This window comes from Zingiber officinale, chromosome 10A (genome assembly GCF_018446385.1).
Source record: "Zingiber officinale cultivar Zhangliang chromosome 10A, Zo_v1.1, whole genome shotgun sequence".
Classification (NCBI taxonomy): domain Eukaryota; kingdom Viridiplantae; phylum Streptophyta; class Magnoliopsida; order Zingiberales; family Zingiberaceae; genus Zingiber; species Zingiber officinale.
Genome location: NC_056004.1, coordinates 92,880,733 through 92,952,821, shown reverse-complemented (window position 1 = coordinate 92,952,821; position 72,089 = coordinate 92,880,733). Strand labels below are relative to the sequence as shown.

At 41.9% G+C, this 72,089-nt stretch overlaps 1 protein-coding gene and 2 long non-coding RNA genes across 3 annotated transcripts; 2 read left to right on the top strand and 1 right to left on the bottom strand.

Annotated features, from left to right (window-relative positions):
* Positions 1-23,609: 23,609 nt before the first annotated feature.
* LOC122026317 lies at positions 23,610-24,003 on the bottom strand. The gene is made up of 3 exons (XR_006124104.1): positions 23,967-24,003; positions 23,762-23,899; positions 23,610-23,665 (listed from the first exon to the last, which is right to left on the bottom strand). It is a non-coding gene; the product is annotated as an uncharacterized LOC122026317 (long non-coding RNA).
* A 9,834-nt stretch (positions 24,004-33,837) lies between these two features.
* On the top strand, positions 33,838-44,602 carry LOC122027116. The gene is made up of 3 exons (XR_006124294.1): positions 33,838-34,367; positions 34,460-34,553; positions 44,348-44,602. It is a non-coding gene; the product is annotated as an uncharacterized LOC122027116 (long non-coding RNA).
* Positions 44,603-59,759: 15,157 nt separating this feature from the next.
* Positions 59,760-60,140, top strand: LOC122026791. The gene has a single exon (XM_042585506.1). The coding sequence runs from the start codon at positions 59,760-59,762 to the stop codon at positions 60,138-60,140; it is 381 nt and encodes a 126-aa protein (XP_042441440.1).
* Positions 60,141-72,089: the final 11,949 nt, after the last annotated feature.

Genomic DNA, 72,089 nt, shown 5'->3' with positions numbered 1-72,089 from the left:
CACAACTACAATAGATTAACTCTTCCATAATCACATTAGGTTAAGTTAAACATGAATCCATCATAACTTACCTAAATCCACAATTAATCTAGCAATTGCAGGTTACAATATTTCCAACATAATACGATACAAATGCATATCCTCCAAATACTCATAGAAATACAACCAAAACTCCATACATAACTTACCTTGAATCAATTTCCCCAATACTGATCCAAAATCTTCACATTCCATATGCCCAATTGAATTCCTAATCCAAACAGAATAATCTAACATAAAAATCATAAGAGGGCAACCTTGCAACGAAACCAAGCCAACAAAGGGGGAAATGATTTGATGCATTTACCTCATCAGTGATATGATGGAACTGCTCCTTGTAAATCTGGAAATCAATTGGGCAGTAGATGCAAGATCAAGCTCACAACCAAAACAAAGGTAAATGGATGATGAGTACGTGACCGTGAAGCCGCTGTTGGAGCTCATCCTGACAAGAACACACAAGAGAAACTAGTCCCAGTGAGGAAGAAAATCTGCTCAATACAACCACTCACCGGCAGTACAGGTGGCGATGACTAGGGCACCATCCCGAAGGGAAAACCAGGAATAAGTGGTCTACTGTGGGGTCGACGGTGCCTAGCTACAGACGGTGGCCGGCGTTGGGTCAGTTTCGGAACGCAGAGAAAGAGAGGAAGGGTGCCGGCGCTGAGTTGGAGAAGAAAGGCTAGAGCACGGTCAAGTGGAGAAAGTCGGCGCTGGGGTCGAGAGACAGCGGCGTCGGCAAGCACTGTGGTGGTCGGCTAGGGCAGAAGGGAGGCCGACGACACTGTGCAGGGATGCTTGGCATCGCTGGCGGCAGTGGGGAGGGGGCTCAGACCTCACAGCGGCTAGGGCTTCGGCTTGGAGGTAGATTCCGGCCGAGAGGGGGGCGGCGGCGCGTGCTTTTTCTTTGTTAAGGCATGAGGAGAGCGATATGATCAGCGACATAAGAGGAGAAGAAAAAGAAACGGAGGAAATAAAATGAGAAAGAAAATATATAAATAAAAATCAATTTTTCCTCACTAAAACAGGGTAGCCTAAACAGACTTTTCCGGACCCCATTTTCATCACCGTTAACTCGTCCGTATGAGCTCCGAAAAATTCTCGAAAAATTTCTAAAAATTCAGAAAAATTCCCTTATTAATTTTCGCCTATTTTCGGTATTTTACATTCTCCCCCACTAATAAAAATTTGATCCCCAAATTTTCTTTATCTACCATCAGCAAGTACTAAAACAGGCAATAATAATAAATGCTGAACGACAAATTAAATCACATACCTCAAGTGAAAAATGGGGGTATCGAGCTCGGATAGTATCCTCGAGCTCCCAAGTAGCCTCCTCGTCCGAATGATGCTGCCATCCGACTTTAACGAGTCGGATAGTCTTGTTCTGCAACTGACGCTCTTTTCGGTCCAGAATCCGTACCGAAATCTCCTCATAGGTGATGTCAGGCTATACGGAACTAAGATATCGGTCAACAAAAATGTCTAGTCGGATATATACCTCCTCAGCATAAACACATGAAATACGTCGTAAACACCTGCCAAAGCTGGTGGTAGCGCCAAACGATAAGCTACCGCTCTAACCCTCTCCAAGATCTGGAAAGGTCCAAAGTATCGCGGAGCTAGCTTACCTCTGAGGCCAAATCTCTTCACCCCTTTCGTGGGTGAAACTTGCAGAAATACATGATCACCTGCAGAGAACTCTAAGAGTCACCTTCTCCGGTCTGCATAACTCTTCTGGTGGTCCTGCGCCTCTGACATCTTCCGTCTGATAGTACGAACCAACTCTGTATCAAACTGAGCTCTACGAGGTCCCAATAACTGGGCCTCCCCAACCTCATCCCAGAGGGTGGGTGTCCAACAAGGCCTACTATACAACGCTTCAAACGGTGCCATCTGGAAAGCCGAATGAAAGTTGTTATTATAGGCGAACTCTATCAATGGCAGATGGTCCTCCCAATTGCCTTCAAAATCCAATACACAAAACCTCAACAAGTCCTCTAGAGTCTGAATGGCCCGCTCTAACTGTCCATCTGTCTGCGGATGGAAAGTTGTACTAAAACAGAGCTGCGTGCCCAACGCCTGCTGCAAACTCTGTCAAAAACGAGACGTGAACCGGGGGTCTCTACCCGAAATAATAGTCAACGGGACACCACGTGATCTAATGATCTCCCAGCAAAGTAGATCTACCAATCAATCCAGGAAAATCAGTCTTCCGAATCAATAACGAGTGCGCGGATTTGGTTAATCGATCAACAATTACCCAAATCGCATCATGGCATCGTCGTGTCCTCGGCAATCCCACCACAAAGTCCATAGTAATATGTTCCCATTACCTCTCAGAAATAGGAATCCGCTGAAGTAAACTGATAGGTCTCTGGTGTTAGGATCGATGGTCGCGGCTAGAGAGGGGGGGTGGGAATAGCCGACCCAAATCGTTCGTTTCTTTCTACAAATCAAGGTTAGCGCAGCGGAAATAAACAATAGAAACGACAATGGAGAATAGCAAACCTCAAACTCGTCGATGTAACGAGGTTCGGAGATGAAACTCCTACTCCTCGGCGTGTCTGTAAGGTGGACGAAGCCTATCAATCCGTCGGTGGATGAGTCCCCGGAAAACCGGCTAATAAGAACACTCCTTCTGGGTGGAGAAACCTCGCCACAATAGCTTGCAACAGCAATATGGAAATACAAAGAAGAGCAAGAACAAAATACACAATGAATGTACCAATACTCGCTTGCCTTCTCGTCGACTGAAGTCCCGGATGAAGCACCAACTTCACGGACGAATGCCAACAAGCAACTCAGTCAAAGAAGCTCACCCGAAGCTTCGGAGCTCAACAAAGCTCAAGAGCACAGCTTTCAGAAGAACAGCAGCTTAGTTCAGAGGAGGAAGAAGAAGGAAGAAGTAGAGCAATGTTCTGTAGTGCCTCTCGATCCTTTTATAACCTCTGATATCCTGAGCCAGCCTGCGAACCTGCAAGGCAAAAAGGCCAGAACACAGAAGCCCGAAATAGCCTAGCCGTTGAGTCACAACGGCTAGGGCCAGACCGATCAGGCATCACCCTGATCGGTCTGGGGCTGATCTGATCGGTCGTGGGGACCGATCAGGCTCTATGCTGATCGGTCCCCAGACCGATCAGAATGCTTTCACAGAGAGTTGCCCAACTCTGCATGCACCTCGATCGGTCCCGGAACGATCAGGCTTCGCTGACGGTCGTGGGGACCGATCGGGCTCTATCTTGATCGGTCCCACCGATCGGAAGCCTCGCTGAGGCACACCGATCGCTTTCTGATCGGTCCACGATCGATCCAGTCTTGGTTTTTGCCCAAACCAAGTCCAAACCAATATCCGGTCGACCTTGACCTCTTGGTACATCATGCTTAGCATCCGGTCACTCCCTTGACCTGCTAAGACTCCCCACCAAGTGTCCGGTCAATTCCTTTGACCCACTTGGACTTTTCTCTTCGTGTCAAGTATCCGGTCACTCCCTTGACCTACTTGACCTTCTCAACACCAGATGTCCGATCACCCTTGATCCATCTGAATTTTCCCTTGCCCAGCTTCACTCACCAGGACTTTCACGTAGCTTCACTCACTAGGGTTTTCACCTGGCTTCACTCACCAGGATTTCCAATCTGCCCGGCTTCACTCACCAGGACTTTCCAACTGTCTGGCTTCACTCACCAGGACTTTCCCACTGCCTGACTTCACTCACCAGGACTTTCACCTAACTTCACTCACTAGGGTTTTCACAACTGTCTGGCTTCACTCACCAGGACTTTCCCACTGCCTGCTTCACTCACCAGGACTTATCCGTCTGCCTGGCTTCACTCACCAGGACTTTCCACATCCGGTCCAGAGAACGAGCTACCGAGCCCTCTCTGACCACAGTTCGGAGAACGAGCTACCGAGCCCTCTCCGACTTCCATCCGGTCCAGAGAACGAGCTCCCGAGCCCTCTCTGACCACAGTCCGGAGAACGAGCTACCGAGCCCTCTCCGACTTCCCATGTGCCAAGCTTCCATACTTGGACTTCTCCGTGCCAAGTCTCCATACTTGGACTTTTCCCGTGCCAAGCTCCCTGCTTGGACTTTTCCCATGCCAAGCTCCCTGCTTGGACTTTTCCCGTGCCAAGCTCCCTGCTTGGACTTTTCCGAGTCAGGTCAACTCACCTCGGGTCAACCAGGTCAACCTTGACCACGGGTTGCACCCACAATCTCCCAAGCTTGTATCCTTGTAAAACATCAAGATACAACTTTTCTGTTCACGTCAAACATTGTCAAACATAACTCGTCAAACATCAAAACACAACTCGAGTCAAGTCAACTCGAGTCTGGTCAACCAGGTCAACCTTGACCTAAGGTTGCACCAACAATCTCCCCCTTTTTGATGTTTGACAAAACCCATAATCAAACCCATAATCAAGTTAGGTTAACCCGATAACCTAACTTAGGTTTTCCAATGTTCTTCCCTGAACATTCTCTAGACATTCTCCATTCTCCTTTCTACTCTCCCCCTTTTTGACACACATCAAAAAGAGTGAATCAAGGTCAAGAGTTTCTTCCTAATGAAAGTCCCATACCTTTCATTGAAACTCTTAATTTCCCCCTTGATACTAAGGTCCAACAATTAACTTAGTGATAATCCCATATCACTCAAGTCTTTAGGAGTAAAAACTCCCCCTAAAAGTCAACTCCCCTTGACTAATAGGTAAAATTCCCCCTAAAGGTCAACTCCCCCTTGACCATTGCACCAACAATGTCTTGGAGAGTTTCAAACCTTCAAAATACCAACTCCCGAGCCGAAATTTCAGACAACCAGTCGAATTTCAGCAATTTGGCACGCCCTGATCGGTCACCAGACCGATCAGGCTCCCTCTGGATCGGTCCAGTGACCGATCCACACAGACCTGGACCGATCAGGGAACCTCCTGATCGGTCCACGACCTCTGATTTCTGATTTCTTCTCCCGAAATTCAGAAACCTTTAGAAAATCACAGAAAATTCTAAAAATTATAAAATTTTGAGGATACACTCCTCATAACATATACTATCATGGAAAAATAGTTTCTATGAAAATAAGTTCCATTTTCAAATCTTGATACAAAGTTCAAAAGTCTTTGAAATAGCTCAAAGTTAACTCATCTTTGTATCACTTTGCTCAATGATGAATGCTATCACTAGAAAAGCTTTATCAATGTTTTTCAAATCAATTTTGAAATGATTTTAAACCATTTAATTTAGGACCACAATCTTTGGGCTAAATGTACATGACTTGTACACAAGCTTTCCCTATGATCCCCAATTTTGAATTAGGCTCATCTAGGTACAAGAACTATGCACCTTGATCCTAACTCATCATCCTAATATCTCATACACATCTAAGGTGTATCAAAAACACATCCAAGTCAATTTTGATGTGAGATATGGATTTAGGTTAGCTTATTCTAAGTTCTCATGCATTTTTCTAAACAACAATTTGATCTTCATATCAAATTGTGTTTCTTATCCTTAAATCAAGTTAATTGATCATTAATGCACAAGATGATGACATGGCATATAATTGTATCATAAATGGAAACATGTGTCAATGTCATGATGTCATGGCATAAAGTATGAAACTTAAATAAAGCATGACATTTAACTAACCTAAGCATTATCATGACATTTTAAATTATCATAAAATAAATATGATGTCATGACATGACATATGGCAAACAATACATGGCAAATAATATATAAAGGTATAGAAAATACCTAATTCTAGCCTTAGTTGCCATTTTTGATAATTTTGATCATTTTGCCATAAATTCTATATTCCTAAGTGTAATAGACCTAAAATCACATACCAAGGATGTTTAGATCACTATGTGCCAATTAAATTGACCTAAGAGAACTCCTCAAATGTGATTGGCACATCCTAATCACCTTAGGAATAATTTTCAATTTCATTTTCAAGGCTTGATTGCACCTTGAAAATTCCTAAAGTGCCACCTTTTACCATGATTAGGTTAACTACCTATTCAAGTAAGGTTGGCACACCCTAACTATCTAGCGTGATGAAATCACGCTCCTAGGAACCCAATACCTATTTGAGCTCATTGGGTTCACTAAATATTCACTAGGGATGACTTCCCTAGCAACCCTCCTAATGACCCTCCTAGGCTTTGAAGCCTTGGTCATTTGGGACTCATCAAGATCAACTCTAGGGGTGACTCCCCTTGTGACCTTGGTGATGGTCTTCCTAGTCCTAGGTTTTGTTCCATAATCGAATGGAACATTGTGATAAGTGGGCTTGACCACTTGGGACTTAGGTTTGTGACCCAAACCTTTCTTGTCCTTGGACATTGGTTTTTGACCCTTAAACCCTAGAGATAACTTCTCCAAGTTCTTAAGAGCCTTTTCCAAAGTATCAAGTCTTGACCTCAAGACTTGATTCTCCTTCTCTAATACCTCAATTTTTAATTTTTCATTTTTCTTTGAGGTACTCCTAGGCATATGTCTAGTAGTTTTGGGATTCCTATCTAGGTTTCCCTGAACCTTAGATGAGTTAATCCTAGGGTTGACATTTCTAGAGTTGTCCTTATTCAAGCTAATATGTTTAGCACCTAAGCACATATATTGATTCCTATAATTAACATGCTTATCATTATTAGCAATTGCAATAAAACTACTAGCATGTGTCTTATTAGAATTGTAATAATGAGCCTTAGAGGTTACCTTAGGGTTTGCCTTAGCTCCCCCTATCGATGTGCTTGGTTTCTTGTCCTTGTGAGGTTGCCTCCCCCTCGGACATTGGCTCCTATAGTGTCCCTTTCGCTTGCATTGGAAGCACACCACGTGCTCCTTGCCCTTGCGTGTTGGGACTCCGGCTTCCTTGACCTTTGGCACCGGTGGAGTCTTTCTAACCCTCTTTGGACATTTACTCTTGTAATGTCCAAATTCCCTACACTCAAAGCACATTATGTGTAATTTGCTAGAAACTAAATGGCTTGAGTTACCTAGAGTTGAGGATGGATGAACGCTCTCTCCTTCATCCCTTCCGGAGGTAGAAGCTTCTTCTTCTTGCTCCGAACTTGAAGAAGAACTCTCCTCCTCTTCTTCTTTAGATGTTGAGTGGCCCTCAACTTCTAAATCCATGCCTCCATGAAGTGAGCTACTTAGCTCACTTGACTCCTCTTCATGACTTGAAGTGGAGTTCCCCTCATGGAACTTAGCCAAGTTGTTCCACAACTCCTTGGCATTGTTGTATCCACCTATCTTACATAGAATGTCATTAGGTAATGAGAATTCAAATACTTTCATTACCTCATCGTTGATTGTGGAATGGTGGATTTGTTCCCTTGTCCACTTCTTCTTCTCGAGTGGTTTTCCTTCCTTATCCATTGGAGGCTTGAAACCTAATTGAACACAACTCCAATTTTCAAGGTTAGTCATAAGAAAATACCTCATTCTTACCTTCCAATACGCGAAGTCGTCGCGGTCATAGAAAGGTGGAATGGTGATGTCTTCTCCGAGTTGATCCATCTCTAGCTTGTGCTCCCTCGGGTGTTAATCCGGCGAAGAGCGACCTCGCTCTGATACCACTTGTTAGGATCGATGGTCGCGACTAGAGAAGGGGGGTGTGAATAGCCGACCCAAATCGTTCGTTTCTTTCTACAAATCAAGGTTAGCGCAGCGAAAATAAACAATAGAAACGACAACGGAGAATAGCAAACTTCAAACTCGTCGATGTAACGAGGTTCGGAGATGAAACTCCTACTCCTCGGCGTGTCCGTAAGGTGGACGAAGCCTATCAATCCGTCGGTGGATGAGTCCCCGGAAAACCGGCTAATAAGAACACTCCTTCTGGGTGGAGAAACCTCGCCACAATAGCTTGCAACAGCAATATGGAAATACAAAGAAGAGCAAGAAAAAAATACACAATGAATGTACAAATACTCGCTTGCCTTCTCGTCGACTGAAGTCCCGGATGAAGCACCAACTTCACGGACGAATGCCAACAAGCAACTCAGTCAAAGAAGCTCACCCGAAGCTTCGGAGCTCAGCAAAGCTCAAGAGCACAGCTTTCAGAAGAACAGCAGCTCAGTTCAGAGGAGGAAGAAGAAGGAAGAAGTAGAGCAATGTTCTGTAGTGCCTCTCGATCCTTTTATAACCTCTGATATCCTGAGCCAACCTGCGAACCTGCAAGGCAAAAAGGCCAGAACACAGAAGCCCGAAATAGCCTAGCCGTTGAGTCACAACGGCTAGGGCCAGACCGATCAGGCATCACCCTGATCGGTCTGGGGCTGATCTTATCGGTCGTGGGGACCGATTAGGCTCTATGCTGATCGGTCCCCGGACCGATCAGAATGCTTTCACAGAGAGTTGCCTAACTCTCTGTGCGTACCCTGATCGGTCCCGGGGACCGATCAGGCTTCCTGCTGATCGGTCGTGGGGACTGATCAGGCTCTATGTTGATCGGTCCCCAGACCGATCAGTAAGCTCACAGAGGCACACTGATCGCTTTCTGATCGGTCTCCAGACCGATCCAGGTCTTGGTTTTTGCCCAAACCAAGTCCAAACCAATATCCGGTCAACCTTGACCTCTTGGTACATCATGCTTAGCATCCGGTCACTCCCTTGACCTGCTAAGACTCCCCACCAAGTGTCCGATCAATCCCTTTGACCCACTTGGACTTTTCTCTTCGTGTCAAGTATCCGGTCACTCCCTTGACCTACTTGACCTTCTCAACACCAGATGTCCTATCACCCTTGATCCATCTGGATTTTCCCTTGCCCAGCTTCACTCACCAGGACTTTCACCTAGCTTCACTCACTAGGGTTTTCACCTGGCTTCACTTACCAGGATTTCCAATCTGCCCGGCTTCACTCACCAGGACTTTCCAACTGCCTTGCTTCACTCACTAGGACTTTCCCACTGTCTGGCTTCACTCACCAGGACTTTCACCTAGCTTCACTCACTAGGGTTTTCACAACTGCCTGACTTCACTCACCAGGACTTTCCCACTGCCTGGCTTCACTCACCAGGACTTTCCACCGCCCGCCCACTCACGGGACTTATCCGTCTGCGCTTCACTCACCGGACTTTCCACATCCGTCCAGAGAACGAGCTACGAGCCCTCTCGACCTAGTTCGGAGAATGATCTACCGAGCCCTCTCCGACTTCCATCCGGCACAGAGCGAGCTCCCGAGCCCTCTCGGACCACCGGAGAACGAGCCACTGAGCCCTCCGACTTCCCATGTGCCAAGCTTCCATACTTGGACTTCTCCGTGCCAAGTCTCCATACTTGGACTTTTCCCGTGCCAAGCTCCCTGCTTGGACTTTTCCCATGCCAAGCTCCCTTCTTGGACTTTTCCGAGTCAGGTCAACTCACCTCGGGTCAACCAGGTCAACCTTGACCATGGGTTGCACCCACAATCTCCCAAGCTTGTATCCTTGTAAAACATCAAGATACAACTTTTCTGTTCACATCAAACATTGTCAAACATAACTCGTCAAACATCAAAACACAACTCGAGTCAAGTCAACTCGAGTCTGGTCAACCAGGTCAACCTTGACCTAAGGTTGCACCAACATCTGGTGCTCAGCCTTCACCTGCTGACAGACAAGACATCTAACTACAAATTCCGCGATGTCATTCTTCATACCGTTCCACCAGTAGGAACGCCTCAAATCTTGGTACATGCGGGTCCCGCCTGGGTGGATCGTAAATCGAGAGCGATGAACTTCCTGAAGTAGCTCCTGTAAGACCGGATGAAACTGAGGTACGCATAATCTGTCTCGGAAGTATATAATACCCTCCTCGTCTCGTGTGAACTCGGTCTACTGCCCGGAAGCTATCTGGCTGCAAATAAACTACAAATACTGATCAGCAGCCTAGGGCTCTCAGATCCTCATCCTGATCGACGACTGAGCAACCATGGTAACAAGAATACCCTGCTCTGTCCATCCCTGCTCCTCAAGGTCTAACTCGAAGAAACCCTGAACCAAGTCTGTAACTGAAACTCGGTGGCAAGCTAAAGTCCCTCTGGACTTCCTATTAAGTGTATCGGTAACCACATTAGCTCTCCCTGGGTGATCGCTAATGGTACAATCAAAATCCTTCAGGAACTCCATCAATCTCCTCTGTCGGAGATTAGGTTCCTTCTAAGTAAACAGATATTTGAGACTCTTATGATCAGTGAGAATCTCAAATGTAATGTCGTACAGCTAATGCCGTCAAACCTTCAAGGCAAAAATAATGGCGACTAGCTCCAGATCATGTACAGGGTAGTTCTTCTCATGCTCCTTCAACCGACGAGAAACATAAGAGACTACTCTATCGTGCTGCATCAGAACATCGCTCAAACCCTGAATAGACGCGTCGGTGTAGAGCACGAATCCGTCATCTCCAGAAGGTATAACCAACAATCGGAGCCGACACCAGTCTCCGCTTCAGCTCCTGGAAGCTGGTCTTGCAATCCCCAGTCCAAGTGAACTTCACGCCTTTCCTGGTCAGGCGTGTAAGTAGCATAGCAATCCGTGAGAAACCCTCAATATATCTCCGGAAATATCGAGCCAAACAAAGGAAGTTGCGAGTCTCCTGTATAGACTACGACTACTCCCAACGATAACAACCTCTATCTCCTGTGGAACCACGATACACTTCTACTGCTGCCCGTGTGTCTCAAACATCTCACAGGAGACTACCAAAATATGCACTACTGATCTTCACATATAGATGTTTCCGTCAAAACATCTCTAGAACTATGCGAAGATGGTGTACGTGACTCACCTCAGATCCGAAATAGATCACAACTTCGTCAACAAGACAATGGAAACCGATCCAAACATCCTAGGGATACCCAAATCATCGAGTCCATGCTAACATCTAGGGCACCGCAAGCCATAATGGTAAAACCAAGACACATAATGTCCGTATCACAGACATTCCTAACCATAAGATCCTCAACAATAAATAGATCTGATCACCAACGATATAAATTACCAAAGAATATATCCTCCAGTGTGAGAGCAACGCTCCATCACACGAAATATCATATATGTGGGAGCAACGCTCTACCACAAGAAATCCTCCATATGTAGGAGCAACGCTCCACCACAAATAATCCAAAATATGTATCTACAATAAATATGGGAGCAATGCTCCGCTACAAGCAATCCGCAATATGTGGAAGCAACGCTCCACCACAAACGATCCATAACATGTGGGAGCTACGCTCTACCACAACAATACATAAGTGCCCAAAGCACCTAACTATCTAGCTAGAGACTGCACGAGATCTCTCTACCACAGATCACTGTGGCAGCTAGGGGTATAATAACCTAGTAATCAAAATCAAATCCATCGTCAACTCTATCAACATCCTAGTGGGTCACCCACCAATGGGAGAATTAGTTGACCGGGTAATACAACCAATAACATAATGTAGACACTCAACATTCTACATTCAACATAGGTAGAACCATCATGATGCTACCAATCATACACCGGGCACATGTGCACACACAACATATGTATGATCGATATAATCCTCCAATTAGTACACACCAAACAATTCACAACATAGGTATAAATCATCATGATACCTCTAACAATGCATACCGAACCCGTGTGCATATATCATCGTAGATAAAATCAACAATACCCCTCAAACAACACTCATATGACATATATACACATATGCCAAGAGTATAATCAATATATACTTCCAATATGGCATACTAAACCCATGTGTACTCACAAATCACACATAATCAACAAGATACCTCAGATACCACACCAAACACATATGTATACATCACAACACCGATGTAGTCGACAAGATACTTCCAATATGACACTCAAACACATGTACACATTTCACAACATAGATTAAATCGACAAAGTACCTCCAATAAACCAATCAGACCACTCGGGTATAATCTATCAGAAACCCACAACAATTATAACTGGAAAAGTATACACCCACTACATGCAATTAAACCGTCCATCATATCACTCTTACAACCCATAATAATCATATGTACACACTACATAAATATGCAGAACCAGCATATTTAATCCAATCAACCTGATATTCCCTATACTACCTTCTAAGTTATCCAACTAGGTATATACAGTCAAAAATTAACGTACCCATGGAATAGGATACATCGATCCTCTGTAAACTGACCCAAATCGACAATGATATACGGTAAATTCAGTTTTTTTTCCTGTCAGTACAAAACATGTACTCAAATGTGCTCTAGATACCAAACTAAGCACAAATAACCCAAAGATTCGAACCTCTAAAATAGAGTATGACTGTCCTCTACTGATCAAACCAACAAAACTAAATCAGTCATCTACTAACTAATCAAGAATACCTTAATCCCTCACAAGCAACTAAGTATATCAATATATGACTACCCAAATCAACAAGTGTAAATCAGACTCCTACTGTCCGATCTAACAAGAGTAAATCAATATCTACTGATGAAATTACTAAGATAACATGGTATACTACTGGCTAGGTTAACATAAATAGGTAGATACTATCCACTAAACAGCTAATAATAACAGAGGCTAGTATGTGCCTCGATCTTCTAACCAACTAATCGTAATAGAAGCTAAAACTACTAAGAGTATGACATGTAAAATCACCAAAGCCTATAATCCTTAATCTCTATTAAGGTCCACCATATCAGTGATTCACCTAACACATAAAATATATGCTATATCAACTCGTCAGGTACTAATAAAGAATGCTAATATATGTCATAAACTGTAATAGTCAACGGTGCATATACTAACAAAAAGGTAGGATAACAGTATACCAACATACCTCCTAAAGCTTGGAGATGTCCTACTGCTGCCAGGTCCCAAAACCCGAAAAATCACATCGAGAAGACCAAAACACAAAATCCGAAACACAGAAAAAAAATAAGACTCGTAAGTCAAGCTCTGATACCCAATAAATTGGTATCAGATAAATCTCAAAAATCCAGAACACATAGCAAGTATCGTAACTTGGCTCTGATACCACTAAATTGTCACGCCCTGGAGGAGTCCCTGTCCGAAGAAATTTCGGCAGCACCTCCCCTGTACGGCGGACAATCTGAAACTTTCTACGGCTGGAATATACACACAACCACGCAGTTATATATATATCATCAGCCCACTCGGCTGGAACAAAATATAAATCACAGCAGAAAAATGATAGAAATCCAAAATACATGATTGCTAACCGGGTAGGCTTACACCAAACAACAACACAATACTCCGGAAACAAAATCGGAACACAAAGTCAAATACACACATACCATATACCACGATAAACATAAACAAAATGCGAAGACTGGTCTTCTAATGGGATGTGGGGACCAGCAGTCAGGATACTCCAAGCGACTCCATAAACAACCTACTACCTGAAAAAAATAGTGTCAACGGGGGTGAGTTCAACAACTCAGCGAATACCTAGTTGACATGTATAGTAAACTATAACAAATAGTAATAACTATGGAGTACAGTATCTTGAACAAAAGAAGGTAATACATAATAGAAAAGGCTAAAGAGTACTGTACTCACTAGGGCCACCTATCAGAATAACCAGGTCGTCAGATCAGAAGTGTCATAAATCCTGTATGCATGTCAAACATATGCATCCATCCAAATGCGGCAGCAAACACAAGCGATAAATGCATAAATGCGTATGATGCCAATGATGCGTCCTGGTCACCCCGACTCCATCTACCATCATAGTGAGGCCGAGTGGGTAGGGTTGTGACAACGTGCACTCTACCATCACTACACACGATGAGTGAGTGAGTGGACGGATGTCGGAGTACTCCTGTCCTCGCCCCCAAATCATAAATGGGGGCTCAATGCTCATCTCGACATGATAGGAGATATCTCACTGCCTACACACGAGTCACGACCAACGGTTAAAGCGAGTCCACCGTCTGCGGCTACTCTGTTGCTACACTAAATGCCGAGCGGCCACGGCTGAGTCACGACCAGTAACCGCCACACACTGATATACCACTAATCCATGAGTGGTGGTGTGTGCGGATAAATGGCGATGTGCTCTACCATAGTGGAGCCGACAATCGCGCAGCATGAAATCATGATGCATGACACTAAGCATAGCAATAAACTGATCAGCATAACCATATCCATATATATAACATGAGTATCGTAATATCGATGGTCAAATACGAAGAACTAAAGTACACAGGTCAGATAGGATATCAAAAACCTAGGTCCTGAACATAACAAGCATGGTATATCACTACCTCACTAAGCATATATATAATCATATGGATACTAGCATAAAATGCATAACAGGTGAGCAAACAAGCATGTAACGAGTATCCGGTAGTGACGTACCGAAATAAGGACGAACATAATTATTACTAAAGGCTATAACCTACTAGACATATCAACAAGACATATCAAAAAGATAAGTCAAGGTACCCGCCTCCAATGTAGATCGAATCAAACCAATCCAATATCGAGACGCCCGTCTCGAATCACAGTCCTGCAGATAACGTGATATACAATTTAGCTAATTTTATAAACAACAACTAGCTAAATCCAACCCAACTTAATCAGGAAAAATCCTAATCGATCCATCATTAATTAATCCTAATTAATGATTAACTTGAATTAATTTTCTTAATCAATAATCCTCAATCAACACAATCATTTCCTTTCGCTGATCAACTTACGATTAGCAATATGATCATATCTAATAAATCCAAGGATTAAATCTAATCCAACATAAATCAACTGTACTTAATTCAACACAACTACAATACATTAAGCCTTCCATAATCACATTAGGTTAAGTTAAACATGAATCCATCATAACTTACCTAAATCTGTTGGGTTTTTCGGGTCACGAAAACCGCTTTTTCGCGTCACGGAAACCCCGAAAACCCCAAAGTCGTAGATCCGTGCAAGGAAAACCGAACAAAAATACGAGTACGAGTTTCAAAACTTTAGATCTACTCCTAGATCTATGTGTTGAGAGTTTTACCTTTGAAGCATGCCCTCGCAAAATCCCGCTCGTCCAAGGTACGTGTCGGATCTCCAAAGTATCAAGGTAGATACTTCTCTAGTGATATCCACACGAACAAGGAGTGCTCTCTAGCACTCAAGGATGGAGAAGAGAGCCCCAAGTGTGCTAGCACTTTCTAGAGCTCTCGGATGGGATTGGAAAGGAAGAAAAAGAGAGAGTACAAAAGAAACTCATACACTCAAGAAGTAGTATTCCTCCTTTGTGACCTTCACTCTTCCTTTGCTCTTGGAATTCACTCAACCACCTTCTCCTCACTTAGAAGTTCACGGCAACAGCAGTAAGGAGGAGGAAGAAAGCTAGGAAGAAGATGAGACAATTACCACACATCAATTTTTTACAAAACCAAAAACCTCCTTTGCATTAGTGTGGTCGGCCACAACATTGTAACCTCCCCATTAATGTGGCCGACCACATTAAAGCCAAGGGGAGAGTGTAACCCCCATGAGGTGGCATGTCTCATGAGGTGGAGGTGATGTGGCAAGGATGAGTCATCCTTATGATGTGGCAATACATCAAGTCAAACTTGATGTTTCAACTTCTACTTGGTCAAGTCAAACTTGACCAATTGTCTTCCTTATTGAGTTAAATCCAACCTTTGATTCAAGTCAATTTTAATTTAATGAATCTCAATTCATTAATATAAATTAACTCAATGAATCAAATCTAAATTAGACTCATTCAACAATTGAATCTAATTGAGTCTAACTCAATAAGTCTAATTTGAATCCAATCTTTGGTGCATCATATGAACCTAATCCAATTGGTTCATCATATGAACCTAATCTCCATCCACTTATTCTTTGCGTGTGACCCAATGGGTTCTTGTAACGTTGGCAATGTTTCTAAACTCCTTTAGAAACATAAGCAATGAGCGGCATCTAGCAATACATCATTGCTACCCAAGTTACAAGAATGTTGAGATCCAACATCACCTTGTGACTACTAATTGTGACTCCTCACAATATGTGACATTGTCTTTCTATCCTAGACATCTAGATTGATCAATATGAGGCATAGACCGTGTCATCCTCTAATCAATCTAAATCTTGAACTCCAAGTAGACTCACTCGATCAAATGAGCTCAACATCTCATGTTGACTCATTTGGGCAAGACCATGCACTTAGTGGTCTCACTCTATCAAGAATATTGATGTCGCTCCCGTCATATGGGAGGGATAGATCCCATCTACATCACTCACATCCCTCTGCATAATTTGTTACATACCCGGTAATCGCCTTTATAGTCCTACGGGTGACGTTTGACGAAACGAAAGTACATAACTCCTTATGTAGGGATCCATGGTGACTTCAGGTCTAAGGACTAATAGTCATACTAATAGCCACATGAGAAACTATATGACACTCATATAATGATCCATGATACTTTCTCATGGCGGGTCATTCAGTATACATTCTCCAATGCATACCCATGTGTCAACTTGATATCTCCATATCCATGACTTGTGAGATCAAGTCATCGAGTTGACCTACATGCTAGTCTTATTGCATTAACATTGTCCCTGAATGTTAATACTCGACTAGGAATGATTTAGAGTAGTGTTCCCTATATCATCTCACTATCGGTTCAACTAACCGATTGATATAGGTGAGAACCATCTACTCAAGGACATTATTATACTTAGTTTATTTGGCACCAATACAAGTAAGTATAATAACCAAAATCCAAATGCCTTTATTAATATACAAGAATATGATACAATGAGTCCATACAATCATCAAATGATTGGCTCTAGGGCTCTAACTAACAATCTCCCACTAGCATCACTGTAACCCTTTACAGCTAGCTCATCATTGCCTCCATATATCAAGAAATATTCTTTAGTCCTTCTTAAGTACTTAAGAATATTCTTGACCGCTATCCAGTGACTTTCACCTGGATCTGACTGGTATCTGCTCGTCATGCTCAAAGCATACGAGACATCAGGTCGAGTACATAGCATGGCGTACATGATCGATCCTATGGCTGAGGCATAAGGGATCTGATCCATGCGGTCTCTCTCCTCTCTAGAAGAGGGACCTTGAGTCTTCGAAAGACTCACGCCAAGTGACATCGGCAGAAATCCCTTCTTGGAGTTCTGCATGGCAAACCGAAGGAGTACCTTGTCAATGTATGTACTCTGACTTAGGCCAAGCAATCTCTTAGATCTATCTCTATAGATCATCCCTAGAATGCGGGATGTCTCACCTAAGTCTTTCATTGAGAAGCAACTCCTAGCCAGGTCTTGCTGAAGCAAAGGATGTCCTTCCCAATGAGTAGTATGTCATCCATATACAATATGAGGAAGACAACTATATCCCTACAACCTTCTTGTAGACACAAGGTTCATCTTCGTTCTTGATGAAACCAAACTGTTTGATTGCATCATCGAATCGAAGATTCCACCTTGAAGCTTGCTTTAGTTCATAAATGGACCTATGCGACTTGCATACTCTACTAGTATCTTGTGGATCTACAAAACCCTCCGGTTGTGTCATGTACACATCCTCGAGCGGGTTTCCATTCAGAAAGCGGTTTTGACATCCATTTGCTATATCTCATAGTCATGGTAGGTAATAGCAAGCATGATCCAAATGGACTAAAACATACTCGAGAAAAGGTTTCATCATAGTCAATACCATGAATCGGCTTGAAACTACCATGCGACCCTTATAGATAAGTCCATCCATGTCTTTCTCTTAAAGACCCACTTGCACCCTATGGGTTTTACCCTTTGTGGATCAACCAAAGTCCAAACTTGGTTGGTGTACATGGATTCCATCTCGGATCTCATGGCCTCAGCCATTTCTGAATCGATCTCATCAACTTCCCGATGGGTGATAGACTCATCCTCTATGAGCATAACGTCATCATAGTCGACAAGAGAAATGAGTATCTCTCGGTGACGACGTATCGGACCTGCCAAGAGGTATGTCTACTTGAGCGGTTGTTGTTCCTCAACTCTTTGTGGAACAACATCCACAACACTTTGTGGTTCCATCGAGGCATCAGTGCTATTGTTCGCATCTTGAACTTCTTCAAGATCGAGCAGCTCACTAGTCTTTCTAGAAACAAAGTCCCTTTCTAGAAAGACCCGATCTTTGCCACACCTTGTGTTGATGGGAATGTAGAAGTAATATCCCTTAGTTTCCTTGGGATATCCAATGAAATAGTACTTGTCAGATTTGGGTCCTAATTTGTCTGAGACTTGACGTCGTACGTAAGCCTCACAGCCCCAAATCCTCATGAAAGACACCTGGGCATCTCTCCCAGTCCATATCCTATATGGTGTCTTTATCACGGCCTTGGATGGAACTCGGTTGAGAATGAAAGCTGCCGTGTCTAGAGCATAGCCCCAAAGGTATGTCGGAAGATCTGTGTGACTCATCATAGATCGTACCATATCTAATAGGGTACGATTCCTCCTTTCGGATACACCATTCCACTGTGGTGTTCCAGGAGGAGTGAGTTGGGATAGAATCCCACACTCAGCTAGATAGTCACGGAACTCATGGCTAAGGTATTCTCCACCTCGATCGGATCGAAGTATCTTAATACTCTTGCCAAGCTGGTTCTGTACTTCATTCTTGAATTCTTTGAACTTTTCAAAGGATTCATACTTATGTGTCATTAAGTACACATAATCATATCTACTAAAGTCATCAGTAAACGTGATGAAGTACCTATAACCGCCTCTAGCAGCGACATTGAAAGGGCCACATACATCACTATGTATGAGTCCTAACAACTGTGCCCACTAAAGGGAGTCTTGGTCATCTTGCCTCGTAGGCATGACTCGCATATCTCATATGATTCAAAATCAAATGAGTCCAGCAAACCATCCTTATGGAGCTGGGATAAGCGCTTGTCATTTATATGACCTAAGCGACAGTGCCAGAGATAGGTGTGGTTCATATCGTTCGATTTGAACCTCTTGGTACTAACGTTATAAATAAAGCTCTCAAGGTCTAGAATATAGATTCCGTTCATCAGAGGTGCACTACAATAGAACATATCGTTTAAATAGACAGAACAACATTTGTTCTTTATTATAAACGAGAATCCTTTCTTGTCCAAACAAGAAACTGATATAATGTTCTTGGTCAATGCAGGCACATAACAACAATCGTCTAACTCTAGTATAAGCCCAGAGGGCAGAGATAGAAAATAAGTCCCTACAGCAACAACAGCAACCCGTGCTCCATTGCCTACTCGTAGGTCTATCTCGCCCTTTGTCAATGCTCTGCTATTTCTCAGTGCTTGTACATTAGTACAAATGTGCGAAGCACATCCGGTATCTAATACCCACGTCGAAGAAATAGAGAGGTTGACTTCTATAACATTTATACCTGAAGTAGAAATCTTATTTCTCTTCTTGTTAAGATCTTCCAGGTGTCCTGTGAAGTTCCTCTTCCAGTGCCCTGCTTGTCCTTGATATAGTTGACGAAGATGTGCAACCATATCGTAAGCACCCATCAACTCATGTTGCTTCTGAAGCTCAGAGTTCATAGTTGCGAGCATTAGGCAGGACACATCTAATGCGTCATCTTGATGCTTCTTGTAAGCATCGGTCAGCGATGGGCTGCTCCAGAACGTACAGCTTACGTTCTGAGTGAGAACTATTCTCGTGTTCCTGTACCAGTCCAGGAAATTTGCTCCGTTGAGCTTGTCCTTCTTAAGGACAGATCGCAGAGAGAAAGTGTTCGTATTCGACGTCATGGATATTCTACAACAGAAATAAATGCAGAAATAAATATCATATTCTTTTAAAATCATTTAATTAGGCCTTTAATTAAATGATGCTCCCACTGAATTCTATAATTCTTGTGGGACAAGATCCACATCATACTAACCCTTGAGTTAGCTTTGGCTAATACGCCCAAGGCTTAGTATGATCGGTAGATAACGATTACCAATTACATCTCTATGCAACTCTTGTTTATAAAATCAATATCCGCATTTATATTAAAACTCGAGTTAGCTTTGGCTAATACGCCCGAGAGTTAATATAAACGTGATTTTGACCTATCTTTTTCCAACCGTTGAAAGAATGCCTATAGTTGACTCGATCTAACCGAGCAACTAGGAATACTCAATCTAATTGAGTTTGTATTCACCCATGCGTTGATAGGCGGGACCAAGATTGTCCCTCCGTACCCTACCAAGATAATATGTATTGCTCTGCTTTGGCAGATTCAACAATACATGTGATCGAGGTAGTGATAGGTATCACGGCACGGTTAGGCATTTAGAGTTGGTTCAATCGAGATCTAATCTAATCGAAAAGGATGCATCTTGTGCACGACTTAGATCTAATCTAATCGTAAGGGTGCATCATGTGCACGACTTAGATCTAATCTAATCGTAAGGCACTAATTAATTAATTACTTATTAAACATGCATCATATACATAAGCAATTAACTAATTAATCTATTTGTGATTTAGTCATGGCCCCACTATGATCTTCTCAAGACAATGAGAAGATCGAATGGTCAACCTAGGGTCAACAGCTTCTCCAAGCTCCTCCCTTTGACCACCTTGTGTTGCTCGTGCCCGCCTCGGAACTCCGTCTCGTGTGGACCCTCCACCGCTCCAATTTGTACATTACAATTTGAAACTCGAGTTACATTCGAGTCTAAATCTAATTTACAACCAGAATATATGAGAAAGGCACGACGCGCAGGTCGCGAAAAATAAAAACATACAACACGCGCAAACACATAACGGCACGCAGGCCGTATTATGAATTACAACACAATCCAATCATATTGGGTTTTTGGGCCATGACTATCACAAAATTAATATATAATTCAAAATTATATATTTTCATAATTTTCTATAATTTTAAAATTAATTTTTATAATTTTTACGAGTAAAATTTCCCGGCGGTCCCGTTTAGCGGTTTCGGGCGCAATCGCGGAACGGATCCCCTTGCGGGGCCAGGGGCAGCGCCCCTACCCGCGATCTAACCATCGCGAGGGTTCCTTTGCGATCCAACAGCGCCTAAACTCGCTGTCCCAAAACAATTTGGGACGAAACCTTTGAGAAGAATTTTCCCGGCGGTCCCGATTAGCGATTTCGGGCGCAATCGCGAAGCAAATCCCCTTGCGGGGTTAGGGGGAGTGCCCCTACCCACGATCTAACCATCGTGAGTTGCTCCTAAGCGATCCTACAGCACCTTCGCTCACTGTCCCAAACGGATTTGGGTCGAAACATCACCGTTTTGGAAAAAACTTCCCGGTAGTCGAAGCCTACAAGCGTCTAAACACTTGTGCTTCGATTACTCGAGAAAAATACTCATAAAAACCCAAAAATCATAATTTTACAGAAAATTACAGAAACTTTAGTTTTCATAAAACCAAAAAATTAAACTCGTACAAGCCTTGCACGTGGCTCTGATACCACTGTTGGGTTTTTCGGGCCGCGAAAACCGCTTTTTCGCGTCGCGGAAACCCCGAAAGCCCCAAAGCCGTAGATCCGTGCAAGGAAAACCGAAAAAAAATACGAGTACGCGTTTCAAAACTTTAGATCTACCCCTAGATCTATGTGTTGAGAGTTTTACCTTTGAAGCGTGCCCTCGCAAAATCCCGCTCGTCCAAGGTACGTGTCGAATCTCCAAAGTATCAAGGTAGATACTTCTCTAGTGATATCCACACGAACAAGGAGTGCTCTCTAGCACTCAAGGATGGAGAAGAGAGCCCCAAGTGTGCTAGCACTTTCTAGAGCTCTCGGATGGGATTGGAAAGGAAGAAAAAGAGAGAGTACAAAAGAAACTCATACACTCAAGAAGTAGTATTCCTCCTTTGTGACCTTCACTCTTCCTTTGCTCTTGGAATTCACTCAACCACCTTCTCCTCACTTGGAAGTTCACGGCAACAGCAGTAAGGAGGAGGAAGAAAGCTAGGAAGAAGATGAGACAATTACCACACATCAATTTTTTACAAAACCAAAAACCTCCTTTGCATTAGTGTGGTCGGCCACAACATTGTAACCTCCCCATTAATGAGGCCGGCCACATTAAAGCCAAGGGGAGAGTGTAACCCCCATGAGGTGGCATGTCTCAAGAGGTGGAGGTGATGTGGCAAGGATGAGTCATCCTTATGATGTGGCAATACATCAAGTCAAACTTGATGTTTCAACTTCTACTTGGTCAAGTCAAACTTGACCAATTGTCTTCCTTGTTGAGTTAAATCCAACCTTTGATTCAAGTCAATTTTAATTTAATGAATCTCAATTCATTAATATAAATTAACTCAATGAATCAAATCTAAATTAGACTCATTCAACAATTGAATCTAATTGAGTCTAACTCAATAAGTCTAATTTGAATCCAATCTTTGGTGCATCATATGAACCTAATCCAATTGGTTCATCATATGAACCTAATCTCCATCCACTTGTTCTTTCTGTGTGACCCAATAGGTTCTTGTAACGTTGGCAATGTTTCTAAACTCCTTTAGAAACATAAGCAATGAGTGGCATCTAGCAATACATCATTGCTACCCAAGTTACAAGAATGTTGAGATCCAACATCACCTTGTGACTACTAATTGTGACTCCTCACAATATGTGACATTGTCCTTCTATCCTAGACATCTAGATTGATCAATATGAGGCATAGACCGTGTCATCCTCTAATCAATCTAAATCTTGAACTCCAAATAGACTCACTCGATCAAATGAGCTCAACATCTCATGTTGACTCATTTGGGCATGGCCATGCACTTAGTGGTCTCACTCTATCAAGAATATTGATGTCGCTCCCGTCATATGGGAGGGATAGATCCCATCTACATCACTCACATCCCTCTGCATAATTTGTTACATACCCAGTAATCGCCTTTATAGTCCACCCAGTTACGGGTGACATTTGACGAAACCAAAGTACATAACTCCTTATGTAGGGATCCATGGTGACTTCAGGTCTAAGGACTAATAGTCATACTAATAGCCACATGAGAAAGTATATGACACTCATATAACGATCCATGATACTTTCTCATGGCGGGTCATTCAGTATACATTCTCCAATGCATACCCATGTGTCAACTTGATATCTCCATATCCATGACTTGTGAGATCAAGTCATCGAGTTGACCTACGTGCTAGTCTTATTGCATTAACATTGTCCCTGAATGTTAATACTCGACTAGGAATGATTTAGAGTAGTGTTCCCTATATCATCTCACTATCGGTTCAACTAACCGATTGATATAGGTGAGAACCATCTACTCAAGGACATTATTATACTTAGTTTATTTGGCACCAATACAAGTAAGTATAATAACCAAAATCCAAATGTCTTTATTAATATACAAGAATATGATACAATGAGTCCATACAATCATCAAATGATTGGCTCTAGGGCTCTAACTAACAAAATCCACAATTAATCTAGCAATTGCAGGTTACAATATTTACAACATAATCTGATACAAATGCATATCCTCCAAATACTCATAGAAATACAACCAAAACTCCACACATAACTTACCTTGAATCAATATCCCCAATACTGATCCAAAATCTTCACATTCCATATGCCCAATTGAATTCCTAATCCAAACAGAATAATCTAACATAAAAATCATAAGAGGGCAACCTTGCAACAAAACCAAGCCAACAAAGGGGGAAATGATTTGATGCATTTACCTCATCAGTGATATGATGGAACTGCTCCTTGTAAATCTGAAAATCAATTGGGCAGTAGATGCAAGATCAAGCTCACAACCAAAACAAAGGTAAATGGATGATGAGTACGTGACCGTGAAGCCGCTGTTGGAGCTCATCCTGACAAGAACACACAAGAGAAACTAGTCCCAGTGAGGAAGAAAATCTGCTCAATACAACCACTCACCGGCAGTACAGGTGGCGATGACTAGGGCACCATCCCGAAGGGAAAACCAGGAATAAGTGGTCTACTGTGGGGTCGACGGTGCCTAGCTACAGACGGTGGCCGGCGTTGGGTCAGTTTCGGAACGCAGAGAAAGAGAGGAAGGGTGCCGGCGCTGAGTTGGAGAAGAAAGGCTAGGGCACGGTCAAGTGGAGAAAGTCGGCGCTGGGGTCGAGAGACGGCGGCGTCGGCAAGCACTGTGGTGGTCGGCTAGGGCAGAAGGGAGGCCGACGACACTGTGCAGGGATGCTTGGCATCGCTGGCGGCAGTGGGGAGGGGGCTCAGACCTCACAGCGGCTAGGGCTTCGGCTTGGAGGTAGATTCCGGCCGAGAGGGGGGCGGCGGCGCGTCCCGACCTCAGTGGCGGAGACAGGGAAGAAGAAAGGAAGAGGGAGAGAGAAGATAGTCGCCGGCTCTCTGTTCCCTGGTGTCGTCGGCGTCGGGCAGAGGAGAGGGAAGCAGCGGCGGTTTGCGGCGCCGGTTAAGGCACGCGTGAGGGGAAGAGAAGGCGCGCGCGGGGAGTTAGGGCACGACGACAGAAGAGGAGAAAAAAAAGAAACGGAGGAAATAAAATATATAAATAAAAATCAACTTTTCCTCATTAAAACAGGGTAAACAGGCATTTCCGGACCCCATTTTCATCACCGTTAACTCATCCGTACGAGCTCCGAAAAATTCCCGAAAAATTTCCAAAAATTCAGAAAATTTTCCTTATTAATTTTCGCCTATTTTCGGTATTTTACATTTTCGCCTATTTTCGGTATTTTACATTCGGGGTTGAGTTAGATCTAGGGTTTTTAGCATCAAATATTTTTTGTTCCCAATTTCGTCCCTAAATTTGGGACGAATCCAAGGATTCGTCCCCAAGTTTGGGACAAATACTGGATTCGTCCCAAAATCTGGGACGAATTCAGGAATTCGTCCCAGAATTTAAATATTTTTTAATAAAAGAGGAACAAAATCATAAGGAATAAATATGGACCTAGAGACATCAGAATTTGATGAAACAAGTTTCTATGCGTTCGTATCATTGTCCTGATCGTAAATATATCCATAAAAATATTTTTGACCAAATATATTTATTTTTGGAATTTTTTAATTCTAATTTGACCTAATTTGGGGTTAAAATTTTGAATCACTTAAAATATTAATTAAAAATTATGGATGATGATATATTTACGATCAGGTCAATGATACGAACACATAGAAACTTATTTCATCAAATTCCGATGTCTCTAGGTCAAGATATAAGGCGTCCCATTTTTTTTTTTTTAATAATTAAATTTTTGGGACGAATCCAGAGATTCGTCCCAAAATTTGGGACGAATTCCTGGATTTGTCCCAAATTTTGGGATGACTCCAGGATTCATCCCAAAACTGAAAATATTTTTAAATAAATAAAATCAAACACCGAAGGCTTATATCTTGACCTAGAGACATCGAAATTTCATGAAACAAGTTTCTATGCGTTCGTATCGTTGATCTAATCGTAAATATATCACCATCCATAATTTTTAATTAATAATTTAAGTGATTCAAATTTTTTAACCCCAAATTAGGTTAAATTCGAATTAAAAAAATTCCAAAAATAAATATATTTGGTTAAAAATATTTTTATGGATATATTTACGATCAGGACAACGATATGAATGCATAGAAATTTGTTTCATCAAATTCTGATCTCTCTAGGTAGATATTTTTTAAAACCTAAATAGGTTTCTACTAACTAAAAAGGTGTCGTGCAGTGAACGGTTGTAAATTTATGTCTGAAAACTTAAATATGGACCTAGAGACATCAGAATTTGATGAAAAAAGTTTCTATACGTTCGCATCATTGACATAATCATAAATATGTCACCATCCATAATTTTTAATTAATAATTTAAGTGATTCAAATTTTTAACCCCAAATTAGGTAAAATTCGAATTAAAAAGTTCCAAAAATAAATATATTTGGTCAAAAATATTTGTATGGATATATTTATGATCAGGACAATGATACGAACGCATAGAAATTTGTTTCATCAAATTCCGATGTCTCTAGGTAGATATTTTTTAAAACATATATAGGTTTTTACTAATTAAAAAGGTGTTGTGCAGTAAACGATTGTAAATTTGTGTCTGAAAGCTTAAATATGGACCTAGAGATACCAGAATTTGATGAAACAAGTTTCTATACGTTTGCATCATTGACATGATCGTAAATATGTCACCAACCATAATTTTTAATTAATAATTTAAGTGATTCAAATTTTTAACCCCAAATTAGGTCAAATTTGAATTAAAAATTCCAAAAATAAATATATTTGGTCAAAAATATTTGTATGGATATATTTACGATTAGGACAACAATACGAACGCATAGAAATTTGTTTCATCAAATTCCGATGTCTCTAGGTCCGTATTTAAGGCGTCCCATTTTGTTTTGTTTTTTTTAAATAATTAAATTTTTGGGACGAATCTCTGGTTTCGTCCCAAAATTTGGGACGAATCCAGAGATTCGTCCCAAACTTTGGGACAAATTCCTGGATTCGTCCCAAATTTTGGGACGAATCCAGGATTCGTCCCAAAACTGAAAATATTTTTAAATAAATAAAATCAAACACCGAAGGCTTATACCTTGACCTAGAGACATCGGAATTTCATGAAACAAGTTTCTATGCGTTCGTATCATTGATCTAATCGTAAATATGTCACCATCCATAATTTTTAATTAATAATTTAAGTGATTCAAATTTTTAACCCCAAATTAGGTCAAATTCGAATTAAAAAATTCCAAAAATAAATATATTTGATCAAAAATATTTGTATGGATATATTTACGATTAGGACAATGATACGAACACATAGAAATTTGTTTTATCAAATTCTGATGTCTCTAGGTCCGTATTTAAGGCGTCCCATTTTGTTTTTTTTAAATAAATAAATTTTTGGGACGAATCTCTGGATTCATCCCAAAACTGAAAATATTTTTAAATAAATAAAATTAAACACCGAAGGCTTATATCTTGACCTAGAGACATCGAAATTTCATGAAACAAGTTTCTATGCGTTCGTATCATTAACCTGATTGTAAATATGTCACCATCCATAATTTTTAATTAATATTTTAAGTGACTCAAATTTTTAACCACAAATTAGGTCAAATTCAAATTAAAAAATTCCAAAAATAAATATATTTGGTCAAAAATATTTGTATGGATATATTTATGATCAGGACAATGATACGAACGCATAGAAATTTGTTTCATCAAATTCCGATGTCTCTAGGTAGATATTTTTTAAAACATATATAGGTTTCTACTAACTAAAAAGGTGTTGTGCAGTGAACGGTTGTAAATTTGTGTCTGAAAGCTTAAATATGGGCCTAAAGACATCAGAATTTGATGAAACAAGTTTCTATACGTTCGCATCGTTGACATGATCGTAAATATGTCACCATCCATAATTTTTAATTAATAATTTAAGTGATTCAAATTTTTAACCCTAAATTAGGTCAAAATTGAATTAAAAAATTCCAAAAATAAATATATTTGGTCAAAAATATTTGTATGGATATATTTACGATTAGGACAACAATACGAAGGCATAAAAATTTGTTTCATCAAATTCTGATGTCTCTAGGTCCGTATTTAAGGCGTCCCATTTTGTTTTGTTTTTTTTAAATAATTAAATTTTTGGGACGAATCTCTGGTTTCGTCCCAAATTTTGGGATGAATCTAGAGATTCGTCCCAAACTTTGGGACAAATTCCTAGATTTGTCCCAAATTTTGGGACGAATCCAGGATTCGTCCCAAAACTGTAAATATTTTTAAATAAATAAAATCAAACATCGAAGGCTAATATCTTGACCTAGAGACATCGTAATTTCATTAAACAAGTTTCTATGCGTTCGTATCATTGATCTAATCGTAAATATGTCACCATCCATAATTTTTAATTAATAATTTAAGTGATTCAAATTTTTAACCCCAAATTAGGTCAAATTCGAATTAAAAAATTCCAAAAATAAATATATTTGGTCAAAAATATTTTTATGGATATATTTACGATCATGACAATGATACGAACACATAGAAATTTATTTCATCAAATTCCGATGTCTCTAGGTCAGTATTTAAGGCATCCCATTTTATTTTTTTTAAATAATTAAATTTTTGGGACGAATCTCTGGATTCGTCCCAAATTTTGGGACGAATCCAGAGATTCGTCCCAAACTTTGGGACGAATTCCTGGATTCGTCCCAAAACTGAAAATATTTTTAAATAAATAAAATCAAACACCGAAGGCTTATATCTTGACCTAGAGACATCAGAATTTCATGAAACAAGTTTCTATACGTTAGTATCATTAACCTGATCATAAATATGTCACCATCCATAATTTTTAATTAATATTTTAAGTGATTCAAATTTTTAACCCTAAATTAGGTCAAATTCGAATTAAAAAATTCCAAAAATAAATATTTTTGGTAAAAAATATTTGTATGGATATATTTACGATCAGGACAACGATATGAACGCATAGAAATTTGTTTCATCAAATTCCGATGTCTCTAGGTAGATATTTTTTAAAACATATATAGGTTTCTACTAACTAAAAAGGTGTTGTGCAGTGAACGGTTATAAATTTGTGTCTGAAAGCTTAAATATTGACCTAAAGACATCAGAATTTGATGAAACAAGTTTCTATACGTTCGCATCGTTGACATGATCGTAAATAAGTCAACATCCATAATTTTTAATTAATAATTTAAGTGATTCAAATTTTTAACCCCAAATTAGGTCAAATTCGAATTAAAAAATTCCAAAAATAAATATATTTGGTCAAAAATATTTGTATGGATATATTTACGATTAGGACAAGGATATGAACGCATAAAAATTTGTTTCATCAAATTTCGATGTCTCTAGGTCCGTATTTAAGGCGTCCCATTTTGTTTTTTTAAATAATTAAATTTTTGGGATGAATCTCTGGTTTCGTCCCAAAAGTTGGGACGAATCCAGAGATTCCTCCCATACTTTGGGACGAATCCAGGATTCATCCCAAAACTGAAAATATTTTTAAATAAATAAAATCAAACACCGAAGGCTTATATCTTGACCTAGAGACATCAGAATTTCATGAAACAAGATTCTATACGTTCGTATCATTGATCTAATCGTAAATATGTCACCATCCATAATTTTTAATTAATAATTTAAGTGATTCAAATTTTTAACCCCAAATTAGGTCAAATTTGAATTAAAAAATTCCAAAAATAAATATATTTGGTCAAACATATTTTTATGGATATATTTACGATCAGGACAACGATACGAACGTATAGAAATTTGTTTCATCAAATTCTGATTTCTCTAGGTCCGTATTTAAGGCACCCCATTTTGTTTTTTTTTAATTAATTAAATTTTTGGGACGAATCTCTGGATTCGTCCCAAGCTTTGGGACGAATTCCTGGATTCGTCCCAAAACTGAAAATATTTTTAAATAAATAAAATCAAACACCGAAGGCTTATATCTTGACCTAGAGACATCAGAATTTCATGAAACAAGTTTCTATACGTTTGTATCATTAACTTGATCGTAAATATGTCACCATCCATAATTTTTAATTAATATTTTAAGTGATTCAAAATTTTAACCCCAAATTAGGTCAAATTTGAATTAAAAAATTCCAAAAATAAATATTTTTTGTCAAAAATATTTGTATGGATATATTTACGATTAGGACAACGATACGAACGCATAGAAATTTGTTTCATCAAATTTCGATGTCTCTAGGTCCGTATTTAAGGCGTCCCATTTTGTTTTTTTTTTTTTAAATAATTAAATTTTTGGGACGAATCCAGAGATTCGTCCCAAAACTGAAAATATTTTTAAATAAATAAAATCAAACACCAAAGGCTTATATTTTGACCTAGAGACATTGGAATTTTATGAAACAAGTTTCTATGCGTTCGTATCATTAACCTGATCGTAAATATATCACCATCCATAATTTTTAATTAATATTTTAAGTGATTCAAATTTTTAACTCCAAATTAGGTCAAATTCGAATTAAAAAATTCCAAAAAAAAATATATTTTTTCAAAAATATTTGTATAGATATATTTACAATCAGGACAATGATATGAATGCATAGAAATTTGTTTCAACAAATTCCGATGTCTCTAGGTCCGTATTTAAGGCATCCCATTTTGTTTTTTTTAAATAATTAAATTTTTGGGACGAATCTCTGGATTCGTCCCAAAACTGAAAATATTTTTAAATAAATAAAATCAAACACCGAAGGCTTATATTTTGATCTAGAGACATCAGAATTTCATAAAACAAGTTTCTATGCGTTCGTATCATTAACCTGATCGTAAATATGTCACCATCCATAATTTTTAATTAATATTTTAAGTGATTCAAATTTTTAACCCCAAATTAGGTCAAATTCGAATTAAAAAATTCCAAAAATAAATATATTTGGTCAAAAAATATTTGTATGGATATATTTACAATCAGGACAATGATAGGAACGCATAAAAATTTGTTTCATCAAATTCCGATATCTCTAGGTCCGTATTTAAGGCGTCCCATTTTGTTATTTTTTTAAATAATTAAATTTTTGGGACGAATCTCTGGATTCGTCCCAAACTTTGGGATGAATTCCTGGATTCGTCCCAAACTTTTGGACGAGTTCCTGGATTCGTCCCAAAACTGAAAATATTTTTAAATAAATAAAATCAAACACCGAAGGCTTATATCTTGACCTAGAAACATCAGAATTTCATGAAACAAGTTTCTATGCATTCGTATCATTAACCTGATCGTAAATATGTCACCATCAATAATTTTTAATTAATATTTTAAGTGATTCAAATTTTTAACCCCAAATTAGGTCAAATTGGAATTAAAAAATTCCAAAAATAAATATATTTGGTAAAAAATATTTGTATGGATATATTTACGATCAGGACAACGATACGAACGCATAGAAACTTGTTTCATCAAATTCTGATGTCTCTAGGTAGATATTTTTTAAAACATATATAGGTTTCTACTAACTAAAAAGGTGTTGTGCAGTGAACGGTTGTAAATTTGTGTCTGAAAGATTAAATATGGACCTAGAGATATCAGAATTTGATGAAACAAGTTTTTATACGTTTGCATCGTTGACATGATCGTAAATATGTCACCATCCATAATTTTTAATTAATATTTTAAGTGATTCAAATTTTTAAAGCCAAATTAGGTCAAATTAGAATGACAAAATTACAAAAATAAATATATTTGGTAAAAAATATTTGTACGGATATATTTACTATCAGGACAACGATACGAACGCATAGAAATTTGTCACATTAAATTCCGATGTCTCTAGGTCCGTATTTAAGGCATCCAAGTTTTTTTTTTTTGAAATAAATAAATTTTTGGGACGAATCTCTGGATTCATCCCAGAATTTGGGACGAATCCAGGATTCGTCCCAGATTTTGGGATGAATCCAGGATTCGTCCCAAATTTAAGAAAAATAAAATTTAAAAGAAAAATCATTCGGAAGGCCTAAATATGGACCTAACGATCTCGGAATTTCATGAAACAAGTTTCTTTAGGTTCCTAATTTTCTCATGATCTTAAAAATATTCGAAATCCATCATTTTAACATATTATTAAGTGCAGTTAATTTTTTATTATGATTTATGTTAAATTCAGGTTAAAAAATCACCACACTAAATATATGACGTTAAAATTATGAATGAAGATATTTTTAAGATCATGAGAAAATTAGGAACCCATAGAAACTTATTTCATAAAATTCTGAGATCGTTAAGTACATATTTATGTCTTCCGAATAATTTTCCTTTTATTTTTTATTTTTTTTAATACTAACTATCTATGTTTCACTAAATATGGACCTAACGATCTCGGAATTTCATGAAATAAGTTTCTATGGGTTCCTAATTTTCTTATAATCTTAAAAATATCTTCATCCTTAATTTTAACATATTATATTGAGTGAGGTAAATTTTTTATTACGAATTAGGTCATATTCATGTTAAAAAAATCACCACACTTAATTTATTTGGTTAAAATTCAGATTTCGGATATTTTTAAGATCATGAGAAAATTAGGAACCCAAAGAAACTTGTTTCATGAAATTCCGAGATCGTTAGGTCCATATTTAGGCCTTCCGAATGATTTTTCTTTTAAATTTTATTTTTCTTAAATTTGGGACGAATCCTAGATTCGTCCCAAATTCTGGGATGAATCCAGGAATTCATCGTCCAGAGATTCGTCCCAAAATTTTATTTATTTAAAAAAAAAACAAAATGGGACGCCTTAAATACGGACCTAGAGACATCAGAATTTGATGAAACAAATTTCTATGCATTCGTATCATTGTCCTGATCGTAAATATATCCATAAAAATATTTTTGACCAAATATATTTATTTTTGAAATTTTTTAATTTCAATTTGACCTAATTTGGGGTTAAAAATTTGAATCACTTAAAATATTAACTAAATATTATGGATGGTGACATATTTACGATCAGGTTAATGATACGAACGCATAGAAACTTGTTTCATCAAATTCTGATATCTCTAGGTCAAGATATAAGCCTTTGATACTTGATTGTCTTTTTTAAAAAAATAATTTCATTTTTGGAACAAATCCTGGATTCATCACAAAATTTGGGACGAATCCTGGATTCGTCCCAGAATTTGGGACGAATCTAAGATTTGTCCCAAAATCTGAGACAAATTCTGAATTCGTTCCAGATTTGGCGACGAATTTAGCAACGAAATTTTTTCCTGTTGCAAACTTGAAACGAAATTTTTTTGTTGCAAGTTTCGTTGGTTATTTGGGTCGAAATTTGTTTTCGACCCTAAATTTGTCGTAATTTTGGGACGAATAATTTTCGTTCCAAACGTTTGTCCCCAAATTTATGTTTTTTTGTAGTGTGAATTATGTCAAATTCGAATTAAAAAATCACCACACTCAATATATTAGATTAAAATTATATATAACGTTATTTTTATAATATGGAGAATGATAGGAAGACGTAGAAATTTGATTCATAAAATTTCAAATTTTATAGATTTATCTTTAATATATTAATTTATCTTTAATATATTAATTTATTAATTTATATTTATATTTTTATTTTTATTTCCTTGGGACGAATACCGTTTTCGTCCCGAAATAACGAAAACTCTTCTCGTCCCGAAAATATGAAAACTGGGACTTTGGCAAATCCTCCGATCCCTAATTCATTCACCCCTCGCAGGGCCGGCCCTGGAGGAGGGCGGCCCTGGGCGATGGCCCTGGGCCCTTAATTTAAGAGGGCCCAAATTCATACGTCACCCACTTCTACGACGATGGTTTACAGGGAATCAATTGCAAACGGGACCCTCTAGTTACGAATAATGGTGTAGCTATATTGATGGATACACAGCAGTCTAGTATTGTAAACTTTAAAAAAAGTACGGTCAGCACAGGCAGCAGCGCCACTGGGAATTTTGCAACGAAGCCCGAGGGAGGGAGGTGTACGTGAAGCGGATGCCACGGCTTTTTGCTACACCTTGCGGATGCCCCCGTACGACTTTCTATACGCATCGTATTAGCCGCCCGATCTTGTCTCGACGAGGCTGTGGTCGTCCGTCTATCGGCTCCATTAACAGTTGCAACGGAAGGATCGGCGTACGGTCTTTGAGGTTTAGCCTAAATTCATATTTGATATTATTTTTTATTTTTATTTTTTTAGACATGTAATTGGGAACTTGAATAATTAGGGCCCAAATTTATTTTTAACTTTTTTTTTTCGCCCCGGGCCTCCTAAGTAGAAGGACCGGAGCTGACCCCTCGCAGCGCGTTTTCTTCTCTTCGATCTCCCCTTCCTGGCGACGGCGGCGAAAGAGACGGCGGCGAAGGCGACGAAGCGTAAGCTCCCCCTCTCCTCTCTCTTTTCTCCTCCTCAACGGCGGCTGGTAGTGGGTGCCCTAGGCAGGCTCCTGCTTGCCGCGTCCGCCCCCTGGTGGTCGGCCATGGCCGCGTCCGGCCCCCCTGGCAGTGGATAACTCGCTTTCCGATCGTGGGTGCCGTTTAGGCAGGCTCCTGCTCGCCTCTCCCGTCCCCTGGTGGCCGGGTGTGGCCGCGTCCGACCCCTGGTAGTCGATAAATCGCTTGATCCGACGCATGCACTTGAGTTCGTAGTGCTTCTGGGATCTATTTACGTTTCTCCCTTGTTTTTTCCGTCTGTGTTTGGTTTTGGGATGTGCCCAGTGCTTTTTGTAGTTGCGACATCGAATTAGTTTTAGTTTGCAGCTGAATTTACTTGTGTCAAGCTGGGCGTCGTGAGGAGGGCTGCTGGTGCAAGGTTAGTAGTGCATTGGAAAATAGGTTAATTTCAAATTGCTTCATATTTAGTATAGTTTTCTTTATATTAATGATGTTTGTTACATATTTCAGGTAGAGCCTAATCAGGAATTTCGAGGTTTAATTTGTGAGGGAGCAAATGTTCTTCCTTCAAAGTTTATGGAAGATGCTTTTCGTGATGGATACGGTAATTTCTTCATGCAGTTTAATTCTTCTTCAAGGAGATCAATTTGCCATTTTTAAAAGTTATTACTCTGCTTTGACAGGATGCAGAGAAAGATTAATCTAAACAGTCTGCTTATTTTCGTTTAAAGATGATTATTAACTGAGTTAGCTACTTTCATTGCTAGGTGGTTATTCACATGTGGCTTTGATGGTGATTAATATTTAGGTTAGCTACTAACTAGTTATATAAGATTGATCTTTTTGTTTCTATGTAAATTTGTTGCAAAAAGCAAATAGTGGGATGTTCAGTACTTTCTCTAGCTAGTTTTGAACTTCCACCTTTCTCTTGAGAAGTACAATAACAATGTGTTGGTTCCAACTATTTAGTTTCGGCCAACCCTATGGAAAACTATATCACTGGTTCAAATCTCTTCAATCACTTTTAGTTAGGTTGATGAAAGTTTTATTTAGTCTGCACTACCCTTACACTCTTAACTTTAATTGATTTAATTTATCTAGCAATCAAATCTATTATTGTTTGTGAAAGTCATCATGTCATCTTAACTTCTTTTTCTATCATTTATTGGATCTTCTTTTGATTTCTTTCAGATGGTAATAATTTTGATTTCACCTCGTCAAGTAAACTCCCATTAGTGATAGGATTCTCATCTATGCTACATTCACTTTTTACATCTTGCTTCCTAATTGCCTGATACTCAGGATCATAGAGTATAGTGGATCATTTCAATTCTATTCTTGTCGGAAGTTTACCTACAAACTTTTGTTATACTGGTAAGTGGTTGTCTTCACTTTCTGTTCTTGTCAGAAGTTCACCTACAAACTTTTAATTTTTCATCTCGCGATCCTCTTTTTTTTTTTAAATATTTAAGTTAAAATTTTATTTTAAAAAAATATTTTAATTAATATATTTTATATTTAAAAACTATCAAAATCAATATGATATCAAAACAGTATTATTCTGGTCATAAACCAAGACTCAAAATTTTAAACCATGCTTACATATACTATTTTCTTTGATTGTTTTTAAGCAATGTTTTTCATGCTTTACGTGGACCACTGAGTGTAATCAGTTTCGAATTCAACAAGAAACAAACATAATGTGGGTCTTACCTACTTGGGATTTCTACATGAATCTTATCTCTATTGAACTTGTTTTAAGGCTAATATTCAGACCTTTAAGTAACCTAAATTTGGTTAAATAAGGTTTTCTTTGGTCTCCTGTTACTTTTCATGTCTTGAGTCTTTATTTACTTATCTAGTTATAAAATTTATTTGTCATCTTTGAGCATATGTTTATTCTAAATTTTCATTTTACAATCTATGTGATTTACACCTAATTGCTCAAAGATAGTAGCAATCACCTACACAAATATCAATTTGCACAAGGATCTTGTTTCAGTTGATCTTTGGTCGAACTCAATGATTTGGCCTAAATGAATTGATTATACATTAATGAATCTTATTTGTAGTATATAACATATCCCAATGTAATTGTCGATTCTTTGAACTCATTGGAATCTAACTGCATTTTTGAATAGGACAACCCAATTTATATGTTTGTTTTTGAGCTAAACGTTTAGGTATTAAATGCTAGTAGCTAATTCTGTCTCATTCTTTAAATTGTTTAGCTCGGTCAATCTACATCTTGTGTTGAGTTTGATTCTAGGATTCTTCATTGTACCGCTAATTGTCTTAGGATTTCAGGCAACTTATGTTTTGTCAACTTTTATCGAGTGGAAATTAGGACTTATCTTATATCAAGGTTGGAAAGATGACATTTACAAGTGCAAATACAGCTTTCATTAACACTTCTGGCAATAGTTGCTTGCTTCAGTACAAAACTATTTTCTTACAAACTTGCATGCCTGTGGAAATAATTATATTATTTATGTCACGTCCCAGGTAGTCGAAATTTCGACAGCATCTCCCCTGTACGGGTGATAATATGAAACTTCTACTACAAGTCCTCAGGGTCACATATAACTTGGCCAACACGGCCGGAACAATAACAATAAACAACTAAACAACCACGCAGTTTATATATATTTCAGCCTCTGACTGACACAACTACGCAGTTTATATTTGAAAACCACCTACTTTACTACAATGACGGAAACCTTAACACCATGACAGAGAAACCAACACAGCGGAAAAAGAAGTGTAGTAGACCGAAAACTCGATAAAACTCCTTGAATACAAACATACACATCACACATATATATATATGAAATGTAACAAAGAATCAAAAGACTAAAGAGTAGAAAATCGACGCGACGCAAAATGGGGACTAGCGACTGGAATCTCTTGACGGCCTCAACCTGAAATGGTAATATCAACGGGGTGAGTCAAATCCTCAGCGGGTATCAGGCTGACATGCATAATACGAAATAACTAGTAGTAATAAATATGTGTAGTTTCCTGAAGTAATGGAAAATGCATAACTAAAAGAAAAGGAGAAGCTGTACTTATCAGGACCTCCTATCAGAATAATAAGGTCGTCAGACCAAAAGTAACATGTCCCTGTATCCATGTCAAACATATGCATCCATCCAATATGCAGCAAATAAAATGCAGCAAACACAAGCAATAAATGCAGTCATGCATATGATGTCAATGACATGTCCTGGTCACCCCTGACGCCAGTCAACCATCTCACACACGATGGTGAGACCGAGTGGATAGGGCTACGACAACTGTACACTCTGCCATCACTGCTCCTGATGAGTGACCGAGTGGACAGGATGCTGTCGGAGTACACCTATCCTCCTATCCCAAATCATAAGTGGGGGAGCTCAATGCTCTCATCTCCCTGAGCCAATCCAGAGGAGGGATCTTGACGTGCTACCACACTGCAGTCACACTACCCATGAGCGGACCAGAAGAGCACTGACAGAGCAACCTGCTGCAACACACCCTGCCTGAATACAAACCACTAATCCATGAGTGATTGTGTGTGCAGATCCATGTAACTGGCGATGTGCTCAACAATAATGGACCTACCAATCGCACAGCATGCAATCATGCAAGATGGTGCATGACACTAAGGATGCAAATCCTGACCATATCTACCTCCATAAAATATGTATAAAAAATAAATGGATCAAATAATCGAATCTAGGTACACGGGTCAGATATGGTAAATGTCTAGTTCGGTGTATCACAGGGCATGATATGTCACTACCTCTATGAGCATAAATAATCATGGCAATAATAAATCATAAATGCAGAACAGATGAAAGCATGCAACAGGTATCATGTAGTGACATATCTAAGTAATGATAAACATGATTATTACTAAAGGCTATAACCTACTACGCATATCAACATGATATATCACAAGAGATAAGTTAAGGTACCCACCTCCAATATAGTGCGTGCCAAAAGAAATCCCACGTAAGGCAATTCGTCGCAAATCAGAGTCCTATAATAAATCATACATGTATACTTTTATTTAGCTAAATTCAAATGAATTAAGTAGCTAAAGAAAATACCCAAACCTCATTAGGGAATACCCTAATCAACATGATCATTCACCCTACCTAAATTTAGTTCCTTGGTCAACTAGGGTTAATTTCCTTAACCTTAATCGTTCCACTATACAATTTGATTTAAGTCTAAACCTAAATCAGCTTGAACTCTCCCAAATATGGACCTAATACCATAACAATTTATGCCCCTTACCTCTTCCTCCCTAGCTGTCTATGATGACCAAGATTCCGACGATGCAGACCTGCGGCCAACAGGAAAGTGGTGGCTGGAAAACAATTGCTGCTGGAACCTCGTGGTTTCTGTGGCAGCAGCGCAGATGATCACCAATGTCAGATCAGCAAGTACCAAGAACTAGGGCATGATGGAAATCAAAAGAGGTAGATAGTTGAGGCTAGCTCACCCTTAGATCCCCGAACACCTTCTCACGCCGGCGATCTAGGGCACGGGTGAGGTGGAAACTCGGCGTCGGCGATCAAACTCGCAGTTGTCGGCGTCGGAGCTCTATGGTCGGCGACGTTGAAGAGGAGCAGCACCAGGAAACCAGGGCATGGATAGGCCACACCGGCGTCGACACCAAGAAGAATCGAGGAAGAAGGTTTGGTTGTCGACGTTAGGGCAGAGGGAAGTCTCGGCCGTCAGTGCGAGGAGGCGCGACGAGGTCAGCGGGGTCGGTGATCTAGGGTAGAGGGGAGGCGCTTGGTGATGAAGATGGAAGAGCTCAAGCCCCCGGTGGTTGACGATCGGCTGACGCCGCTAGAGCCCGAGAGGAGACAGAATCGGGAGGGGAGACAGCGTCGGCTAGGGCACGCGAGGAGAGGGATCGGCTTGGGTTTTGTACGCTCGAGGAGGAGGAGCGTCACGTTGCTGTCGGTTGAGGAAGAGGAAGAGGTGGTCGGTGCCGAGAGGAAGGGAAGTGGCGTCGGGTTGGGGGAAGAATCGGGCGGAGAGGACTTAGGGCGCGGGTGAGAAAACGGAGGATAAAGAAAAAGAAAAAGAAAAGGAAAAGAAAAAATAAAACTTTTCCTTGTTCAATGGGGTAACCTAAACAGACTTTCCCGTGGCCCAATAATTGCCCATGTTAAACTCGTCATACGAGCTCCGAAAAATTCTTAGAAAATTTTGGAAAATTTGGTTAAGGTTATTCCTCTATTTAACCTTATTATTTAATTAATATTTGTTGTCGTATTTTATATTCTCCCCTACTAATAAAAATTTGGTCCTCAAATTTCGTTATCTACCATTAGCAAGTACTAACAATAGATTGATAGTATAAATATTGAACGGAAAATTAACTCGCAGGATCGTATTCTTGAGTTCCCAGGTAGCCTTCTCGTCAGAATGATGCTTCCATCCAACTTTAACCAGCCGGATAGTCTTGTTCCGCAGTTGACGCTCTTTCTTGTCCAGAATCCGTACCGGAACCTCCTCGTAGGTAACGTCAGGCTAAATGAGAATGGGTATATCTGACAACACATGTGCTGGGTCGACTACGTATCTCCTCAGCATAGATACATGGAACACATCGTGAACGCCTGTCAGAGCCGGTGGTAGCGCCAGACGATAAGCTACTGCTCTAATCCTCTCCAAGATCTAGAAAGACCCAATGTATCGTGGAGCTAGCTTACCTCAGAGGCCAAATCTCTTCACCCCTTTTGTGGGGGAAACTTTCAGGAATACATGGTCGCTAGTAGAGAACTCCAGGGGTCTGCGTCTCCGATCAGCATAACTCTTTTGACGATCCTGCGCCTCTTACATCCTCCGTCTAATAGTACGGACCAACTCTGTCTCCCGCTGAGCTCTATGAGGTCCTAACAACTGGGCCTCCCCAACCTCTTCCCAGAGGATGGGTGTCCGACAAGGCTTATAATAAAATGCTTCAAACGGTGCCATCTGGATAGCTGAATGATAGCTGTTATTGTAGGCGAACTCTACCAATGGCAAGTGATCCTCCCAACTGCCTCCAAAATCTATAACACAAGACCTCAGCAAGTCCTCTAGAGTTTGAATGGTCCGCTTTGACTGCCCATATGTCTGCGGATGGAAAGTTGTACTGAACCGGAGCTGTGTGCACAAGGCCTGTTGCAGACTTTGCCAGAATCGGGACGTAAACCGTGGGTCTCTATCTGATATAATACTCATAGGAATACTATGTAATCTGATGACCTCTCCGCAATATAACTCTGCCAATCGATCCAGAGAGTCGGTCTTTCGAATCGCTAGGAAGTGTGCGGATTTAGTTAATCGATCAACGATTATCCAAATCACGTTATGGCCTCGTCGTGTCCTAGGCAATCCCATCACAAAATCCATAGTGATGTGCTCCCATTTCTACTCTGGAATCGGAATCCTCTGAAGTAATCCGGTAGGTCTCTGGCGCTCAGCCATCATCTGCTGACAGACAAGACATCTAGCTATAAATTTCGCGATGTCTTTCTTCATGCCATTCCACCAATAGGAACGTCTCAAATCTCGATACATCCGGGTTCCTCCTGGGTGGATCGCAAATCGAGAGCGATGAGCCTCCTGAAGTAGTTCCTCCCTGACCAGGTGAGATGGAGGTACGCATAATCGACCTTGGAAATATATAATACCCGCGTCATCACTGGTGAACTCTGCCTGCTGCCCGAAAGCTATCTGGCTGCCAATGACCTGTAAGTGCTGATCACCAGCCTGGGCCTCTCGGATCCTCGTCCTGATCGATGACTGAGCAACCATGGTAACTAGAATACCCTGCTCTGTCCGTCCCTGCTCCTCAAGACCCAACTCGGAGAAACCTTGAATCAAGTCCGTGACCACAACTCGGTGGCAAGCTAAAGTCCCTCTGAACTTCCTGCTAAGTGCATTGACAACCATATTAACTTTCCCCGGGTGGTAGCTAATAGTATAGTCGTAATCCTTTAGGAACTCCATCCATCTCTTCTGTCGGAGATTAAGTTCCTTCTGAGTGAAAAGGTATTTGAGACTCTTATGATCAGTGAGAATCTCAAAAGTAATACCATACAGATGATGTCACCAAATCTTCAAAGCAAATATAATGGTGGCTAACTCCAGATTATGTACTGGGTAGTTTTTCTCATACTCCTTCAACTGACGAGAAACATAGGAGACTACCCTACCGTGCTGCATCAACACAGCACCCAAGCCCTGTAGAGAAGCATCGGTGTAGAGTATGAAACCGTCCTCTTCAGAAGGTAAAACCAAAACTGGTGCCGACACTAATCTCCGCTTCAGTTCTTGAAAACTGGTCTCGCAAGCCTCGGACCATGCGAACTTCACTCCTTTCCTGGTCAGGCGTGTTAGCGGCATAACGATACGTTAGAAACCCTCGACAAAACGTCTATAATATCCGGCCAATCCTAAGAAATTCCGGATCTCCTGAACTGATTTCGGCTGCTCCCAACTAGTGACAGTCTCGATCTTCTGAGGGTCTACTGAAATACCTCGACTAGGCACCACGTGTCCCAGAAAATCAACTGAGGATAGCCAGAAAGCACACTTGCTGAACTTCGTGTATAGACGATGTCATCGAAGAGTCTCCAAGACTATGCGAAATTGTTGTGTATGCTCTTCCTCGTAACGCAAGTAGATCAAAATGTCGTCGATGAAGATAACAACGAACTGATGTAGATATTTCAGAAAGATACGGTTCATCAAATCTATAAACACCGCTAGAGCATTGGTAAGGCCAAATGACATTATCAAAAATTCATAATGTCCGTATCTGGTACGGAATGCTGTCTTCTGAATATCAGTTTCTTTAACTCTCAACTGATGATATCCGAACCGCAGATCAATCTTAGAATATACTGATGTACCTCTGAGCTGATCAAATAAATCCTCGATCCGTGGTAAGGGGTACTTATTCCCTACTATCACTACATTCAGCTCTCTATAATCACTGCACAACCTCAAAGTACTATCATTTTTCTTGACAAATAATATCGGAGAACCCCACGGAGAAACACTAGGGTGAATAAATCCCCTGTCCAATAACTCCTGGAGTTGGACCTTTAGCTCGTCCAACTCTTTCGGTGTCATACGGTATGGAACTTTTGATGTCAGCGCGGTTCCCGGAATCAGCTCAATTACAAACTCCACTTGCCTTCTGGGAGGCAAGCCTGGTAACTCATCTGGAAATACATCCGGATATTCTCGGACCACTGGAACGTCTGAGAGCTGAGTACTATTGCTGTCGTTAGTATTAATCAAAGACAAAAGAAATCCCTGACAGCCATGTGACAGCAGCTTCTGAGCCTGCATCGCAGAAATGATCAATATATCGTCGTCCCTGATGCTAGTAAAATCCCACGAGGGTTGGTTCGGAGGTCGGAAGGTGACCACCCTCGTCTGGCAATCGACCGTGGCATGATATGCAGACAACCAATCCATGCCAAGGATAATATCGAACTTGACCATTTCCAGTACTAGTAAATCAACCATGAGTATCATATTGTCAAAATCTAATGGGCAACCTCTGATCTCCTGAGTGACGTCCAATGTATTACCGGACGGTAGGGAGACGGTCAGTCGCTACGATCTAAGAGTAGGTAGTCTACCTATGCCCCTCATGAAGGCACGGGAAATAAAAGAATGCGAGCTACCAATATCTATCAGCATATCAACGGATAATGCATAAAGTAAAACCATACCACAGAAAACGGATCCGTCAGCCCACTGTGCATTCTCTCTGGTAACCGCGTGAATACGTTGGTCTCTGGCGATGGTGGAGGTGGTAGTGTCGCCAAAGGTTGCTGTGCCTGAGTCTGAGCCTGCCACTGTGACGGTGCCGGATACTGAGCCAGAGACGGATAGGTAGGCTGAGACTGATACTGGATGAGCGGCTGGGGCTGTGACTGGTATTGAACCAGTGAATGTGGTTGCGGCTGATACTGAACTAGGGACTAAGGTTGCGACTGGTATTGAACCAGTGGGTGGGGCTGCAGCTGATACTGTACCAGTGGCTGAGGCTGCAACTGATACTGCCCCTGAGTCAGATACTGTGGTCTCAAAATAGAGCTTTGTGGTACTATGAGGGCACTGGAGTGCTTCTGTCTGTGCATGCCATATGCAGCTGCTGCAGGGGGAGCTGTCCTCTGCTGACGATGCGAAGATTGGGCTCTCTTCCCTCCTCGCTGAGTCTCTGACTGACTGTGCTGTCCTTCATGAACAACAACTCTAGAAGTCATATGCTGAGCCTTCAGCGAACAATCTCGACTCAAGTGCCCGAACTGTTTGCAGTAATAGCATATGGCTTCCGGAGCCGAGATTGTTCAAAGATAGTAGCAATCAGCTACTATCTATGTGATTTACACCTAATTGCTCAAAGATAGTAGCAATCACCTACACAAATATCAATTTGCGCAAGGATCTTGTTTCAGTTGATCCTTTGGTCGAACTCAATGATTTGGGCTAAATGAATTGATTATACATTAATGGATCTTATTTGTAGTATATAACATATCCCAATGTAATTGTCGATTCTTTGAACTCATTGGAATCTAACTACATTTTTGAATAGGACAACCCAATTTATATGTTTGTTTTTGAGCTAAACGTTTAGGTATTAAATGCTAGTAGATAATTCTGTCTCATTCTTTAAATTGTTTAGCTCGGTCAATCTACATCTTGTGTTGAGTTTGATTCTAGGATTCTTCATTGTACCACTAATTGTCTTAGGATTTCAGGCAACTTATGTTTTGTCAACTTTTATCGAGTGGAAATTAGGACTTCTCTTATATCAAGGTTGGAAAGATGACATTTACAAGTGCAAATACAACTTTCATTAACACTTCTGGCAATAGTTGCTTCAGTACAAAACTATTTTCTTACAAACTTGCATGCTTGTGGAAATAATTATATTATTTAACTACCCATATCCTAGTGCTATTTAGTAAATAGAATTTGTATAAGCATACACGCCCTTTGAAGTGCTCTTACGTATCATAACTTATTCCAAACTTATTTGTGGGACCATTTATCTTTAATATGCAAATTTATCAAATTCATAACTCAAAGTCTGCTAAAAACATAACTTACTTGAGAAAAAAATTCCTTCAATTCTTAATGAAGGGCTATCAATTAAAATAATTAATGTTTCATGTTTCCATATGAACCATAAGGGCAAAAAAATAACATATTGGTGACAAATGCATACAAATTCATCAGGCTACATTATTTGTAAGTTGCAAGACATACATATTGATATTCAAGTCTATCCCCAACCTCTAATATCACTCTAACATTATAATTTAAGTAATTATCTTTCTTGTTAGAAATGATCTGGTTTGTTTGTTTGTTTTTATGCAGGAAAAGAAGATTTGATGGGAAAAATAGTTTGTGGAAAAAGAAGATGAGTTGATGTATGTATTGCTTATTTTGAAAAATCTTTATAATTTTTAGGAGGCGTTGGACTTTGTTTGTATTACTTTTTGAAGTATTGGACTTGTATAAATTCTTGGGGTCTTGAAGAAGAAAGTTCTTGTATAATTTTTTGACAACTTTGGATTTGTATTATTGTAAAATTGATTTCAAATATTAATAGATGTGTATATATGTTAAATAGGATGTGATAATGTTAATTAAGATGTGCTCAATGTTTATGACGTGGTAACTTGTACACAAATTTATATGTATTGGATTGGAAATTACAGAAATAGATTTGTTTTGCTGGAAAATTTTGGATTTAGGGATGAATTTGGCAATAAAAATAATTTGTTGCCAAATTATCGTAATTTATTGTAATTTTGCAACAAATTATATTTTGTCTCAAAATTCATCTCGGTTCTAGGACGAAAATGTGAATTCGTCCCAGATTCTGGGACAAAAATTGAGACGAAAATTAATGTCACAGATCATAATTTTTTTTATTAATATTTTTTGTCGCCAAATTCATCCCCAATTTTATAATAATTTGCGATGAATATTATTTTTGTTGCACATTTGATGATGAATTTGACGACAAAAATATTAATCGTCACCAATTTTGTCCTCAAATTCATCCCCAACTTTAAAGTAATTTACAACAAATATTGTTTTTGTGGCTGAATTTACAATGAATTTGACAACAAAATTATAATTTGTTGTCAATTTCGTCCCCAAATTTGTCCTCAATTTTACAGCATTTTGTGATGAATATTATTTTTGTTGCAAACGTGGCAACGAATTTGGCGACAAAAATATTATTCGTCGTCAATTTCGTCCCTAAATTTGTCGCCAAGTTGGCAACGAGAATTTTGGAACGAAATTTTTTTCGTCGCAAAATTCATTCCAAAAATTTTTGCAACGAAAATTTTTTAGAAATTCGTCCCGAAATTCGTCCGAAAACAGTGTTTATTTTTTTTTTTTTGTAGTGAAAGGGAGACATTAGAGCAAGAACCAAGGAGGGGGTCCCTGGCACAGGCACTCCGGCACTCCTATCAGAACAATAATCATGCAAAAAATGAAGAAGATGAACAGTAAAATAGTAATATTGATCTGTATGTGCGTGTGTAGTGTAAAAAATTACCTGGCCAACAAAGAAGACCTCCCTTTTTATACATCCTCTAATAACATTCGTAATAATGAGGCGGCAATGAATGTCTGGTGTTAGAATATGTCGAGCTCTAGAGTATATAGAGTAGCTCTCCTCCAAGCAGAGGAAGGTTTCGCTATGGGTACATGTCAGAGTAGTAAAATATTCTCTGATATATTATTGTAATTCTCTGACAATGTTGTCTCCTAGAAGATATCCGACCGGCTCCGGGCTAGGCGGATGTAGGCTAGGAGCCGTGCCCAGGAAAGATGAGGAATTGAGTCTGGATGCCTGATCAGTTGTGGGGTCGAAAGGATATATGCTGGGAGTTATGCCCAGGAGAAGCGAGAAACTAAGTCTGGTTGCTCGACTAGGCCTAGGGTTGAGCGGCTATATGCTGAGAGTTGCGCCCAAGAGAAATGAGGAGCTAAGCCCCGTATGTCTGGCTGACTCAATAGTCGTCCGGATTTATGTTGGGAGTTGCGTCCAGAAGAAGTAGGGAGCTGAGCCCTGTATGTCCAGCCAACTCTAGGGTCGTTCGGTTTATGTTGGGAGTTGCGCTCAGGAGAAGTGGGGAACTGAGCCCCGTATGTCCGACCAGCTCGAGGGTTGTCTGGGTTTATGCTGGAAGTTATGCCTAGGAGAAGTTGGGAGTTGAGCCCTGTATGTCCAGCCGGCTCTAGGGATGTCCGGGTTTATGCTGGGAGTTAAGCCTAGGATAAGTGTGGAGCTGAAGCCCATATATCCGGCCGGCTCTAGGGCTGTCTAGGTTTATGTTGGGAGTTATGTCCAGGAGAAGTGGGGAGCTGAGTCCTGTATGCCCGGCTGACTTTAAGACTATCCGAGTTTATGCAAGGAGCCTTGCCCATAAGAAGTGGGTGTAGATTCTCGTTAGGCCGACTAGAGGGAGGGTCAATAGACCTGAAAATAAGTTAGAGAAATTCTCTTGCTTTTAAACTAGGCAAGGATACAAGATTAGTTAGGTACAAATAATTAACATTTAAAAGAGTAACAACTTAAAAACAATAAGTAAGAAAGTTATGATTTACTTGGTTGCAATGTAAGTGGTTGTTATTCCAAGACCGTTGAAAGCACTAAAAGATCTCCTTATTGAAGGCAGAGAAGCTTTTTACACACTTTGATAGCTCAAGAAAAGACTAGGAATTGAATACAAGAGGTGTTCTTTAATTCCTAGCATCAGGGGTTTTTTATAGCCTCCTGGGATAAAGTGGCTGATGCGGTGATAAGGAGGGTCCCACCCTGCGGGGGATAGTTGACACGATGGAAGTCAAAGTCAAGGTGGTAATGTTCGGGTAACATATAGTTGGACGAACGATAAGTGTATCAGCCAGTCGAGCGATCAGGTCCCCGATCGAGAGGAGAAAGTGCTCGATCCGACCCTACCTTTGACTCGGGGGGATGCGCTAAACAACCGATGCTTAAGGAGGTATTGGACGCCAGGAGGATACGGTATCCTAGCCGACTAGCTACCTCCGCTTGGCCTGACAACATGATCCGACAGTCGCAGAAGAGTTACGATCGAGCGGACGTAGTATGGACGCAGCGAAACTCTGGCCGAGCCACTATTCCGCTCGGCCTAGCAGCAGATCCCCTGTGTTATCCATCGACATCATTTTGGGAGTTAGTGCTGTTGACACCAGACATGGTCAATCAAAAGATTGTACGACGGAAGCTTCCACTGTCACGTCAAAGATATGCTCGGCTTGTTAAGGCATTGTGTCAAAGACACTTTACTGACAAGTCTTTTCAAGGGAATCTTTAGGAAGCGTGCCAGTCTTGGGAGGCGTGCACGCGCGCTACAGGAGCTTTATATAAAGGGGGGTCCAAGCATCGGCGGAGGTACGCGATACACTATTTGCGCTACAATCTTCATTCTCGTTGCTTCACCTTTTACTTCATCGCCGGTGACTAACTTGAGCATCGGAGGGCCAACGCCAGAGACCCTTTCTTGACTCGGCACTGACGTCATCTATTTTGCAGGGCGGAGTGGAGTCTACAAGCAGTCAGCGGAACGTCTACGTCCCCAGTTTTCCATCTCATCGACTTTGAGACAGGATCATATTTGACGTCGTCTGTGGGAAGTTAACCTGCATCCGAGTTGAGAAGATGGAGGATGCTGGACGACTCACCACCGTGACGCTCACCAAAGAGAAGCTCGATATGCTCATGCAAGCTCGAGCGGCGAAGATGTTTGAGCAATAGCAACAGCAGGCACTAGCCAATCGACAAGTGCAGCAACCAGCAACGTCGGTAGCAGGAGGGCGAGCGAGATTAGAAGACCGACCGGAACAAGTTTCTATATGGGGGCAGAACAGAGGGTCGATCGGCACGTAGGGGGAAGCGTCGCCCGCGCTCATCCCCTTTCACCGCACCTTGTTTCAAATCCCCTCAGAAATAGCCCAAGCAAACCAAGAATGAGGATCATCCTCGGATGATGCTCCCATTCGGGATGTGCGAAAAGGAAAGGCGCCCAGAAGCCACGCTTAGCTCGAACAGATCAACCTACAGTTCTCTCAAGAGATCTTGTGTGACCCTCTACTTAGGCACTATACCCTACTGGCGATCGGGGAATACAACGAAAAGATCGATCCAGATAATCATCTGGATAAGTTTGATAACGCGATCACACTGCACCAGTACATAGATGGGGTGAAGTGCCAAGTCTTTCTCACTCTGTCTCCGGCTCGGCGCATCGTTGGTTCCGAAGACTGTCGAACGAATCAATACGTAGTTTCAAGGACTTCCGAGCTGCATTCCAACACCATTTTACCAACAGCCGACGCTGTTAGAAGACGAACGTCAGCCCCTTTTCCCTAAAGCAGGGGCCCAAGGAAGCGCTCAGAGTGTACATCAGGCGCTTTAACCAAGTAGCCATGGACATTCCATCGATCTCTTCCGAGATGCTGATGAATGCTTTCATCCAGGGGCTTGTCGAAGGAGAGTTCTTCGGGTCGCTCATTAGGAAGCCGCCCAGGGACATCGACCACCTACTCAGGAAGACCAATGAATACATAAATGTGGAAGAAGCTCAAGCAGCGAGGAAGAAGGAAACGCTAGCCGAGCTCGTGCCAGCGATCGTTGAACAGCCACCAGCCACCCAAAGGGCCAACGAAAGAGGGAGCAAGGCCACACCTTGAGGCTAGGACACATGTCGTCCAGCATGTGGCCTCCAGTTGGCAAAAGATGACAAGAGGCAAGGTATAGACGCCAATGTTCTGCTCTTTTCATTAGTCTGCGACACACAACACGCGCGACTGCTACGATCTGACACCGATCGTCAGCCGACATGCCCCAAGAGGATACCACCGCCGATCTCCATCTCCTAATCGACGACATAGACATCAATCTACCGGGCGGTGAGAGGGTGATCAAAGGGAGCCCGAGCGACGCCATCAGCACCAGCGGAGGGACAACGCGGGTCCCTCCCGAGTTCCGGCTGAGCAAAATAGATCTTCTGCTCAGGAGGAAGAAAACAGAAGCAATACGACCCGAGGAGAAATAGGCATGATCGTCGGGGGGCCGACCGGAGGTGACTCCAACAGGGCCAAGAAGCCGCACGCTCAGCGACTGGAAATCCACGCCGTGGGATGCAGCAGGGAGAAGGCCGAGGGGTCCGAGATCAGCTTCAGCCCCAGATATTTGGAGGGAGTGGAGATCCCTCATAATGATGTGCTGATCATCTGAGCCGTAATTGCTAATTATACTATTTACTGAACTTTTGTGGATACAGGGAGTTCGGTGAAAGTCATCTTCAAGAAGCCGTTCGATCAATTATAAATCGATCAAAATGAGCCACTTCCTATGACCACCCTCTCTACGGTTTCACGGGCAATGAAGTACTGTCGCTCAGACAAGCCCGACTAGCCATCTCGCTTGGGGGAAGAGCCGCTGAGGAGAACCAAGACCATAAATTTCATAGTGGTAGATGCACCGTCGGCCTACAATGTCATATTGGGCCGACCAACCCTCAACAAATTTCGGGCGGTGGTGTCTACCTACTGCCAAAAGATAAAGTTCCCAGTGGACGATCGGGTGGGCAAAGTCAAAGGTGATCAGCTGGCCGCTCGACGATGCTACGTCGAGATGGTAAAGTCCGAAGCGAGAAGCGCTTGGAAGAATCTGCTCTTGGAGGTGAACGCCGTCACCGAGAGGCCTCCTGCATTGGTATACGAAGAAAAGGAGGAGGTTTAAATCCACGCAAGCCAAACGGAGGCAACCACCTTTATCGCCGCCGATTTGGAACCTAAGAAGAAGGCAGAGCTGGTTGCATGTCTCAAGAACAATCATGATGTATTTGCTTGGTCGACGCACGAGCTTCTCGATATCTCCCCGAGTGTGGCTCAGCACGAGCTCCATGTCCGACCGGACGCTCGGCTGGTGAAGTAAAGAAAGAGGGACTTCAGCGCGGAACAGAACTTGATTATCCAGGCGGAGATAGAGAAGTTGCTAGAGGTCGACCATATTAAGGAAGTTCAATTCCCGAGCTAGCTAGCCAATGTGGTGTTGGTCTCCAAGCTAGGCAATAAATGGCGGGTCTACATCAACTTCCGTGACTTGAATAAGGCGTGCTCAAAAGACTTCTATCCGTTACCTAGGATAGACCAGATGGTGGACTCAACGATGGGTTGCGAGCTGATTTGTATGCTTGACGGACACCAAGGGTATCATCAAGTGTCGTTCGCTTGAGAAGACCAGGAGAAGGTCAGTTTCATTACGACCGACGGGACGTACTTCTAGAACGTGATGTCTTTCGGACTGAAGAATGTTGGCGCCATATACCAGAGGCTGATGAACAAGGTGTTCTGATGGTTGATCGACCGTAATATGGAGGTATTCGTTGATGACATATTAATAAAATCCCTTCGTCCGAAGAATGTTGGCGCCATATACCAGAGGCTGATGAACAATGTGTTCTGATGGTTGATCGACCGTAATATGGAGGTATTCGTTGATGACATATTAATAAAATCCCTTCGAGCTACTGACCTATTCGCAGATATCGAGGAGACCTACCGAACTCTGAGGGCTTATGGCATAAAAGCTGAACCCGAGTAAGTGTCTGTTTGACGCGAAGAGTGGCCACTTCCTGGGTTACGTCGTTACCCAACAGGGCATCGAAGTCAATCCGAGCAAGGTTAAGGTGCTACAAGACATGTCGCCACCTCGAAGCTTGAAGGAAGCTCAACGTTTGGCCGGTTGGATCACGGCACTGTCCAGATTCATATCCAAGTCATCCGACCAGAGCTTGTCATTCTTCAAAATGCTTCGCCGAGCTACAAAATTCCACTAGGACGCCGAGTGCGATCGGGCGTTGGAAGAGCTTAAGGAATATCTTAACTCCTTTCCTATATTAGCCAAGTCAATCGTTGGTGAACCACTCTGGATCTATCTATCATCCAACGAACATACGGTTGGATCGGCTCTAGTTAGGCAGAACAACCAAGAATAACAGCTTGTATACTTTTTAAGCTATATATTGAAGGATGCTAAGTCTCGCTACACTGATTTGGGAAAAGTGGCTTATGCGTTAATACTCACCGCTTGGAGACTTCGTTCCATATTTTCTAGCACACTCAATCATCGTGCTGACTAACAACACCTTGAGGCGGGTCCTTCTCAATCCCGAGGCATCTGGGAGGCTAATCAAATGGACCATGGAGCTAAGCGAATTTGACATACAATATCAACCTCGAACGGAAATCAAGGCACATGCCTTGGCGAATTTCATCATAGAAGTTCAGAATGTCGAGCCGGAGGCAACATGGAAGATATATGTCGATGGCTCGTCCACTCGGTAAGGTAGCAGAATCAGCATCTTGCTCATTTCACCATGGGAAGATCGGATGCAGCTTTTCGTGCGACTGGACTATCGCGCCACCAATAATGAAGCTAAATATGAAGCATTGATAGCCGACCTATAGGCAGCCCGACATGTGGGAGCCGTTAAAGTCCTCATCCACTCGGACTCTCAGTTGGCCGCTTAGCAGCTATCTGGGGCATTCGAGATAAGCAATGCCCTCCTCAGGCTCTATGCGGAAGCCTTCAAGAAACTGAAGACAAACTTTCAGGAGGTCATTATACAAAAGATCCCCCGATCGGAGAACCAGGCGGCAGATGAGTTGGCAAAATTAGCCAATTCGTTATTGTTGGTGCAATATCCCTATGTCAAGGTTGACCTGGTTGACTAAGCTTGAGTTGGCTCAAGCTTGAGTCTTGATGTTTGTATTTCGATGTTTGACAATACATGGAGACAATACATGAAGATTGCAGGTGCAATTGTTCATGTAGGGAGATTCAAAAGGAAAGTTCTGGTAAGTGAAGCTAGACAGTTGGAAAATCCTAGTGAGTGAAGCTAGGTGACAATCTTGGTGAGTAAAGCCAGACAGTTGATGAAAGTCCTGGTGAGTGAAGCCAGGCAGAAGGAAAATCCTAGTGGGTGAAACTAGGTAAAAGTCTTGGTGAGTGAAGCTAGGCAGAAGGAAAGTCCTAGTGAGTGAAGTCAGGCAGAAGGAAAATCCTGGTGAGTGAGGCCAGGTGAAAGACCTAGTAAGTGAAGCTAGGCTAAAGGGAAGTCCTGGTGAGTAAAGCTAGGCACGGGAAATCCAGGTGGGTCAAGGACTGATCGGACACCTGGTATCGGTAAGTCCAAGTGGGTCAAGGTTGACCGGACACTTGGCACGAGGAGAGAAAGTCCAAGTGGGTCAAAGGGATTAACCAGACACTTGGTGAGGGAGTCTTAGTAGGTTAAGGGTGATCAGATGCTAGGCATGATGTACCAATAGGTCATAGTTGACCAGATGTTGGTTTAAGAGACTTTGGACTTGGTTTTGGGCAAAAACCATGAGCTGGATCGATCAACCGATCGATTGGCTTATGCCCAATCGATCGACTGATCGATTGGGTGAGTTCCTACGACAAGCCTCCTCCCAATCGATCAGTGGATCGATTGGGAGAAGCTCACGATCGCATAGAACAGCTCTGGATCGATCGACCGATCGATTCAGAGCCTCCCATTGATCGACCGATCAATTGAGAGCTTCGTTTCTGCGCGATAAGCTCTGGATCGATCAGTCGATCGATCCAGGCATTTCCTAAGAGCACAGTGGCGCTCTGGATCGATCGGTCGATCGATCCAAAGCCTCCCCAATCGATTGGGAGCAATCCCATCGATTGGGATTCGACCGTTGGCGCAGATAAAGCCGTTGGCGAGCGTTTTTCTGCGCACTTCTTCTCCGACTCTCACACACGCGACCACAGCTACAGCTCCAGTGATTCTTATCCACTCTCACGCCAGTTCTTGAAGGTTCTTGGAGGCACGTCCAAGTCAAGAGGCGAGTTGCAAAAAGAAGAAGAAGCTAGGGTTAGGGTTTCTTGTATAAACCGTGTAAGCTTTCCCTTGTATTTGCTTCTCTTTATTTCTTGTTGTATTGAGAGTGTTGTAGGGCTTCTTCACTTTCGGTAGTTACCGCAAAGGAGTGTTTTTATAGTGGAGGGTGCGTGAGTGTGTGGATCCTTGGACTAGTCACCTCTTCTTGAGGTGGATACCAAGTAAATCCTCGAGTTAGCGTTGTTGTATTTGTTTTCTTGTATTTTTCGCTGCACATCATTGAAGAAACAAGCAATGCCAAGCACGAGATCGCGATGAGCTATTCACCCCCTCCCCCCTCCCCCCTGTAGCTACATTTCGGTCTTAACAAGTGGTATCAGAGCAAGGTTGTTCTTCACCGGAATCATCGCCGAAAGGGTCGAAAAGCTAGAGGGTGAAGAAGTTGAAGCAAATTCTATAAGTCAAAGACTTCATCAAGGCTCAACTTCAATATGGAATTTCAAGACGGACTTGGATTCAATACAAGGGTGTCTCCATGATTCACAATGATGAGCTTCGATCTTTGGAGATCAAGGATCGAGAATTCCTTGATGGTGGAAATAGAGCAATGGTTTGCTCTAATGGAAGGCTTCGAAGCTCCAAAGAATTCAAAGGGCAAAATTCTCAAGAGGAACAAGTAGAGCCAAGAACAAATTCAAAGGAGCGAGACAAATGATAAAGTGACCAAGCTTTTGATCAATTTGTTGCTAAGCAATATATTGGCTCAAATGGGAGAATTTGAGGATGCCAAAGAGCTATGGAGCAAGTTGGCCAAGCTTCATGAAGAACCCTCCACTGTATCAATCTAAGAAAAATCCAAAGAGGGTGACTCATTGGAGCAAGATCAAAAGGAAGAGGATTCCGAAGTTGAGAGATGCTCAACTTCCGAAGAAGAGGTCCAAGAAGCTTCATCTTCAAAGGAATACAATGAAAAGGGCAAAGAGGGAGCATACTTTTTGTTCCACATGCAAGAGGAAGATGAAGAAGTCTCCACCTCTAGGATTGAGGGGGAGAGACCGTTGTTGACATCGGATCAAGAAGAAGGAGAAGCTTCTACATCCGGGTCAAATGGAGAAGAAGACAATACATCCTCCAAAAATCAGGAAATATCAAAAGGAGGATCAAGTGTTATCCCTACATGTGAAGGTGAAAATATTTCAATTAAAAATAAAAATCATGTCATATGTTTTGAATGTAAGGAACATGGGCACTACAAAAGCAAGTGCCCTAAATTGGCCAAGAAGAAGAGCCAAGTGACACTAAAGGGCAAGGAGAAGCCCAAAGAGACCGCTCCCGGAATAAAGAAGAGCAAGGAGCACATTGTGTGTTTCTCTTGCAATCAAAAGGGACATTATTGTAGTCAATGTCCTAAGGGGAAGAAAGCGGTCAAGGCTCAAGGAGGAAGCACAACTCAAGGGGGAGCCTCCAAGGTAAAACGCAAGGTATCATTCATTGAGCCTACCCCTTTAAATAATGGTAAAAAGCATGTTAGTTCAAGTTTTTATCATTTTAATGCTATTTACCATGAAAATAGGAGGCATGATAAAATAAATGAAAATCATGTTGCTCTATATGCTAAGATCACTCAACCTAAGGTTAATAGGGTAGGAAATAATTTAGGCAATAACACTATGGTTTCTAAGTATTTGCCTAAGAAAATGAAAAATCAAAGTGAAATTAAAAAATCTAAGGTCGAGGAGTTATGGAGAGAAAATCAAGTCTTGAGGTCAAGACTTGATAAATTAGAGAGGACTCTTAGAAAAATCACAAATAATAAACAAGGGTCAAAGAGTCAAAACCTAGGTCTAGGAGCACAAAAACCATCCAATGGCTATAGAGGTTTGAGATACAAACCTAAGGCTAAGAAGGATGTAACTTCTTACCATAGGGTTCCATATAGCTACGGAACAGACTCTAAGTCTAGTGGTCAAGTCAAAAATACTAGGGAGGTTATCCCTAAGAGTATTTTTGCAACGAATGTGACTAAGACTTCTAAGAAGTTTAAGAAAGTCACTAAAAAGGTCATAAGGGAAGAAAACCCTAGAGTTGATCTAGAAAAAGTGACCAAGGCTTCTAAGAAGCCAAACAAGGTCACTAGGAAGGTATCTAGGGAAGTTATCCCCAGTGAGTACCTAGAGCATCCAAGGAGCACCAATATGTTTTGGGTTCCTAGGAGCATTTTCTCTAACTCTTAGATGGGTTAGAGAGTGTCAACTCCGATTAGAAGGGTAGTTAACCCAACTTTGGTGAAGTTGACACTCGGAGAGCATTTTCAAGGTTACTATTAACCATTGAAAATGAAGTGGATTTTCATTTACTCTTGAAAAGAGTAAAATGTGCCATAAATTGAGAAATTTGATATAGTTTTTGATTGGCACAAGAAATCAAGTGTAAAGAACTACCAAGTTGGGATTTTGATATGTTCTTAAGGAATTAAAAGCAAATCCGGGCTTAAAATTTTAAATGATTACTCCTTGAAGGAGAAAATTATGCCAAGATTTGAGGAATGTGCTTGATTTGAATTGGCACAAATTAATCAAGAGAAAAAGGAATGCCAAGTGGGGATTTGACATTTTTCTTGTGAAGACTAGGGGCAATCTACGTTTAAACTTTGATTTAGCTAAAGTTTTAGGATACTTAGATGGGTAATCTAGGTATATTTTATTTATGCTAAAACTTATCATGATTATTTGTCCATCATATGTCATGACATCATATTTATTCTTGCACTCATGCCTTATTATGAAAAACATAAAAATGTCATGTCATGTCATACATATATCATGTAGTCATAGGAAATTTTCTTTTAAAAATTATTTATCTTTGATGTGTGCCATAACGCATCATGTATTATTTTAATTCCTTGTAAACTAAGGACAAATGACATTCATTATCAAGTAACATCCTTGGTGGATGTTCCTCACCTCAAAATGCCTAGATAGATATGCATGATCCCTAGATTAGGGCAAAACCAAAGTTTACATCTCACTAAAGAACTATAAGGCGACCTGTATGTGGTTTCGTACACATTAGATACAAGTGAGATGTTAGGGTGATGAACAAAACTCAAGGTGTTGATTAAGTGCATTCTTTTGAGTTTTAAGTTCATTAAAACAACACTAGTTATATGTTTTCCAATCATTGGGAAAGCTAATGTACAAGTCATGTGCATTGAGCCCAAAGAATATGGTTGAATATTGGTTTTGAAAAAGGTTTTAAAATGCTTTTAGAAAACCTTGATGAAGACTATCTTTTGATAGTAATCATCATTGAAAAGTTAGACACAAACTAGAAGAAAATACTAAAGTTTTTATAAGTTTTCAAGTTTGTGTCAATCTTGGAAAATAGAAAGTATTTTCATATAAAACTATTTTTCCTTGATAGTATATCTCTTAAGTAGTGCCTACATAAATTTTCATGATTTTTAGAATTTTATAGAATTTTCTAGGGGTTTCTGAAATTCATTGAAATTGAATTTCAGTTTTTTAGTGCTTCAATTGATCACCCGATCGATTGAAGTGCCTCAATCGATCGGGCGATCGATTGAGACAGGTTTTTCTCGCGAGCAGAAGCTCGCTGGATCGATCCACCGATCAATCCACACTAGCTGAATCGATTAGTGGATCGATTCAAGCAGGTTCAATCGATTGGGACCCAACTCCAATCGATTGGGACGTTGATTTTGGCTGAGAAAGCTTATTTTCAGCATTCTAAACCATTTTTAATCTATAAAACCACTCCTAACCCCTTTGGAACATATTTGTATATATTTAGGGGGAGTTTTCATGATGAAAACAAGGATGGATTGGTTAAGGAAGACTAAGTAGAGGTTTAGGTTGAGGTTTGGTTTCAATATTGAATTTTTGAACCTTAAAATTTCTAAATTTTGGTTTCCTATATGTTTAGGAATTCCAAGTCATTGTTGGTGCAATGACAGAAGTTACGTGCATGTCTTTAGGGGGAGCTACTCTTTAAGGACATAAAAATCTATTTTTCATACACCTTGAAAGGTGGTTAACCTTCTTTCGTGAAAATGCTCAAGGTTGAGCATTTTTGAAAACAATGGGGAGTGGATATCCTCATTAGTTGTTTGTTCATGCTCATGAATGAATTTTTTGAAAGAAAAATGAAGTGTATGAGACCTTCATTGGTTTAAGTGGTATATGCTCAAGGATGAGCATTTGATGAAAATGAAGGGTATGAGATCTTCATTTGAATCGTGTGTGAATATACCAAGTGGTATATGCTCAAGGATGAGCATTCCGAATAATGAAGGGTATGAGACTTTCATTATCGTGTTGTGAGCAACGAGTGAAGTTGTGAACAACGTTGGGTAACTCTTCAGGAGAAGAGTTTTTGATGTGTGTCAATAGCGGGAGAATGCGTGATTAAGTTAGACCTTCATTACCTAAAGAGGGAGTTTGCCCTCTAGGAAAGGGAGAGAATGAAGGAAACCCTCATTCATACATTGGTATGAAGGAAGTTGAGACTATGGGATTAGCCTAACTTAAAAGTATTGTCAAACATCAAAAACGGAGATATTGTTGGTGCAATATCCCTAGGTCAAGGTTGACCTGGTTGACTAAGCTTAAGTTGGCTCAAGCTTGAGTCTTGATGTTTGGATTTCGATGTTTGACAATACATGAAGCTTGCAGGTGCAATTGTTCATGTTAGGAGATTCAGAAGGAAAGTCCTGGTAAGTGAAGCTAGGCAGTTGAGAAATCCTAGTGAGTGAAGCTAGGTGAAAGTCCTGGTGAGTGAAGCCAGGCAGTTGATGAAAGTCCTGGTGAGTGAATCCAGGCAGAAGGAAAATCCTAGTGAGTGAAGCTAGGTGAAAGTCCTGGTGAGTGAAGCTAGGCAGAAGGAAAGTCCTGGTGAGTGAAGCCAGGCAGAAGGAAAATCCTGGTGAGTGAAGCCAGGTGAAAGACCTAGTGAGTGAAGCTAAGCTGAAGGGAAGTCCTGGTGAGTAAAGCTAGGCATGGGAAATCCAGGTGGGTCAAGGACTGATCAGACACCTGGTATCGGTAAGTCCAAGTGGGTCAAGGTTGACCGGACACTTGACACGAGGAGAGAAAGTCCAAGTGGGTCAAAGGGATTGACCGAACACTTGGTGAGGGAGTCCTAGTAGGTTAAGGGTGATCAGATGCTAAACATGATGTACCAACAGGTCATGGTTGACCAGATGTTGGTTTAGGGGACTTTGGATTTGGTTTTGGGCAAAAACCATGAGCTGGATCGATCAGTCGATCGATTGGCTCATGCCCAATCGATTGGCTGATCGATTGGGTGAGTCCCCGCGACAAGCCTCCTCCCAATCGATCCGTGGATCGATTGAGAGAAGCTCACGATCGCACAGAACAGCTCTGGATCGATCGGCCGATCGATTCAGAGCCTCCAATCGATCGGCCGATCAATTGGTAGCTTCGTTTCTGCGCGATAAGCTCTGGATTGATCAGCCGATCGATTCAAGCATTTCCCAAGAGCACAGAGGCGCTCTGGATCGATCGGTCGATCAATCCAAAGCCTCTCCAATCGATTGGGAGCAATCCCATTGATTGGGATTCGACCGTTGGCGCAGATAAAGCCGTCGGCGAGCGTTTTTCTACGCGCTTCTTCTCCGACTCTCACACACGCGACCACAGCTTCAGCTTCAGCTCCAGTGATTCTTCTTCATTCTCATGCCAGTTCTTGAAGGTTCTTGGAGGCACGTCCAAGTCAAGAGGCGAGTTGCAACAAGAAGAAGAAGCTAGGGTTAGAGTTTCTTGTGTAAACCGTGTAAGCTTTCCCTTGTATTTGCTTCTCTTTATTTCTTATTGTATTGAGAGTGTTGTAGGACTTCTCTGCCTTCGGTAGTTATCGTAAAGGAGTATTTTTATAGTGGAGGGTGCGTGAGTGTGTGGATCCTTGGACTAGTTACCTTTTCTTGAGGTGGATACTAAGTAAATCCTCGAGTTAGAGTTGTTGTATTTGTTTTCTTGTATTTTCCGCTGCACATCATTGAAGAAACAAGCAACGCCAAGCACGAGATCGCGACGAGTTATTCACCCCCCTCTAGCTACATGTCGATCCTAACAGTTATCACCGATCATCATAGGGCTGCCGATCGAACAAGTCTTGCTTGTGGCACATATTGACCGAATGGAAGGAATAACCTTCCCGAACGATTAGAGGACGACTCTGATAGAGTTCTTGCAGTTGGGAGTTACACCTGGCGATCAGGAAGAAGCCCGCTTGCTGAAGAAGAGGGTCGGACGGTTCACCTTGGTCGGGGACCAGCTTTATAAGAGAGCATTCTCCAAGCCCCTACTCAAATGCGTCGAATCGGAAGATGTCGAATACATTTTGCGAGAAGTACACCAAGGTTCCTGCGGAGGCAATCCAGGCGGCCATGCGTTAGCTCGAAAGATACTCCTAGCCAAATATTTTTGGTCGACCCTCTAAGAAGATGCTGCTTGGATGGTAGCCACTGCCTGTCTTGCCAAAAGTATCACAACCTTCCGCACCGGCCGACATAGGAAATGAAGGCGTCCACAATATCTTTCCCGTTCGACCAATGGGGCATGGACATCGTTGGACCATTCCCCATAGTGATAGGTCAACGGAGATTTCTACTCGTTGCGGTAGACTACTTTTCGAAGTGGGTGGAAGTCGAGCCGCTTGCAAGAATAACCGAGTATATGGTCATTAAGATTGTTTGGTAGAACATCATATGTCGGTTCGACATCTCACGCCGACTTGTATCAGACAATGGGAGACAATTCACCGATCAGGGGCTCAGTGAGTGGTGCGAGGGTTATGACATCCAACATGCTTTTACCTTTATGGCCTACCCTCAAGGCAACAGACAAGCCAAAGTCGCCAATCGGGAAATCCTCAGAGTTCTGTGTGATCGGCTCGACCACACCGAAGGCAGCTGGGTCGACGAGCTCCCCAGTGTCTTGTGGGCCCTTCGCACGACCTCGAAGGAGGGCACCGGCGTAACCCCCTTCCACTTGGTATACGACGGTGAAGTAGTTGCCCTCGTAGAGGTCGGAGTAGAATCCGATCGAGTGCAGTACTACAATGAAGGAAACACTGAACGAAGGCTCATGGAGCTCGACTTGGTGGACGAAACACGAGCTAAAGCAGTGGTTCAGCTAACGGCGTACCGACAATGGGTGATGCAGAACTACAACCAGAGGGTGATCCCGAGGTCCTTCTAGGTCGTCGATCTCATATGGAAGAAAGTGAAGCCGATCGACGACTTCACCAAACTCGAAGCCCCATGGGAAGGACCTTTCAATGTCATGCAAAAGTTCCGCTCAGGCGCTTACTACTTGGAGGATGAGGGGAGAAGGCAGCTCGAGCGGCCGTGGAGCGCGAATCATCTCCAACCCTACAGGGCTGGATGAGAGGTGCACGAGTGAATACATGTATTTTTGTATGTTTACTGAACGCAAGACAAATATGAATAAAAGCGAAGAATGTCACTCATGAGATGCATCTTCTCCAACGATCAAGTGGCAACCTTAAACCCTAGTCTTCGCCCAGTTTTCGTCAACGGTCGAGCGGCGACCTTAAACCCTAGTCTTCGTCAACGGTCGAATGTAGACCTTCAACCCTAGTCTTCGCCTAGTCTTCGTCAATAATCGAGCGGCGACCTTAAACCCTAGTCTTCGCCCAGTCTTCGTCAACGATCGAGCGGTGACCTTAAACCCTCGTCTTCCCCAATGGACGAGCGACGACCTTAAACCCTCGTCTTCCCCAACTGTTGAGTGGTGACCTTAAACCCTAGTCTTTGCCCAGTCTTCGTCAACGGTCGAGCAACGACCTTAAACCCTAGTCTTTGTCAACAGTTGAGCGACAACCTTAAACCCTAGTCTTTGTCAACGGTTAAGCGGTGACCTTAAACCCTAGTCTTCGCCTAATCTTCATCAACGATCGAGCGGCGACCTTAAACCCTTGTCTTCCCTAATGGTTGAGTGACGACCTTAAACCCTCGTCTTTCCCAATGGTCGAGCAACGACCTTAAACCCTCATCTTCCCCAACAATCGAGCGGCAACCTTAAACCCTTGTCTTCCCCAACGGTCGAGCAGCGATCTTAAACCCTCGTATACACCAACGGTCCAGTGGCGACCTTAAACCCCTGTAGTCATTAGCGGTCGAGCAGTGACCTTAAACCTTGGTCCCGATAAGCATTCAAGCGAGAATGACGAATGACCGACTATAGATGTGTGCTACTCAAAAAGCCCCAAGTCTTCAAGATATGGTGATCGCTCGGGATTATTCTGCTATGACTTCTCATCACCGATCGAAAGGCCATCAAGTGGCAATAAGCAACTTGCAATCTCGCTCAAGATTTTCCACGATGCATGAACTAAAGTGCGAGTCAAATCGAGAAGCCGAATGGTGGCAAATGGACAAACGAATAAGAAAAAACCGCCGAACGGGCGATCATTCATTACTACAAAGGATTACAGACATCTTACATAAGGATTAAAAACAGAGTGGTGAACAAAAAATCACTCGAGTAGAGATCACTCTAGATAGTCCATGGCATCATTGGGCAGCGAGGCAGTTAGCTTGTCTCGACTGATGATCTTGTTTGATAGAGCAGCAGGGAGGTAGTCGCCTACCTGGAGTTGGTCGAACGCCCCTTCGATCGCTAGGTCGAACAGGCGAAGTGCCTGGTCGGCAACCTTGTCATTGAAAACGTTCGAGCGGATGTAGTTTTTCTTCATAGCATCAAACCGGCTAGGCTCGACATCTTGATAAGTTTTCAAGGCCGCTCGGGAGGCCCCCAGCTCATCCTTCGCAGTGGACAGCTCATCATTTTTTGTGGAGAGTTGGCCTCGAAGGACAGCTTCTTTGGCTGACCGACTTTTTCATTCGGCAATCAGAAAATCTTCAGCTTATTTGAGTTTCTTATCGAGAGCCCAGGCCTCTTTATTCTTTAGGTCCAGGTCTTTGATGGCTCAGAGTTTCCTCGCATTAACCGATTCGATCTTGGCATCAAAAGTATTGACTTGCTTGTTAAGCTGAGCTAGCAGAGAGGCTTGCTCTGCTCTCTTTCCCCGCTCGGCCTCTAGCAGCTCGGTGCTCTTCGCCAGATCGACCCTCATCCGAGCCACCTCAGCATTCGTTTGCTCCAGCTTCTCTTGAGAGGCGGATGATTGGCCGCTCGATACCTTAAGCTGCTTGACCTCCTACTCCAAAAATGTGAGCCTTTGGCTCATAGCTAGGCTCTCTACCCAATACTATGAGTAACCATGAAAATATAAGTGTCGATCGGAGATAAATTAAGAAGAATACAACACTTACCCCAGTGGATATTTGGGTGTGACTGTCTACGAGTGCCCCTGGCGGCATCATCGCTGCACGGGCAAGGGCGTCAGCCTATATTTGTGAGAGCGGCCCATGAATAATTATTTGGTGCTCGGGGGCTCGGGATTCAGCGTTGGTCGACTCACGCCATTCCTCAGTCGGGAGGTGGAGAACCGTCGTTATATGGCGCTGGTCGCTAGGGGCTGATTGGGCCGAGGTCACTCGGTCGGACGGTCGAGACGAGGACGTTGGACGGATGCCAGACTTTTTGACCATCGATGGCAGTGGCATGAAGGCCATCGACGACGCGCAAAGAGTTCCCTATGGCAGATCGGATAAAGATGGTGTCCAGTCAGACGACGTAGGGGTCGCAGTCTCTTGAACTGGAACAGGGGTTGAGGTTTCTGTTGGATCGAGAAATTCTCTAGGGGGTGAATAGTGATTAAAAAAAATATCGTATCGAGAGTAAGTAGAGGAAGAGAAAAAGAACAACTCTAACACAATCCGATTTACTTGGTTCGGAGCATTTGTCGACTCCTACTCCAAGGTCCGCACTCGTCGAGTGTTTTCGTTGGACAATCACTAGCAGTTCGTAAAAATGTTATAAGTGTAAGTACAGGAACTTTTAAAATGAATACCGATAACAGAATAAAGGAAAAATAACTTCTTAGCAGTACGTTGTCGGAGAAGTTTTGTAGCGTCGCAGGAGCACAGTACGACAGAGCAAGTGTTGGATGGCGTTGTAGTGGTTGTCTCTTGAAGCTCTAGAGAAGGCCTCCTTATATAGGAAGCTCCGGGCGCCCGGATCCCTTTTGGGCGCTTGGACTGTGACGTAGCCCGACCAACTAGAGCGCTCCACGTTGCGACATCATTTCGGGATAGATTTTGCATTACGAGAGCCCGAACCTCCTATTTTCCAGCTATTTGTAAGAAAACGTTAGTCCGAGGTAAAATGCAAATTATACTACCTTGCAAAACAAAATGTTAGCACAATTATATAAGGAACGAATAGTAATTAGATTTCGTCTCATCGAGATCGGAATCTAGTCAAGATCCCAACTTAGAGTTCCAAAATGGTTCTATGTTGGATCGGCGCCTAAGTTCCCTTCTCGAGAATGTGTCCTCGCAGTCACTCCCCTCTAGTGACTTACCTTAACTTACATGCCAAGCGTCCGATCAACCCTTCGACCTGTCTGGACTTCATGCCAGACGTCTGGTCAGCCCTTCAACCCATCTAGACTTCGTGCCAACTATCCGGTCAGCCCATCGACCTAGCTGGGCTTCATGCCAGACATCCGATCACCCCATCGACCTGTCTGGACTTCGTCCCAGCTATCTGGTTGACCCGTCGACCTAGCTGGGCTTCTCTTGCACACTTGGTCAAAGCCTTAGATCACAATAAAACTAACTTAAACTACTTTGTCATTCATCAAAAGCTGAGTTAGATCGTTAGTGCTAACCGCACCAACAATCTCCCCCTTTTTGATGCAATGACAATCTGGTTAAGTTAGTGAAAAAAATATGCAATAAATAAGCATTTACAAAAAAAAAGGTAGATCCGCTACCTTAGCGGCCCCCCTAGTGTCGACCCCACGGATATGGAGGGAGGTTCATGCAAGTACACAGGCCATAGGCGCATGGCGGGGTAAACCCCAGGTCGTCAGTTCTTGAGAATCGACCCCACGGATATGTAATGACAATCTTGTAAATAAGCATTTACAAGCAATGATGTTAAGTTAGTCTTGTTTTATTTTTGATAATTTTTTGTTACTAACTAACTTAAACCACCTAACCCTCCCCTTTAATATTCATCAAAAAAGAACATAGGATAGATAAAAATAAGTGGTTAAGGAAAATAATGCAATAGAGAATTCGAACTAAAATCAAATTGACTTGGGAGAGTTTAAAGTAGAAAATTTTGAAGATTTTGCTTTAAAATTTTTCTTTTAAGTTTTCAAAATAACTTAGTTTTCAAAAATAGCTAACTTAGGTTGAAAATCAACTTAACTTGCAAAATAAGCTTGCAAATGGAAGATAAAATTAAAGAACAAATTTTAAAGATAAACACGGCCAATTTTATAAAATTTTAAAGCTAAGTTTGTAACATCCAAAAAGCTAATTTTTAAATTTATAGTAATTTTCAAGTATTAAGTTCTAAAAGAGTTAGTTTTTCTAAAATAAGTTTATATAAATTTTCAAAAATAAATTTGTATAAGATTCATCATTGGATTATAGAAGGTAAGTTTACAAACTCTGATTTTCAAAGTCAACAAAATCCAATTTTCAATTTTCAAAACTAAGTTTGTAAAATCCAATTTTCAAACTTAGTTTATAAAAGTTAATACTTTTCAAAAGTGGATGGAAATTTTTTTTTCAAAACTAATTTTACAAAATATTTTTAATAAAAGAAAACTAAATAAAAGAAATTTGAATTAATTCTCCTCCTGAACCTGACATAAAAAAATGTCTAACCAATTAGTTACTTACTGACTATCTTAGGATAGCAGCTTTCACTTGGCTAGTCAAGTTAAGTTAATTGTAATCAGTTAGTGTTTGACTAAACTGAATAACATAACCTGATTGATATGTATTTTTTTTATTTAACGCCCAGACTTGTGTTGATGCACTGAAATAAGCATCTTAAGTCTAGGCAATTTACCTATGCATCTCACCCCTTTCTAAGTTCAGAAATGCACAAACAAGTTAGCCCTAATGTGTTGGTGAGATGCTCAAGTACTAGCCCTATAGGAACATACTTTCTAAGGGATTGATCTAGTTTAAGGCTAAATATGATTTTCAAAAAATAGGAAATTTTGAAAACATAAGCGTTTTTATTGTAGAATTTAAGAAAAACATTTTTAAAAATAATTTCTGTAATTTAAGAATCCTAGTCTATTAATCAGAACAAGATAAGTCAATATCTGAGATGCAATATAACTAAGTCAAAATACAATAGTCACGATAAAGTATACATAGTAGCGATCTAGTTTATCTGGATGATAAGGAGGGTGGTCCGGACCCCAAGGAACATAACATCTCTATCAACTTAGTATGACGGGTCCGGTCATCCTCTCGGGAGCTGAATAGGTCACGTCGAAGGTCAGAGATCTCCTGTCGCACGTCCCGTCGCAAGTCGGAGACCTCCTGCCGCATCTCCCGTCGTAGGTCGGTGACCTCCTGCCACATACCTCGATGAAAATTGGAGACCTCCTAACGGAGACTTGTCATAGATAGCTCAAGTCCAGCAACTCGGTCGCCTAGAGTGTGAGGAGCGGGACGTGGTGCTCAGGCTGGGGGCAGTGCTGGGGCCGGAGCGGCCTCGCCGAATAGTAAGACCATAAACTCATCCTGCTCTGCCTCCTCTTCCTGGGCATCTGGGTCAGGCTGGTGTTGTGCCCCCCTCCAAGAAGATAGGGCACCCTCATCATCTATCTGGATACCTCCTAAAGAGAAGTTCTTAGATCCTACAACGTCAAACTCAGTCAGGACTCGGACATCACCTCTAGTAACGTCAATATGTAGGGAGACAATATATGCCATCAAAATGTGATAGTACGACATGTGAGCTCGTGCGCTGGTGGTGACTCCAGCTAAGTAGATAATAGTTTGAAAGATATGTAGGCTAATGTCTATATCTAATCTATGGTAAAGGGCATAAAGGAGAAAAGAATGAAATGGACGCATCATCATGATGTCGCGAGTAGTCAACGGCAAAATGCAGGAGACTAACACCCTATAGAGTACATAGTCATGAACTCGAAGGGATATTGACCTAAACATCGTAACAGTGGATACTCACTCTCCCCTAAAAAAATATGAATAAATCGTATCAAGAGTAATGTGCGAGTAAAGATCACCAAATGGTAGATCCCTAGGAGGGTAGCACTGAAAAGTGCACGTAGATGGTCGTAGCCCTAAAAAGGTTCAGATTATGGTAGGGAATAGCGTGATATCAGTACCAGCTACCCTAGTAGTATATGTAAGATCATCTACCCTGACTAAGTTGTTGTACAATTCAGCACACAAACCAATATTTACTGAACTGATACAGTAAACAAGGTTCTGCAAGTTATAGTAGTCAATGACCTCTACAGCTGGAATGCAGGAGCGCAAGAAAAACTATCTATCTAAACACCTAGTCCAGATAGGCATATAAATGGTAGACTCAAACCTAATCCTAAGTTCGTCAGTAGGGAACCTAGGGTCGGTACTAGCAGTAGAGGGCCCAGCACCAAATTTAGAACGTTTCCTAAATTATTAAAGAAAAACTAAACTAAGCATAAAATATAAAAATGAAGTATTTTAGAAACTTGAGAAGGGAAAAAGGATTTACCGAGGCATCGTGAATAAGAATACTAGAAGTAACGACCTCGGTTGACTAACAGTAGTGTAATAACCGAAGAAAGAAGGAAAATTTTAATTATTAATCCCTCTTGCGTTAAGGCTCAGAGAGAACCTTTGCAAGAAATGGAAGGGTGAGGTGCAAGGATAGGGGGCGGCCTTACCGCCTTGTATATAGAGCGGTCTGGGCGCCCGGAATCACTCCAAGCGCCCGGAGTGCCTTCCGGACGCCCCGGAAGGCAATACCAGAGGCACCCGCCCCTGGTTTTTGACCCTTTTTTTTTGTTAAAAGATTTTTTAAGTTAAAAAGGATTTTAAAATAATTTTTAAAGTTAAAATAATTTTTAAAATGATGTTTTTAAGTTAAAATAACTTTTTAAGTCAAAATAATTTTTAAAATAACTTTTTAAGTTAAAATAAATTTTAAGTTAAAATAATATTTAAAATAATTTTTTAAGACAATTTTTTAAGTTAAAATAATTTTAAAATAATAATTTTGAGTTAAAATAATTTTTAAGTTAACATAATTTTTAAAATAATAATTTTTTAAGTTAAAATAATTTTTAATTTTTTTTAAGTTAAAATAATTTTTTAGTTAAAATAATTTTTAAAATAATAATTTTTAGTTAAAATAATTTTTAAGTTAAAATAATTTTTAAAATGATTTTTTAAGTTAAAATAATTCTTTTTTGGTTAAAATAATTTTTAAGTTAAAATAATTTTTAAGTTAAAATAATTTTTAAGTTAAAATAATTTTTAAATATTTTTTTAATTTAAAATAATTTTAAAAATAAATTTTTAAGCTAAAATAATTTTAAAAATAATTTTTAAGTTAAAATAATTTTTAAAATAAAAAGTTAAAATAATTTTTAAAATAATTTTTTAAGTTAAAATAATTTTTAATTTAATTTAATTTAAATTTACATTTAAATTTAATATGAATTTGATTTTGGTCCTTAGTCATGTCATTCGATCTAAATTTTCAATCAGGGAATCCTATAATTTTGTGAGATGAGTTAAATTTGATTTTTAGGATTTGGTTTAACTATATGTTAGATTCAGGTTTAGCTTTGAGCTCGATAAATAGATGATCCTGTCCGAGTGCTGAGTCGACGGACGCTGGGGATGTGGCACGCTCCGCTGTCTCTGGCTGGTGGCGTAGCTCTCCGACGATCCTGCAAAGAAGCCGAGCCGGGAGGGGTTTCCCGGCGACGACCCTCCGATGCTCAAGTCAGGCAACGAGAGAGGCAGCGTAATGTGACTACAGTAAAGAGTTGTGCATATCTTCGTCGACGTATGAGGGCCTTTATATAGGACCCCGGGAGAACGCGGGCACGCTTCCCGATGTGTGCACGCTTCCCCAAATATACCTTAACGAGCTTGTGTCAGAAAAGTACCTCTGGCGCCATTCCGCAATCGTCCGAGCATATCCCGGATGTGACGGTGGAAGCTTCCACCGTATGATTCTGTGTACGGCTCGACCGCCAACTCTGCTGTTTGTCAGCGGCAGGTGTCTCGAGGATGATGTTATCCCCTGTCTCCTTTGTCCTCTTGCGTTCTTTGTCTGTTCCAGAGCCGAGCGGATCGGTCGCTCGGCAGTCACTTTTGCATCGGGCATACGCTCGGATGAGACTGCTCCTGCCTGTGTTGCCTTATGTACCGGCCGAACGAACATCCCGCTCGACCCTTGAAGCCTTTTTACCTCGAGCATCGGAAACCGGACCCCTAGTCGGGTTGTCTTTCTTTCGGTTCGGGGGGATTCTCGGTCGGTCGGCCAGAGGTGACCGGCCGTCGACCTGCTTCGTCCGGTCGGCGGTTTCCTGGTTGAATCTCTCGGCCTTTGACCTCCACGTGCCGCTGACCCTCCACCGACGAGGATCCCCCATCCTTATCACCGGATCACATGCCTCTCCTTCAAGTCTTGTCGAAGGAGGCGCTAAGTCTGACTGACTGGACTGCCGGTCGGCTTGAATGACATCGCCCTGCCACTCTGGAATGTTCCTCAAGCGGTCGCTCGACCCATTCCGAGCGTTGGCTTTGCTGCCGCGTTGACAGTCCCCGCTGACGCCTTCAGATCTCTTCGGGATTCGTGCAAATCTTCTCCATTAAGATTGAGCACGTGCGCTGCGTGCCGTAATGACGCTCATTAAATGCACCCTTATGACATGATGCCACGTGGCGCCTCTGCTGGCGTCATCGTACGGCTCGGCGGTGTGTCCGATGGGACATCTACGGTTTGAAATGAATGACCCGATGGGGGCCTCGGTTCCTGTGACCTGCATCGGACGGTCGGGGTCGATCGGGCCCGACCTTATAAAGCCGTCGCATCCTTCCTCCGCCGTATTTCTGCCTTCGTGTTCCTCCGTCTCTCTTCGGTGCTTCGGTGTTCCGGCGACCCCGCTTCTCTGTTTTCCGACGATTCTCCGCCGCCTTTCTCCGATCCCCAGCTTCTTCGTAAGGTTCCTCCTCTTCTCCTCTCTATTTTCCTCGTCTTCTTTGTCGGGTTCCCGTCTTCTGGTCATTGTTTCTCCCATCTTCTCCCTGCCTTGTGCCATTTTCTATTCCCTTAGCTTTTGCTTTTTGCCCGATCGGATAATGGCCAGTTCATCCCGACCCGTAGAACCCACTTTAGGTCCCTGGTATACTACCATGGAATCTCGCTTCGATCGGCGTGACGCCGAAGCCTTGCTTGATGGTTTTGACATTCCATCTGACTTCGAACTTCTTCCACCCTCTCCAATCGCTCGGCCTCACAAACTGCCGAGAGGAGCCGTTTGTTTTTTCCGCGACCAATTCACAGCCGGTCTGCGATTTCCTCTTCATCCCTTCTTCGCCGACGTTTGCAACTTCTTTGGTCTTCCGCTCGCCCAATTAGTTCCCAATACTTTTCGACTTTTGTGTGGAGTGGTGGTACTGTTCAAGATACACCACATCCCTCTCCGACCGGAGATTTTTTACTATTTTTATTATCCCAAGCAGTCCGAGCTGGGCACCTATCTATTTCAGGCTCGGCCCGACCTTGTCTTTTTTGATAAACTCCCCTTCTCCAATAAACACTGGAAGGAGTATTACTTTTATCTTCATTTCCCCGAGCGGGCTCTCTTCCAAACCAAGTGGCAGGTCGGACCGCCTACTTCTCTCGAGCTGAAAAGATTTAAGACCCGACCGGACTATCTCGAGGCCGTGAACCTGCTGGCCGGTCTGAAGTTAGATATCAACAAGCTTCTGCCTGAAGGCGTGCTGTACATATTCGGCCTGAGTCCGAGTCGCACTCCACTTCCGAGCAGCTTCAGTAAGAATTTCACTTGTACATGTACTTTGAGTGCTAACTGATTTTTTTTTTTTCTACAGCAAACATCGTCATGGAGTCCGTGATGCAAGGGATCTTGAAAAGGAAAGCCGAGGCACTCGAAGCGGCCGCTGCCAAAGAGATGGAGCGACTGGGCATCGCTCCGGTCGGCTCTCACGAGGGTGAGAGCGACACACACGCAGAAGAGTCAGCCGCTCAGGCTTCCCCCGTGGAGGTGACGGGAAGCAACACTTCAAACAGGGAGCCAGCCATGCAAGAGGAAGGCTCCGGTCAGGAAGACGAGCAGCCACTCAGGCAAAAGAGGCGCCGGACGGATAAACCGTTGCGATCGGCTACTTCTGCTGTTCGCGTGTCCGAGCGGGCGGGGTCCGATTCTCGTGGGAAGACTCCAATGGTGGAGGCATTATCCTCCGATCGGACTCCATCTCTACTAAACTTGCCTGCCGTCCCTATTGAGGCTGTGCCGGTCAGCACTCTTCCACCTGCCCCCCGCCGGGTCCAGCGCTCGGCTATTTTGTCCAAGTCCACCGCCCCGGCTTCCGCTCCTTCTGCATCAGTTCACACGTCTCCCGGCCAGAACCGCACCATCAGGGCCACTCTGCACCTTCCTACGGAGGAGCTTTGGGCCCATCACCGAGATGTGGACCGATGCTCGGGCTCGTGTCGCGATGATTCCGCTCGGTAACCTGGCCAACAGTCATATGCAGCAGGCCACTGGGGTAAGTGTGTTTTCTTTGAAGTCCTCTACGCACTCTCCCCGATCGGCTATTAATAATCTTGTTTATGTCAGAGGTGGGTGGAGGAGATCGCTGTCTCCAATCGTCTGACCATGGTGGACGCGGAGCTAAAGAGTCTAAAGAGCTCGGGCGGCGCGCCCTCCCAGGGTCCCTCATACGCCGAGCTACAGAAAGAGCTCAAGAAGACCCAAGACTTGTTGGAGACTGAGCGAAGGAAGACGGTCGACCAGGCCCATACTTTGGCCAAACTCGAACGACAAGTCAAGTCACTGGACCGAAAAATCAGCCTAGCCACTGATCGGAAGAAAACGACTGTCGCCGATCTGGAGAAGAAAAACGTCGAGGCCCGGGGCCTAGAGCAGCAGGTCAAAGAGCTGATGGAGGAGCTGGACGGCGAGAAGGCGAGCCGCTCGGCCGAGGCGATTAAACATAAGGATGAACTGAAGACTTTGCAGGAGTCTCTCGAAGCTTCCCAAGCTGCCTTCAAGGAATATCAAGAGGCTGAGCCGAGCCGGTTCCTCGTGCTGAGGCAAAACTACATCCGCTCAGACGAGTTTGCTGAGAAGGTTTACAACCGGATGGCCAAGGCCTTTGAACTGGCCATCACTGCCACATCAGATTACTTGAAGGCCAAGGGTCTCCTCCCAACTTCAGCGGAAATTCCCGCCCGGGAACATGCGGCGCTTCTTACAACCATTCCCAAGCATATCTTTAATTATTTTGAGTGAATGTGTTTTCAGGAATGATTCCGATCGGTGTGTCTATCATGTGGCATCTGTAACCCTTAAACGCTAATATTAAATGAATGCCCACTCTTGCTGTGTTATCTTCTTATTTCGTGTTCTTTTTGATTATGCCGACCGGTTACTAGACCTTTTACCCGCAGGGAATTTCTTAACCTCTTTGCTTTGCCGATCGATCAAACGTCCATCCATCTTGCCTGGGATTTCTATGAGCTTTTCGCTCCAAGTGTTTTTCTTTGCCTCGCCGATCGGCCAAACGACCATCCACCCCACCGTGGACTTTCATGAATTTTTCGGTGTTTTCCTTTACCGCGCCGATTGGTCGACGAATCTCCATTCTTTCATGGATTCTCTGCCAATGCGTCGTTGAAATAATTCGACGCGACGCTGCCTCATCTGGGGAATTTATAGTCGCCCGTCCGACTCTAGAGTTTAACGTCGCCGCTCGACGGTCTTCAAGCCGAGGGGTTTATAGTCGGTGGGCCGACTCTAGAGTTTAACGTCGCTGCTCGACAGTCTTCAAGCCGGGGGGTTTATAGTCACCGGGCCGACTCTAGAGTTTAACGTCGCCGCTCGACGGTCTTCAAGCCGGGGGTTTATAGTCGCCGGTTCGACTCTAGAGTTTAATGTCGCCGCTCGACGGTCTTCAAGCCGGGGGGTTTATAGTCGCCAGTTCGACTCTAGAGTTTAATGTCGCCGCTCGACGGTCTTCAAGC

Coding starts and splice junctions, on each gene's coding strand:
- LOC122026791 (XM_042585506.1), top strand. CDS start 59,760: ATGGCCTACCCTCAAGGCAACAGACAAGCCAAAGTCGCCAATCGGGAA.